The sequence below is a fragment of the Taudactylus pleione genome, unplaced genomic scaffold (genome assembly GCF_031769625.1).
Source record: "Taudactylus pleione unplaced genomic scaffold, aTauple2 ptg001093l, whole genome shotgun sequence".
In the NCBI taxonomy this organism is placed as follows: domain Eukaryota; kingdom Metazoa; phylum Chordata; class Amphibia; order Anura; family Myobatrachidae; genus Taudactylus; species Taudactylus pleione.
Window position 1 is genome coordinate 180,742 of NW_028285494.1, and position 72,089 is coordinate 252,830.

Genomic DNA, 72,089 nt, shown 5'->3' on the forward strand with positions numbered 1-72,089 from the left:
GGAGGCCGCCGGGAGGCTTGCCTGCCTTTCTGGGGGCCCAGGAGTGGCACACGATTTTTGGGAGGCTCCTGGCCGATTCGGGAGGGTAGGCAAGTATGGCTAAGAATGTAATTAAAAAGGAATCTCCAGGTAATAATATAATATCCATTCTAGTTCCAAATTCTGTCTCCCCATCTCCAAAAATAGTTGGAACCAGGGAGATAACTAACAATTGCTGTGGGCATAGCAGTAATTCGAGTGGTGGTGGCAGCTTAACTCCTCTGACCACATGAGCATGCACAGGGAAGGCACATACACAGAGTATGTCGGCATTAATAATGTCACCATGAGAATGTCGACATGGTCATAATATAGCTATTGGTCGTGTCGACTCTCACCATGTAGAAACTGATAAAAAGTCAACATGTTAGAATGTTGACCTATCGTCCCTAGTGACCCAGTGGTGACTTACATGATCCTGACGGCTAAAGTGGCTCCTTTACCATCTTCCGGGTCCCGGCTGTCATGTGACTGTCAGTACCAGCTGTGCCATCTGATGGAGCTGCATTCCGGTGAGTATACCTGCCCTAACACTAACGCCTAACCCGAACCTCCCTGTAGTGCCTAACCGTAACCCTCCCGCCCAGCAGCCTACTCCTAATGTTAATATTCTGGCAATGTCGGTATTTCATGTCAACATGTTGCCTGTCAATATTTTACCAATGTCAACAACATAACTGTCGACATTGTGCTATTGTCGCCCTAATTATTACATCCACATACACAGTGGGGACCCATTTGGTGTTCTTAAGAATTATCATAGTTCAACTGAAAGTCCAAATGGGGCCCAACTATGCATGCATGCTGCGGCCATTGCAGAGAATGGACATGTATTGGCAGCCCACTGTCACTGCCATGCCACATATCAGCGGCACAGGCTGCTATACCAGTAGTTATGCCCTTGCCTGGGACATTTGATATTTGGGACATATTCAACAGTGATGTGCGGTGAGGTCAATGGCTGGGGAGCCACACTTGGAAATGGGTCTGAGTGCTGGGAGCCTGTCTCACCCCCTACTCACTGTAACTCTCCTCTCACTGCACTAAGCTTCAGTGTCCATTGATTCTCCTACCTGCATCACTGTATCTTTTTGATCCCTAAACCCTTCAGTGCACTTTCTGGTCACAGATACCTGCAAGGTGTTCATCAGTGCTCAAGGCACCTGCACATACTCAGAGGCATGCCTCTATTAGCTCTCGTTCTGTGCAGCCTACTGCCCATGGTGTGGCCCTGCCCCCAGCTCTGCAAGCCGTGTCTGACTGTACAGAAGCGAGGCTGAGCTGTTGCTGTCTCATCTCTCGTCTCCCTGCAGTCCCAGGTAGTTCAACAAAGCTGGTGAGTATTAACTATAAAAATGATTACAATAAACAAAGAAGATGTTTATAAGTTATAAATATCTTTTTCGTATTATTCTAATCATTTTTATATCAAATCTCAGGAGTATGACAGAGAAGGCTCTGCCTCTCCTGCCTACCCTGACTGCACATCCCTGATATTCACTACCATCGTACCAGCAATGGACGATAGTTTAGTTATGATAGCCTGGAGAGTTTTGAAAACAAATACATAAGCCCCGAATGCTTGTAGGACAACTCTTTGAAAGTTTAGATGCTCTTATTTATAATGCAATATTAATCATACTTGCCTACCCTCCCGAATTCCATGGGAGACTCCCGCTTTAAGGTGGGAGCTCCCGCTACCCCGAAATATACAGTGAATCCCCTGCTTTCTCCACTACCCCATCAAAAATCCAGACTGCACATGTGCGAGTCCGAATGTGACGGGGGGCGGGGCTTGAGGATGTCACAATTAATACTATAGGCCGGCCACCGCAGGTTTGTGAGTAGCGGTGGCCGGCCACTTAGCCCGACACACAGTCACTGGCTTCCCCAAAGCCCGATTACAGCGTGGACGGCTGTATGTAAAATCATAAGCGGTAGAAGGGCGGGTGGTTGGCAGCGCAGCCTGTACGGCCACAGTGCCCTTACCTCGTCTTGACATTGCTGCGGGACCTGCTCCCTCCGCTCTTTCCTTCGCTCCACGGCAGCCACGCTATCATTGCAGGTACAGTGAGAACTGAGCAGCAGCAGCAGAGTCATGAATACCTGGTAAGTAAAAAACTGTGGAGACTGGACACTGGCCCAGGAAGGAATAGTTGAGGGAGTCAGTTAACTCCCAGTACACACTTCATGGGGTATTATTTCTATTATTTACAATAGAGGGGGCTGTGTAGTGATATATAAGGAGAGGGAGCACAGCTTACAGAACACTGACATACAGTATTATTTACAATAGAGGGTGCTGTGTAGTGATATATAAGGGGAGGGAACACAGCTCCCAGAACACTGACATACAGTATTATTTTTATTAATTACAATAAAGGGGGCTGTGTAGTGGTATATGAGGGGAGGAGGACACAGCTTCCAGCACACACTGATATGTGGTATTAATATATATATGGGAGAAGACTGTACATATGACACATCCTGCACCGCTGCAACAGCATTGAGACACCAGCCAACGCCAGGGCCGGATTGAGGGCCACATGGGCCTGGAGCTGAAAATGACCAAGGGCCTATGATGAGAAGAGAGGAGGTGTGACCAGTGCTGTGTGGGTGTGGCTAGTGCCATGTGGGCGTGTACACCCTTATTCTCTCAGACCCAATGTCTCCCTAAATATGTAAAAGAAAAAAAATGCTTAATTTTGTGAGGTAAATAGGCTGACTGTGTGGAGAGCAGATGGCCAGTCAACATCATGTTGTCATGACAATGGGCCTATTTTTATGTGGAGGCCTGGAGCTGTAGCTCCATCCGCCCCATTGTTAATCTGGCCCTGGCCAACGCACAGCAACTGGACAGCCGTGACTCTTACCCACAACCGCATTTTGCAGTATCTAAACCTGATCTCCTGTTATTGCCAGTGTCTCACCCCTGAGTAGATATAGATATGGGTGACGTCTGGGTACATCTACTGAATGGGATCTATCAACTACCAAATAGATACGCCCATAGCATACCTCCCAACATGACCCTCTCCAGGAGGGACACAATGCTCTGGTCCTGGACTTCCCTGGTAATTTATGATTGGTGGAGGCTCCAGAGGTGGGGCTGCGGTACATTCCAAAATTCAAATAGGGGAGTCACACCAACTGCCAGTGAGTCCCAGCCAGTGATGTTTGGCAGCGTGTGAAATGACAGTTAGTGAGGTTCCCCTATTTGAATTTTGAACAGCACTGCAGCCCCACCTCTTACCAGGGAAGTCCAGGACCAGAGCAGTGTGTCCCTCCTGGAGAGGGTCATGTTGGGAGGTATGCCATAGTAATAGCTAGACACGCCCTTAGGGCAGAGCATGGCACACCCCCTCGATGGCATATACTACAACCGACTATAATCTCCCTGAAACTAATTTTCAAAAGTAGGCAAAGTATGATATTAATAATATATGATTTAAATAATAGAATATCTTATGACCACTTCAAAAATGTGAATAATAAAAAAGTAAAATGTTTATTAAATGAGGAACACCATGGACAATAAAAGAAGAAGCTTCCATATGTCTAGCTCGTTATGTAGAAATCGGGCAAACAGAAGTCCACCTTGCATAGCCATCTGTAAAATGCTGGGTGGAGCTGCTATTCTGTAAACCTTTAAATGAAGGGTGATGAGTAGTTTTCATAGCAGTTTAACTGTGCAAGCAGCAGAATACAGTCCAGTAAGGAAATAAATGGTCACAGTGGAGTATTATTAGTTACAGTTATCCCCTGTTTTTCCAGTGGCATTTCACATAACGCTGGGTTCAGGTCTTGAAATTCCTTGGAGTCTGTTCTCTCCTCAAGTCCATTCCTCTTTGCCATCAGCTGACTGATCTCCAGGAATGTTTTGCCCTTGGTTTCAGGAATAATAAAATATATGAAAAGGAATGTAGCTAAACAGATGGCAGCAAACAGGACAAAACAGTACGGTCCTAATCCATTCTGCAAGGGAAAATTAAGAGAAAATGTGATCAAATTTAACACAAACACAGCACATCTATAATATAATCTACGTAATGGCAGTCTAGTGGCTACCATCAGTATTTTACACTGGCACATTTGCACCATCGATAAACATCCCTGTGGGCTAATCAGGTAAGAGAGGCATGGGCCTAGTGGTGTAATGGGGAGTGGAGCTGGTGGTGGACCAATCAGAGAAGGGGGCTGATTGACCCATTCGAAATGGGGCAAAGTGCCATGTCCACTGCGCTGGAAAGCAAAAAAGAAAATCAACAATAATTTGTTGGCAGGGAACCACTGGATCTCCGCTATCGGTGGCAAACCATCAATGATTGAAGGCCATCCCTAGACAGAGCACCAGGAACAGTAGTAGCAGAATGGAAGTCTGTACCCATCATCCCATGCTGGGGAGAGGTGGCACTGACAGGAGGGCACAGATCCGCAGTCAGCTTTCACTGTTCCTGATGCTTTGTCCTCAGTGCATGTGAGCAGGGAGGAGGAGCCTCTCTCCTTCTGGTGGGGAGTAATGCTGGACATACACTACAGCGATTTCAGGCCGATTGCCCGATTTTAGACGCATCGTACAATGTGTTGCAATTGTGTAGTATTTAGGTAGGATATGATCCGATGCGTGCTCCCGCCGCTCTTAAAACGTATTGTATGATCAGATGTGCAGCCCATGTTATCTATCATAATCGTATGCAGATCCTGTGTGTGAAAAAAGCACCAAATCATGTGGTTGGGACTGACAGGGATCTGCCGGGGAATTCAAGGGAAAACGTACAATGAATTGCATCGTACTACTGTATGGCCAGCTTAAGGGGACAGAGCTAAGAGAAGGGTGACAGGTAAAGAGATTAGAGAGATAGAGGGTGGGAGGAGGAAGTGGGAGAAAGAGGTGGGAAGGGAGAACAAAGATAAGAGAGAGAGAGAGAGAGAGAAATGGGGAGAGAGGACAGTGATTACAGAGAGACAGAAGCAGGAGGAGAACAGAGAGAAATGGAGAAAGATAAGACGGACAGAGATGAGAGAGAATGGGAGGGGGGCAGAAATGGGAAGATAGACGTAGACATTGAATAATGGGCACAGTAACAAGTGACATGGCAAATGACGGGACCAGAACACTAATATGCTTTTAAAAGGTTTTAAGTTATTTTTTTTACTTTAGTCACGGCAGCCTATACCAGACACTAACCCATGGCAGCCTATACCAGACACTAACCCATGGCAGCCTATACCAGACACTAACCCATGGCAGCCTATACCAGGCACTCACCCATGGCAGCCTATACCAGGCACTCACCCATGGCAGCCTATACCAGACACTAACCCATGGCAGCCTATACCAGACACTAACCCATGGCAGCCTATACCAGGCACTCACCCATGGCAGCCTATACCAGGCACTCACCCATGGCAGCCTATACCAGACACTCACCCATGGCAGCCTATACCAGACACCCATGGCAGCCTATACCAGACAGTAACCCATGGCAGCCTATACCAGACACTAACCCATGGCAGCCTATACCAGGCACTCACCCATGACAGCCTATACCAGGCACTCACCCATGGCAGCCTATACCAGGCACTAACCCATGGCAGCCTATACCAGGCACTCACCCATGGTAGCCTATACCAGGGACTCACCCATGGCAACCTATACCAGGCACTCACCCATGGCAGCCTATAGCAGGCACTCACCCATGGCAGCCTACACCAGGAACTCACCCATGGCAGCCTATAGCAGGCACTAACCCATGGCAACCTATAGCAGGCACTCACCCATGGCAGTCTATAGCAGGCACTCACCCATGGCAGCCTATAGCAGGCACTCACCCATGGCAGCCTATAGCAGGCACTCACCCATGGCAGCCTATAGCATGCACTCACCCATGGCAGCCTATAGTAGGCACTCACCCATGGCAGCCTATAGCAGGCACTAACCCATGGCAGCCTATAGCAGGCACTAACCCATGGCAGCCTATACCAGGCACTAACCCATGGCAGCCTATACCAGGCACTCACCCTAAGAAATTCAAAGATTAGCCCAACAATGAAGTTTGACAACCAGTGTACACTGCCAGCCACCATAAAAGCTGCAGGACGGGAGGCTTGGCGAAACATCTCAGTGGTGATCACGTATGGTATAGGGCCTAAAGGCAGAGAGAGGGAAACATGTTTTTTATATTATTAAAATATAATATAATAATATATATATACTTTTGAAAACTCTTTATATGAAGCATAATACAGTATCATAATTAATATTCTCACTATTGCAGCTTTATTGTCCCAGTCTGGTTGTAGACTGCACCTCGTATGTCTGTTCATAATGACTTTCTACCATTTTCTGAGAATATTGTATGGCTGTAGGTAGAGATGCTCAAAATTTTTGAACTGGTTCAAGTTTGGTTGAATATCCCTGGCTTGATGGCCATGAACATGTATGAAGTACAGTACAATCACACTTTAACCCCTATTGGATTCAAAATTTGCAAATGCCGATTGCGTTCAAGGTTTACCTATTAAGGGCCCGATTAAGAGATGAACGCAGTAGCACATCCGCTGCATATGTGTACACAGCAGCTGGGCTAAAATATGCAAAAGCAGTAGGAGGCGTCTACGTAAAAAGACGCCCACTGCCGGCTTCCCTGATCAGATACTGTGTCTGAAGATGCAGTTATCGGATCAACTGCGTGACCATCAGACATCTGAGTAACCCTCAGGTTACTCAGGATGTCTTGGAAGGACGCAGCCATTGGCTTCTGCATGGCCAGAAAATGGGTACAACACGCCCCTGTTTTCTGTAACACTTCATGTCGCCGCTCTGTCACCACCCCAAACGCCAGCAGCAGGTCAGTCATGCTGCAGTATTTGGCACACTGGAAGCGACATCACAGCCCAGATCTGGTCCTGCAAAGTGCGGTTTATGCGCATACACAGATCTGTGTGAACATTGGGTTTATGTACATCTCTGAATAAGGCCCCATGTCCGATGCTCATTGTAAAATGTTAATACAGTGTTTAAAAACTTACCATGACCTGCTGTATTTCTCAAAGCTATGAATGAGTGCCACCAGTATAACAGATCGTATTGGTAATACCGCATAGAAAGCACATTCTAAATGCATCAGTAGAACGCACGATAGTCGTCATGTGTTTCGTCCTTTTTCTCAGCGCGTGTTTGTGAGAGCGCTCTTAAGGTTTTATATTAAATTGGGCAGAGGTGCAGAAATTGGGCAGAAAATCTTGAAATCCCGGCCTGCTTTTAATACTAAATTTACTATGCAGCACTTTTTAAAGCCACTGTGCCCTTAGCGGTTTCCACCACTGGGTTTAAAGAGGCAATTTTATTAAGTACAAAACCAGGCATGTTTTATATTGAATACAACTGCACCTTTAAATTAAGCGTTTGAGGACGCAGCGGTTTTGAAAAAAGCTGCATAGTAAATGTACTATAGCCCCCAAACTGTTTATTAATTGACAGTGGCCCAGTAATGATACAGATAGATGGGCAATAATGAAAAGTTATAGGACTTTCTAGTCAGAGAATGAATCTCTCCCTTTACTGTTTTACCTCACACTCACCTCTCTCACACACTCACCTCTCTCTCTCACACTTACCTCTCTCTCTCACACTGACCTCTCTCACACTCACCTCTCTCTCACACACTCATCTCTCTCTCACACTAACCTCTCTCACACTCAGTAAAATTAAAATGAAAGATCTCAAATATGCCTTTACCACAATCTACTTACTGGGTCCTATGGCATGACCAATGACATAGATGATGACACAGGCAATGCTAAGGTAGGGCATCCAATGCACGGTGCTCTGAAAGGAAATGAGTTATGATTAACACAAGTAAATGGCCTCAATACATACATTTATGACCACCTCTCTCTCCCTTTCAAAAAGAAAAATAAAGGATTATTTCTTGGTGGATGAGGCAGGGGAATGATAAGCACCTGGGTATGAGGAGTGTGAAACAGCAGCCGCCAACCTGCCGACACAGGAAAATATATTTTTTTCAGGACAGGCAGGCAGGCAGGCAGGCAGGCAGGCAGGCTGGAATACCAGTCTTACTATGTTCTGCCAGCCCGGGTTGCTGTGTATAATGTAGTTAGTGGAAGGCGTGGGACCTAACACATTTTATGTCTTTTCACCCTCATTAGTTTGAGGTATAGATTATGTGTTTTTGAAGAAAAATGACATGACTACATATACATAGCTTTAACACATGCATCAGAGTTCATAGATTTGCAAGTACCTGTTTTTCCAAAAATAAATGTATTATATTATTTGCATCTGTAGATCAGTAATGTGCCAGCTCTGGGACAGGACCCCAAGAAGATATGTGGAATCTGTTTTGGGATTTAAGATCCAGGATCAAACTGCACGTGGCGTTCCAGAACAAATTCACACAAAGATTTGGCACCACTGGCCTAAACCACGTTGGTTATGCCCAGTACTTAAAGGGGTCCTAGGGAAGTGCTGGAACTCACCGCCCCCCCCCCCCCCCTCAGTGCAATGTCAATAAAGGGACCGCGTGCGTGCCGTTAAAAAGGGGGCATGCTCACAAAAGAAAGGGGCGTGATCACATAATAGTATTCCCGAAACAAATTACGCCACACACTAACACATTCTTGATTCACATTACACCACATAGTAGTGCATCTTATTCATGTATGACACACTGCAGTGCCCCTTTTACACAATGCCCACATTTGTGTGCCTTATACACAATGCCCACAGTAGTAGTGTCCCTTATACAATGCCCATAGCAGTAGTGCCCCTTATACAATGCCCACAGCAGTAGTGCCCCTTACATAAAATGCCCACTGTAGTGGTGCCCCTTACACATAATGCCCACTGTAGTAGTGCCCCTTATGCAGTGCCATCAGTAATGATGCCCCTTATGCAGTGCCCCCCGTAGTGGTGTCCCTTATACAGAGCCCCCTTTATGCAGTGCCCCCAGGAGTAGTGCCCCCTATGCATTGCCCCCATTAGTAATCCCCCTGTAATAGTACCCCCAATAGTAGTGCCCCTAGTAGTAATGCCCCTGTAGTAGTTCCCCCAGTAGTAGTGCCCCTGTAGTAGTTCCCCCAGTAGTAGTGCCCCAATAGTAATGCCCCTCTTTAGTAATGCCCCCAGTAGTAGTGCCCCCTGTAGTAATGTACCCTATTGTGAAGCCACTTACACAACAACAAAAAACAACTAATACTTCCCTTAAGCCCCACTCCCCGTCTGATCTCCCTGGCTGCTCCTCAATCTGAACTATGGGAGAGACGTCATGACGTCTATCCCATAGTGCACTGCACACAGCGGGACCCGGAAGCCGGAGCTCATGAGTGAGCTCCAGTCTACGGCTGGTGCTGTGGGAGGGAGCCAGGCGCCTGCTGGTAACAAAACCTCAGCGGGCGCCCGGCAAATGAAGCCTCCCTGTGGCACCGGGGTTAGGTGGGTTGGAGGAGGCGGTACTGGTTCCGTCTCCAAATAGAAGTGATGAACGCAGTTCTGGCCCATTCAGGCCCACTTTAACCCCCGGTTATGCCACATTATTCATCACCACATAGTTACAGCAGTCCAAGCTTTTTTTCTGAAGGTCTACTAAGGAACAATGGCCCTGATTCAGACCCACTCGCGAGCGGCTGTCCGCTCGCAAGTGGTTCGATGGTCTGCACTGCGCATGCGCGAGATGCAACGAGCGAAGGACTTTCCTTCGCTCGTAGTGTCTGATCAAATGGGGCGTGCTGTCGATGTTGATTGACAGCATGCCCCCTTTGGTGGGCATGCCGGGGGCGTGCCTGCCAGACAGAGGCGTTCCCAAGGGAATGCCTACCGTCAGAAGCTGGCCCCACTGACATCACTAGTGATGTCAGTGGGAGTGATTTTGGCTCTGATAGAGCCAAAATCACTCCTGGCAGGCTTCTGCTCGCAGTGGCGATGGTCGCGATGGTCAAGACCATCGCGACCATCATCCTGCACGCTCGTATATGCTGTGGGTGGTGGCCCACAGCTATACGAGCGTCCAGGAGGACGCTCCATATTTATGGAGGTGGGCCCTGATTCAGAGCCAGCGCTCTGGTCAGAGCGTCCGGCTCTGAATCAGGGCCAATGAGCAATTCACAGAGAGCAATACAATGTTTAATTCACACAGACAGATATGTAAACAAACCATAAGAGAACATTGCTGTGGAATGTACAGGGACGGAGGGGCGTATGTAATAGGCTGCAGGATACAGGCTCTGGCCAGGTTGGTGTTGCCTCTTAAATGACTGCCACTTTAATAATACAGGCAGACTCGCCAGAATCTTGTCAGAGCTGGCATCTCGCATAGGGGTCTATTTATCAAGCAGTGAAAAGCGTGGAGAAGTGTGCTAGTGGAGAAGTTGCCCATAGCAACCAATCAGTTTTGAAATAGCATTTATCAAGTACAGTCTATCAAATAATAGGTAGGATTGGTTGCTATGGGCAACTTCTCCACTGATCCACTTCTCCACGCTTTTCACTGCTTGATAAATATACCCCATAAGCCCCTGAGTGTTTATCAGAATAAAAGATGTGCCCACCTGATATACAAGTGCGATGGTTAAAACAATACAAGCAATGCAGCATGTCCCGAAACCTAGGAGCAGAAGTAACCGTCTACCCCAGGAGTCCACAATGAAAATCTGAAGAAAGAGAGATTTAAAGGATATGATACATTGGGAATATCTGTATAGACATTAATCTAGAGATAAGCGATTTTACATAACAGATGCTGAACAAGAGCAACATTTATACCCACATTAGGAGAGGCACACATGACTCTGCAATAGGGGACATAAATTGAACTATCAAGGATGTGGTCATGTGTAAAACATTTCTACTCCCACTCTCTTACTGACCTTCCTCAGTTGGGCTGCTGCTCTCTTCTACCAAAACTGCCCTCACCACGCGTTTCGTGGTGAGGGCATTTCACCCTAATATATAAGGGCTTTATCATAGTTCTGATAAAGCGCTAATCTATTAGGGCGAAACGCGTCAGATCCCATATACAGCACTTTGATCTGAGCTAAAGACACTGGAGTGTCGTGCCGAATACAAACCTTATGTAGGAAGCATAGCGCACAAGATATCATTGTGGTGTTTACACTAGACCCCGGTGGATGCTAAGTGACCAACCTGAGCTGGAACACACGGGAGCCAAACAAGATTGCTGGAGCAGGGCTGCCCGAATCAGGCTATTTCCCAAAGCAAACCCGCGGTTCAGGTACACCTAGTGCGGTCAAAGCTTGTGACATCAATTAAGCTTTATAAACATTACCTCGCGGTTTCTTCCTATTTGGGACTATTAAATCATATGTGATCCTCACAGAGCATTCTGCACGGGATATTCTATTTATACACATGCAAGTGGAATACTACCTAACCATCAGTGAACATTAGATAAAAAAATATTTTGTTCTCTCAATAGGTGCTTTTATGGGTCTATTCCAGGGGTCTTCAAACTTGGCCCTCCAGATGCTGTGGAACTACACATCCCAGCATGCACTGCACATAGTTTTAGCATGCTGTTATATCAAAAAGGTGGCAGTGCATGCTGGGATGTGTAGTTCCACAGCAGCTGGAGGGCCAAGTTTGAAGACCCCTGGTCTATTCTATTCAATGTATTGAATGTTGAAATTATACAGATCGTTTTATACAATTTGTGATCTAAGATTTATAGTTATTCCTAATAATATATGTTGAAATGTTTTGTTATATATGTGTATTTTATTCTTATATGTGATTAAATTATTATTATTGGGAAACCTGACTGCTATATAATTTTTCTGTCATTTCACAACTTGGTTCTAATAAATAAGTGCAGTCCCATTCTTAGTATATAGTTTGTCTTTCTCTGGGTGTACACACACCCTGTAATTGTGGACTTGCAGCTGATACGGTAATTATAGAATTTTTTTTAGATTTGGTGACACAATAAAATAACTATAAAGATTCTTAAAAGCTAGATTAGCGCTGAAGTAATTTGTTTTTGTTTTTTTACACCAGTGTATGGACCTGAAAACAACTGAAATCCGGTCTATACCGTCGATACTAAGCTCTGGAGAGTGATAAACTGGAGAGTGATAAACTAACACCCAAACAGCTCCTATCTGTCATTTTTCAAACACAGCCTGTAACATGACAGTTAGGAGCTGAGTGGCTGGTAGTTTTATCACTTTCCAATTTATCACTTTCCAGAGTTTAGTACATCTCCCTCATTGCAATCAAACGGTTCAATCTACCCAACCGTTGTTCAGCCAACTTCATGCTGTGAATGGAGGTCGTCTCCATACATCGCTCCTCCTCTCATCCATCCACAGGGTCATCTGCACTAATCAAGCAGTGCTTAAGCTTCATAGAAAAGCAGATAATAAGTTAGATCGGCAGCAGGCAGGTGAAGCCTCGCTGGGACAGAGGCAGCCAGTGGGCAGCCTATTGTCTACAAATGATTTAGATGAATACTGAGCGCTTGTGTACAATGTTACTGACCAGTTCAATGCTCTGACTACACACATAGGACTTACTGCAGCCAAAGTCATCACAACATTGACAGCTCCCGTTGCTACGGTTACATACTGAACTGTGTCATCCGGAACTCCAGCTGTTCTGTATATAGTGTCTGCATAGTAATAAACCTATGAAGGAATAAGGTTCAAGTTAAAGCATGTTTTCAATAAAGAGTTCAACTTCAAATACAGAATTGCATTGACACTGATCCAAAGCCATTAAATATATTTTGCACTTATCCTTGTACAATCCTTTCTGATTTCGTATCATATAAGTAGATGGGACAGATGTGCCACTTATTATCATTGTTTGTGTATTTATTGGACAAAATGGCGTTTAGCTTGTACTTATGTACTTATTACATGTATAAGAAAATGGTAGCATTTTATTATTAAAAAATCAACAATTAATCACTTTATTGCAGTGGTGGAAATGGTGACACAAAAATGACAAAATGCAAAGATGCTAAACGTAGTCCACTCCTCTTGGCTTCCAGACATAAGGACTGTATCAGGGTTGCATGTTACTACTGTAATAAATGTAGATATTCACCCAAATGTAGCATTTCACATGTCTATGTGGCCGTATAGCTCCTATTCATCTATTAGCAGTCTTCACTATCAGTGTGAAATTGCACTATCCCTGCACCAGGTGCAAATAATCTGTTGGTAAACTCCATTCAGCACAGCTTGCAATTCCTCCTGTACGCCCATGATAAGCCCCCAGTACAGTTAGCATACGTGCGAATGCAGATGTGTCCTTTTTTTACTGTTGCCCCCACTCGGACCCCTCAACGCGCCAGGTCCTAAGGGACTTGGCATGCTGAGCGTCTTCTTCTGCTCAATATGTGCGTCTTATTTGCATAATTAAAACACATAGAAGCAACAAAAATGCATTGCTAGTGTACACTGATCAATGGGGTGCACGACATTTGTACATCTGTGTGCACTGAGTCTGAATCTGTGTAAAATTGATGAGAGCAGCCGCAGTTTTTCCTCATGCCATGTGGTTAAAGTCACAACCCAGCGTCTGCAGTACACTGTGAGCAACATTTCTCTGCGTCTGCGATACAACTAAGACGCAAAATTTAAAGAGAAATATAGTATGAAAGTAGATAGTAGAAATATAGCGGCCCTCAGTTACACCCAGTCAGCCACAAATGGAGATACAACTGAGATGTGTACAACACTGAACTGTGAATAGTTCCTTGGCTACTGAGCATGCCCAAAATTACAAACTGTAGGATGCATTCAACAAATGGGTCATGTTCATGAATTAGCCCCAAACTGTACACCTGGCATAATCCATTCATCGCTGTTAATGTCATCCTAATGTCTTTTTGATGACCTTACATAACACTATCATGGGAAAACCTGGCTGTTGTTGGTTAGGCCTCAATCTGAGGATGAAGTTTTCCTACCAAAGTTACAGCACAGAAATACAACTACACAGCACTTTGCGGAGCTGGACCTGTGCCCATATGCTGTGTTGTCCTTAAAGCAGCTACCTTGTCTGGCCCTGACTGCGCGTCAGCTCTGTAAATGCCCTAAAGAAGTGATCTATTAATTAATATATCAAATTACATGAGAATGTTTTAGTTTATGCTATATTAACCTCAACAATGATGAGACATAAAGTGGTAAAACAAGAAATGAATCTGAAAAGATTTTCAAACATTTACACAATCTGCAATTCAGATTGTATCAAGTGAAATTGGCATCCACCTAATCTGTATATAGCTATAACAGCCCTGATCTTCATCTGACTACTCCATTTTCTGTGGGAGGGAGTTCTAAAGCATGTTTAAATGTATACATTTTATCATACTTACCTACTCTCTCGATTCGGCCGGGAGCCTCCCGAAAATCAGGTGCCGCTCCCAGCCCCCAGGAAAAGTAGGCAAGCCTCCAGACCGGCTGCCGACCCCCCGGGCCCCACTTCACCCCCCCCCCCGCAATTACTAGACAAACCCCCCCCCACAGCGGGTGGGTGGCGATGATGCAATTCACGCTGAATCCTGTCATCATGACCCCACCCCCTGCTTCACAATGCTGATAATCTCAATATTGTGTAGCAGGGGTGGGGCGGGGCCAAAATTATGTGATTCCGTGACTACGTCCCCATTACCGGGTAATATGCTTGGCCACGCCCAATATGCAGCGTCATGTCCCCCTGCTTGGCCGACCTGGCAGACCCTTCCCGGGAGGGGCTGTCAGAATGTCGGCAAGCATGCATTTATTAATTATCATTGTGCCTGCTAAGAGTTGTACGCTAATCTTGTCGCTAAAGCGTTTTACGCAGATACTGAGAATTATTATGCAAATGTAACAGCCGTCAGGTTTTGTATTGAGGCACCGACAGGATGCTTTGCAAATCCAAGTGGCTGCGTAAAAAGTTACAACATCTGCGTACAAAGACCTGGCATGTAGTCACCAGCCCAGCAGACAGAATTCAGGCGCCGGAATCTCGACAGCAGTCAGAATCTGAACTTCAGAATTCCGAATGCTGCGACCCCGATGGTGAATATTAGGGTTAGGGGTAGGCACTAGGGGGAGGGTTAGGCTGCGGAAGGGGAAGGTAGGGTCAGGCTTCGGGGGGTGTTAGAATTTGGCTGCTGGGGGTGGAGGGTTAAGGTTAGGCTGCGGGAACTGTGGGTGTAGGTAGGGTTAGGGGAAGGGTTAGAATACTTACCTGCATGCATTGGGATTTCAACCGTCAGGATTACGCTGTCGGCATTATTAGCATCGGGTTCGCGTACCAAACCCCAATACGAAGCATCGGACTCAGATCAGATGACCCTATGGCTACTCAGAATGACCAACAGAACAAAGACACATGCACCAGTGAAACTGCATACAAAGACACAGTTGCTGGATCCCTCACACCTATAAAATGGTATGCGGTCAGGAAGCCAGCGGTCGAAATGCCGACCGCCAGCTTCCTGACTGTCAAATCCCAGCATGGGACTAATGATAGACATCAAAATCCCGACGCCTATCATTATCGACCTACCGAAACCTCGACGCCCGGCATAACGAACGAATGTAAGCCGGGCGTCAGGAGTGGACAGCCGTGGAGGGGTTACGTTTAGGGGGCTCCTGGGTGGACTTAGGGTTAGGCAACCCCCCGGGAGGGTTAGGCTAGGGGAAGGGGGGTTAGGGTTAGGCACCACCGGGGGAGGTTATGGTTAGGCACACCCTGGGAGGGTTAGGTTGAGGAGGGGGTTAGGTTTAGGCACCCCTGGGGGGAGGTTAGGGTTAGGCACTAGGGGGGGAGGTTAGGGTTAGGCGCCCCTAAGGGAGGGTTAGGGGGGGGGGAAGGTTAGTTTTAGTATAGTTACTTACCTTGTTGGGATCTTCACTCTTCTGTCTTCCGGCGTCAGTATTACATCCGCCGGGCTCACGTCTGGCGGTATGTCATACCGATTCCCTATAAAACGTCTGTGACACGCCTATACAATGGTTGCGAAACACCTGCGTTTTTCTAACCACCCCTCAGTTACCACACATAACCTGTATCTGGGCCTGATTAACTACGGTACGCAATATTGTGTATGCACGCAGTTCAACTGCGATAGCATGGTAATCCATTGCGATCTCAATGCAAACTCAGCACTACATAAGGACGCCCACTTTACATTGCACACATCCGTAATACTTAGCAGAATAGCGAAACCATCGGTACAGTCGGGTACCATCACAGCCTCACTCACACAAGCCAGAAATTGCTAACTTCTGCGCACGCTATGAGACCTCAGACTGAGTATGGCATCGCAGTGGATAATTTATGCATTGCATTGGGACGCCTGCATATCGCAGACCACCCCCGTCACCACCCACAAACGGCACTTCCTGTCAATCACTCTGCAATGGGTCTGCGTAGCTGCTGCGATCGCAGTCCCGATCGCAGTGGCTGTTTCGCGCATGCACGCACAGTGCGAAACAATTGCCAGATTGTGTGCGTAAGCGCAGTTGCGTACAATAGTGAATCAGGCCCTCTAACTGTCAATCACTCTGTATCTAAATCCTCTCTGTGAGCGACATCGCAGAGGCACCAAGACGCATGCACCATGCGACTGACACGTGCGATGTAATAAAAACATCGGCCAACTGCATAAATATCGCCAAAGCGTATATCTCTGAATGAGCCCCATGGACAGTGGTTTATTTAAGAGCAAAGTTTTATCCGTATTTATGGACACAGGGTACAGAAATACATCATACAATTTAATATGTAGCATGTGCAATTATATTCACACTTTTACAGATACATTTTTTTTTTACTTTTTACAGTCCTAATTCCTCACTAAGTTGATATTGCTATTTATGTATTACACCACAACCTGTGATGATTTCTGTCATGAGTTTTTTTCTCTACAGAGAACATGCCATCTGGGCAATGCTCACATACATGTCGCAGCAAGCTTCCGCATTGTTACAACAACAGCACCACTGTCACTTATATAGTCATAGCAATGAAAATGTCACTGTCACCCACATCTCACACATCGTGTGCTTTGCTGTGCTCATCTTGCAAGAGCTCTGCAGAATATTACTACTCCTTACTTTTACAATTATAATGGTGGAAGTACAGTTAATAAGGCCCATTACTACATTATAAAGTTTCCAGCTCACCGCATTTATCCCAGACAGCTGTTGTCCCATGTTCATGACAATAATACAGATTAGCTGCCAGCGAAGTGGGCGGAAAGAGCACAGGTTTTTCACTGAAAGACGTCCCTCTGTTTTCTCTGATTGATCTTCTTGATATATTTCCTTAATTTCACTATCCACATCTTCCCAGCCTCTTAAGCGTCGTAGGTCTTTGAAGGAAAACAAATAGACGGTGGATTTAGCTACCCAGTATCATGAACTTCCATGGTAATATCTACCTTATCCATCAACCATTCCTAAAGCTACTGTATACAAAATAAAATGCTGGTATATGCAAAAGCTAAACAGCCAAGATGGGAGGGAATCGGTATGTAATGCCGGCTGTCTGGATGCCTCCTGTCACAATACTGACAGCGGCATCCCGATGGTTGGTATCCCGACAAGGGTCAGGTAAGTATACTTACCCTCCCCCCTTCTCCCCCTAACCCTCCCTTCTTGTAGCCTAAACTTAACCCTCCCCATCCCACACCCTAACCCTCCACGTTAGTACCTAAACCTATGTCTCCCCCCTTCGCGCCTAAACCTAACCCTCCCCCTTTAGTGCCTAACCCTAACTGCCCCAGTGTTGCTTAACCTTAACTCTCCCCCCTAGGGGTACCGAACCCTAATGCCCCCAAAAAACCTAACGCTAACCCCGCTATGTAACCTAAACATAACCCCCTCACACCTCTGCGGCTAACACTAAGTACGCCCCGGACTTACCTCGTTCGGGCAGGCGTCCTTCTGTGTACCGGCGTCAGTATTAAGATAGGCATCGGTATTTCCTAACTTAAGTCCCTTGTCGGGCCTCGCGGCCGCCGGTCTCATTACTACATCCCTGTCACATACCTTATTTATCTTAAGCATGGTTTATTTTCACATTATTTGTCTATAAATGAGCAGTAAATCATGAGGCCACTATTTATTTTGCATGTTAGGCATGTCTCTGTATATATATATATATATATATATATATATATTGTGATAGGATCACTGGTAAAGTGGTCTGTGGCAGGTACATTTGTCCCAGATTCCTGTCTTATGTGTTTTAAACCCCCAGGAGAAAGTCTGCAGTGTAGCAGGCTTGAGTCTCGGCTTTTTGAAAAGCCGGTTTGGGACCTGGGGGTTGTGGGTGAGAGGAGAGGGAGGGCTCCACCCACGGCCACTCCAGGTTTTTGGGTCTTGCAGCCTGGTAACAGGCTTGTTAGGGTTTCCACCTGAGAGTGGCCAATATAAGCCTAGTTTGTTTAAGGCTGAGTGTCTCACCTGGGAGAGCAGGCAGGGAGTTTGCTCAGAGACACTTGAAAAACCTATCTGTAAGTGCTGTGCTGTGCCTTTGTTGCTGGTGAGGGCATTAGGCCCTGCCAGGTTCTTGTAGTGAGGGAACCACCTGTAAAGTTAGAGCCCAGCCAGGGCTAGGATTTATGTTTATGGTTTCTTTATGTTGTTTCTGTTTTGCACAATAAAGACTGGCGCCGACCAGCTTGTACTCGAATCCAGACTGACGTACTGTTTCCCAGCTGCTGTGTGTGTAAGGAAGGAGTCCTCTACCCAGGAGAGGGACCCCTACTCTGACTGTGTCACAATATGGTGGAGAATGCGGGCACCCACACACACTGAAGTTGCAGCGAGAGGAAAACTTTCCGTTTAAATATTAAAGGGACAGACACCCAATTTGTGAGTGTGGAAATAACGCTGGAGTCCTTGGAGTCCCATAGAGGAGGCGTCAGCCAATGCTCAGAGAGGCAAGGTTCAGCTTCCAACCTACACCCCAGGACAAAATGGAGGACATTAGCTACAGCAGCTCAGCAGGAGACGAACAAACTTCAGCAGGAATCTACCAGGGCTCAGCAGGAATCCACCAGGGTGCAACTGTTGGCCCTGGAGACAGCCCAGAGGCAACAACAGGTCGCCATTGAAGAAACCCGCCAGGCCTTAGCGGAAAACAGCCAGGCCATAAAAGAGGTGGTACAGCACCTGGTCACCCGGCCCAGAGATGTTACTACTGGTCCTCCCACCACCACTCACTCCATACGAGCCAGTCACTTCCTCCAAAAGATGACTTCGGGCGATGATGTGGAGGCCTATCTCACCGCATTTGAAAGAACGACCGAAAGGGAGAGTTGGCCCCAGGAGCAGTGGGCAAGTCTGGTGGCACCTTTTCTGTCTGGGGAGCCACAAAAGGCCTATTACGACTTATGCCTGGCTGATGCCAAGGACTATAAAAAACTAAAACAGGAGATCCTAACTCGCTTGGGAGTCACCACCTTTGCTTGTGCCCAACGGGTCCACCGCTGGGAGTTCCATATGGACCAGCCTCCACGTTCACAGATGCATGACCTCGTCCATCTGTCCTCAAAATGGCTACAGCCTGAGACGCTGACGGGACCACAGATCGTGGAAAGGGTCGTGATGGACCGGTACCTGCGATCGTTACCTACGACTCTGCGCAAGTGGGTGAGCCATGCAGACCCTAAGTCCACGGACCAGTTGGTCGAGCTGGTGGAGAGGTACGTGGCGGCGGAGGAGCTGATGAGTATGCCCCACCAAGCCCCGATGGCGCACCGGCGAACTCCCACAGACACTGGTAAGACTGTTCCAGGGGAGAAGGGTGCTGGGCAGTGGAATGTACCTAAGACTGAGGGTGTAGAACCTGGAGACAGGCCTGCCAGGCCGGGAAGGTTCTTGCCCCGTAAACGACTAGACATTAATATGACTCAGTGTTTCCGATGTGGTGGCTTCGGCCATATTGCCGCTAATTGTTCACTTACAACTGAACCTATGCAATGTGATACTGCTCATGTCTACTGCAGGGGGTCTTTCTTTGCACAGACAGCCTGTACGGCTGACCGGCAGACTGAGACTGATAAGCACATGTGTGTACTCACTGTAGATGGCAACCGAGTAGAGGCACTGTTAGACTCTGGTAGCTTGGTGACACTTATGAAAGCTGAGCTGGTGAACCCCTTGAGGCGTAAGGGGAAAACTGTTGGTGTGACCTGCATACATGGGGATAATCGATATTATGTTACTGCCGAGGTGAACATCGAGACACCATGTGGTTCTGCTATAGTTTCTGTGGGTTTGGTGCATGGTCTGTACGATGCAATATTGGGGAGAGACTTTGCTCACTTCTGGAAGTTGTGGGAAAGCCGTTTTGTTCCAGAAGTGAAGAACCCCCGACCCATTTGAGAAGGTTGTCGATGTAGTGGAGGAGGGAGTTTCTTCTGAGGCAGAGTTATTCCCTTTTTCTACTATGATTGGCGAAGTAGAGAATGCGGAGCGTGAGGGTGGCTCGCCAACTGATGTGCCTCCCACTGAGGTGGAAAGTGTTGTTGGGCCAATTGATCGTCTGCCTGATTTAGAGGTCAGAAGAGAGGTCTTTGCCGTGGAGCAGTTGAATGACCCTACTTTGGTAAAAGCCAGGGAGAATGTAAAAGTAGTTTATGGTAAACCCGTAGACCCTGATAGTGCTTTGTCCTATCCCCACATGGGAATGTGTCAGGATTTGTTATATCAGGTGACTAAGAAGGGGGAAGATGTTGTGGAACAACTAATAGTTCCCAAAGCCTACAGAAGAACAGTGTTGGATCTGGCCCATGGTCCTATAACGGCAGGCCATCTAGGGGTAGAGAAAACCACTGAGCGAATAATGCAGAGGTTTTTCTGGCTCGGGCTTCATAAAGAGGTATCTGACTTTTGCGCATCCTGCCCTGAGTGTCAGTATCATGCTCCCAGACCACATTTTAAGGGTCCACTAGTTCCATTGCCTATTATAGAGGTGCCGTTTGAAAGAATAGCGATGGATTTGGTTGGACCCTTAATGAAGTCTGCCAGGGGACACCAGTATATTCTGGTCATAATGGATTACGCTACCAGGTACCCGGAAGCGATCCCGTTGCGCAATACTTCAACCAAGACCATTGCCAGAGAGCTAGTTCATGTCTTTAGCAGGCTGGGTATACCTAAGGAGATACTAACTGACCAGGGTACACCGTTTATGTCAAAAGTCATGAAAGAGTTATGCCGCCTGTTCAAAATAGAACAGTTAAGACCTTTGGTTTATCACCCCCAAACCGATGGGCTGGTCGAGAGGTTTAACAAGACGTTAAAACACATGCTTAGGAAAGTGGTCGACAAGGATGGTAGGGATTGGGATTACTTATTGCCGTATTTATTGTTGGCCATAAGGGAGGTTCCCCAGTCCTCCACCGGGTTTTCACCCTTCGACTTGTTGTATGGGAGACACCCAAGGGGGTTACTAGACATTGCCAAAGAGACATGGGAGGGGCAGTCTAGTCCTTACAAAACGGTGATTGAGCATGTTTCTCAAATGCAGGAGAGAATTGCTGCGGTAGTGCCGATAGTGAGAGAGCACCTGGAACAGGCTCAACAGGCACAGCAGAGGGTATACATCCACAATGCTCGGTTATGCAGCTTTGCTCCTGGGGACAGAGTTTTAGTGTTGGTTCCCACTGTGGAAAATAAACTTTTGGCTAAATGGCAAGGGACCTTTGAAATCTTAGAAAGAGTGAGACAGGTCAATTGCAAAGTTTACCAGCCGGGGAAAAGAAAGCTGGAACAGATATACCATATAAATCTGTTAGAGCACTGGAAAAATAGAACGGTAATGTCGGCCTTCCGAGCCCCTCCAGTAAATCCAGGGCCCTTAGTTCCCGTAGTGACAGTGGCAAAAACCCTGTCGGCAATTCAACAACAAGAGGTTAAGGAGTTTCTGATCAGAAATAGGGTGCTGTTCTCTGACGTACCTGGGAAAACCTCGGTCATTAAACATGACATAATCACTGACCCAGGGGTTGAAGTTAATCTAAAGCCCTATAGGTTACCAGAAACACAAAGAGAATCGGTGTCAAAAGAAATTAAAAATATGCTAGAGTTAGGGGTTATTGAAGAATCACATAGTGAATGGTCAAGTCCCATTGTGTTGATTCCAAAGCCCGACGGGAGTGTGCGTTTCTGCAATGACTTCCGAAAGTTGAACAGTGTTTCAAAATTCGATGCCTACCCGATGCCAAGAGTGGATGAACTGATTGAGAGACTAGGGACGGCAAGGTATTTAACCACTCTTGACCTAACCAAAGGGTATTGGCAAGTACCGTTAACCGAGAGCGCCAAACAAAAGACAGCTTTTTCAGCGCCAGAGGGCTTGTTTCAGTACAAGATGTTGCCCTTCGGGCTACATGGGGCACCTGCTACCTTCCAAAGAATGATGGACAGGATTCTAAGGCCCCATAGACGGTATGCGGCTGCTTATCTGGATGACGTGGTCATTCATAGTCCTGATTGGCAGTCTCACTTACCCAAGGTACAAGCAGTGTTGGACTCCATCTATAAGGCAAGTTTGACAGCCAACCCAAAAAAGTGTTGTCTAGGCATGGAGGAAGTAAAATATCTGGGATACACCATTGGCAGAGGCCTGATAAAGCCTCAGCTCAATAAGGTTGATGCCATACAAAACTGGCCACGGCCTCTGAATAAGAAGCAGGTGAGAGCCTTCTTGGGAATTATGGGGTACTACAGGAGGTTTATACCCAACTTTGCCACCATGGCAGTCCCACTGACTGACCTGACCAAAGACAAACAAAAAGTCATGGTAGAATGGAGTCCCGAGGCAGAAAAAGCTTTTCAGGAGTTGAACGTAGCGTTGTGTTCCCAACCAGTCCTGATGACTCCTAATTTTGACAGGGAATTCATAGTACAAACCGATGCATCAGAAGTAGGTATAGGAGCGGTCCTGTCCCAGAACAAGGAGGAAAACCCTATTTTCTATCTAAGCAGAAAGTTGAATGTACATGAGAGAAAGTATACCACAGTGGAGAAGGAGGCATTGGCCATAAAGTGGGCGTTAGAGGTACTACTTGGTTGGAAGAAAGTTCAAATTGATCACTGACCATGCCCCTTTGAAGTGGATGTCCGAAAATAAGAACAGTAATGCGAGAATTACGAGATGGTTCTTGGCATTACAAACTTTTACATTTTCAGTGGAACACAGGCCAGGAAGCCAGCTGGCCAATGCAGACGCGTTGTCACGCGTTCATTGTTTGGGGGCTTCAGTTGTTCCGCCCCACAGGTCGAAACAAAGGGGGGGGATATGTGATAGGATCACTGGTAAAGTGGTCTGTGGCAGGTACATTTGTCCCAGATTCCTGTCTTATGGGTTTTAAACCCCCAGGAGAAAGTCTGCAGTGTAGCAGGCTTGAGTCTCGGCTTTTTGAAAAGCCGGTTTGGGACCTGGGGGTTGTGGGTGAGAGGAGAGGGAGGGCTCCACCCACGGCCACTCCAGGTTTTTGGGTCTTGCAGCCTGGTAACAGGCTTGTTAGGATTTCCACCTGAGAGTGGCCAATATAAGCCTAGTTTGTTTAAGGCTGAGTGTCTCACCTGGGAGAGCAGGCAGGGAGTTTGCTCAGACAACTCTTGAAAAACCTATCTGTAAGTGCTGTGCTGTGCCTTTGTTGCTGGTGAGGGCATTAGGCCCTGCCAGGTTCTTGTAGTGAGGGAACCACCTGTAAAGTTAGAGCCCAGCCAGGGCTAGGATTTATGTTTATGGTTTCTTTATGTTGTTTCTGTTCTGCACAATAAAGACTGGCGCCGACCAGCTTGTACTCGAATCCAGATTGGCGTACTGTTTCCCAGCTGCTGTGTGTGTAAGGAAGGAGTCCTCTACCCAGGAGAGGGACCCCTACTCTGACTGTGTCACAATATATATATATATATATATATATATATGATAGATACTGTATATATAGCATGAAAAGAAGCTAACACTAGTTCATTTGTCAGGGTAGAATGAAATAGTTGGCAAGTGGTATGTTTTATCATGAATATGGCTGGCAAATAATATAAAACCATTCCATTGACATAATTACTTTTTTTATCAAGGCCTCTTTAATGTGGCTTTTTTGTTTTGGTTCATTGTCCTGCTGGAATATAGTTCTTCCAAGTCCTAGGTCATTACTGTAGTAGATTGTGCTTCACGATTTGTCTGCATCTTGCCTCAATTATTTGCGCATTATTTTGGTGATTTCCTAGTTCCTAATATCACAGTAACATCCCCATTATAATCCTGGCACTATGTTTCACAATATGAAAACTATTCTTGTGGGGCAATTCACGAGGTGCTGGTGTTCCAATAATTTATTCAGCACCTCGCTGTTACCAAAAATCTGTAGTGTTGCTGTACCTTAATTTTTGGGGAGTAAATTGGGACAGCCAGCAGTGGATTTCCTACTAGCCACGTGAGAAACATACCTAGGGGCGCCACTTGCATCAGAGTTCCCATAGGCCGCTGGCCTGACAGATCGTTGAGGGCAAAGCACACTAACATATAGAAGCTCCAGCATGTACAATGAGCGGGAGCTGCCTTGTGCGAGCTGTCACCTGGGGACTACCTTAGTGTTTGTGACAGACAGACCCATGTCCAACCAACACCTCCCACACAGTGGCACCTGGCACTGTTAGACACAGACATTCACTGTTTATTCATCTGCTGTTCCAGGCAGGGAAAAACAATCACATTAAGTTAATAGCGAAAATAATAAAATTGGTGGGTGAAGGGGGGTGGGTGGCCAATAATGTGCCTAGCAGGGGCCTGAAACCTAAATCTGCCCCTGAGGACTGTTCTTCCGCTGGATTTCTATATGTTTCCCATTGGTGTCATCAGACCAAATAATCTTCTTCCACTTGGTATAATGATACCCTACATGTTTCCTGGCTTTCCACGAATCCATAAAGCACAGATCTGAGAATTGCACAAATTACTATTATCCCATGGCCAGTCTTCCCCATCTCTTGTCAGAGGTTCCTTAGACCTTTTAATGTCCTCCTCAACAAGCGTCTTTCTTACATGGTAATTTAGTCTTGGAGTAAAGCGTATTCTACACAAAGTCACATGTTTGCCATCTTATCTTAAACATCTTTCTCAGTAAGATGAAATGAGACATTCATCAGACCTATGGTGTCATTTACTGGAGGCCCAGGAATAACTCTGCAAAGAGTTGTTGGCAATGGGCTGGCAGTTGGCCCACATCTAAGCCTTGAGTTGCAGAGAGAGGGCGTGAGTGAGCGGATAAATCAGAAACCTGCAACCTTAGAGTCGTCCCACTAGTTGGCAGTATAGTGATTTCCTGGGTGGGAGGTCTCTTGCCTCTTTGGAAGTACCCACCCCCACACACACACATACACACATCCCTGCTTATTGTGATTGTTGACTTAATTGTTTTCTCTGAAAGAACAGTCACAGTGGCTGTCTTGCCGTAGGTCTTGAGGTGCTCTCCCCACCAATACATGGATTTAGGTTGATTTTACCCTACTGGAGTTACACTACTGGAATTAGCAACAACAATGATCCCGGTAGGCCTTTTTGTGTGTCATAGTTTGGACACCTTAAGTTGTTGGCAATGTGCTGGCAGTTGGTACCAGTGGTGGCTCAAAGCATGGGTTAGCAGAGCCGTCGGCCGTAGTGTCATAGCCTAAAGGATGCAGCCCTGCTCCCTGTCTGAACTCACCATCGCCCGCCTCAGGATAATCCCGCCCACTGCTCTCCTGCTGGCGTTATTGGGTATATGCTCATGGGGAGGGAAGGGGCATGGCAGTGCAGCACAGGATGACGCTCGGCGCAGAGAAGCCTAGAGTCGGCCCTGGTTGGTACCGATCTAAGCCTTGAGTTGTTGGTAATTGGCTGGCAGTTGGCCCCCATCTAGGCATTGAGTTGTTGGCAATGGGCTGGCAGTTGGCCCACATCTAAGCCTTGAGTTGCAGTTGATGGGTTGACAGTAGGCCCCCATCTAGGCATTGAGTTGTTGCCAATGGGCTGGCAGTTGGCCCCCATCTAGGCATTGAGTTGTTGCCAATGGACTGGCAGTTGGCCCCAATCTAGGCATTGAGTTGTTGCCAATGAGCTGGCAGTTGGCCCCCATCTAGGCATTGAGTTGTTGCCAATGGGCTGGCAGTTGGCCCACATCTACACCTTTTATTTTATTATTTCTCATGATTTTGATACTGTGTGCGTATCGCCACCATACCTTTTCCCACCTTTCAATAAATAATGAAATTCTGCTGACACTTTCTCGGCCAATACGTCTCTGGGCCTGATTCAGAGGCACATGCAATGCCAATGTTCACGTAGTTGAGTGATTTTTTTTTTGCTACTGTGCATGTACAAAAATCCCTAAAAACTTCTATGGTGCATTCGATAGACAGACTGTACCTACAAAGGCAATGCTGCAGTGTGACGCACGGTATCAGATATATCTCGTAAAAGAGCTGGACAGGGACTAGGAGGTGGCTAAACATACACAGTGAGATGGTCCGTCTTATGGCCATTTTATAGGTTGTTGCAGGCGTGTAAGTGAAAGCGGTTGTGTACAGAGACGCTCAACCACTCACACTGAGGGCCACATACTCGGATGGTAAAACTGCATCTGCCATAGGGCTGGTGCAAGTTTCTATAGTGCGACCGATAACGCATCTAAAGACGCACAAATCTGTATTTCATCACCTGCGGATGCTGACAGTGGGAGTCTCAGGACCTCATTCAGAGGCGGTCGTTAGTTGCAAGCGGTCGCACTCAATCAGGGCAGTCGCTTGCATCCTGAACGACTGCCTCCTTGTCGATCGCTAAGCTGTGGGTTAACACCCACAGCTCTAGCGACCAACATGGATGATGGTCGCGATGGTCAAGACCATCGCGACCATCGGGGCTTACGACCAGACCCTAAGGTTGGGTCTGGGCACTCGTAAGCCCCACGGAGCTTCCTGCTCTGATCGAACAGGAAGCTCCTCACTGGGGCCGCCACCAAACGGCAAGCGTTCCGGCGGGAACGCCTCAGTTTGGGCAGGCACCCCCCTGCCCGCCTCCCAAACGTGGCGAGCTGTCACTCACCATCGACAGCTCGCCCCGTCTGCTGCGAGAACCCTAGCGATGGAGCGTCCGTCGCTAGCCGGGTCTCGCGCATGCGCACGATGGAGCCAGCTCCGTTGTGCGCATGCCCAGAGGGGCAACATCGAGTCGGTTGCGAGTGCTCAGCGCTTGCGACCGACTCTGAATGACCCCCTCAGTCCTTGCACATTCGGACGATTGGATGCATGCAAGGGAAGGGTTTTGGAGAGGCATTTGTCTCCGTCCACTTCTGAATCAGCCCTCTGTGTCTTTATTGTAATTACGGTTTATCTCTGTTCACCTGGTGTATGAATGTAGGCTGATAGGAAGTTTGTTATCACTTGCTTAATGTAGTAATAATAATGGTATTGTACATTTACAGAAAAACCTGCAAATAAAGATTTTATGTGTTACAATATTTGGGATGCTCTTGGATATTCTTCCATGGTACCTCACCCCACCACATGCTCTTACTTCTATCACTCACAGCCCATATTACAATCTCTTACAGGAGTTGTGTCCAAAGTGAGTAGCAGCCAGGGGAATGCTTGTATCATTACTGTCCTTCCGCACATACGCACTGAACATTGTGAGAAGCTTAATTAATCTAGTAAAATAAAAACATACGATACAAAGGATGCAGAAGCTTAATTGTTTGCTTCTACTCCAAAGAGTATTAACTGGATTTGTGCAGAGCACAAATATGTTTATTGTCATGTTCCATAACCTGAGATCATTCAGGGAGAGCAATGCGTATTGGTTCTGTGTGACATTGTAGCAGCATGTTCTCCAAAAGGGAAGCAGTCGGGAAGCCGACGGACATAATCCCGGCCACCAGCTTGCCGACTGTCTAATCCTGGCAAGGCACTGATGATAGACGTCGAAATCCTTACGCCTGTCATTAGACCTACGACGGGAGCCTGACACCCGGCTTACTGATCGAAGGTGAGCCGGGTGCGTACAGCCACCCGGGGAGGTGGAGTTGGGTTAGGGACTCCCGGGGGGGGGGACTTAGGGTTAGGCACCCCCCCCAGGAGGTTAGGTTTAGGCTAGGGGAAGGGGGTTAGGCACCCCCCCAGGGGGCTTAGGTTTAGGCGGCGGGGAAGGGGGGGTTACGTTTAGGCAGTTAGGGGGGGATTAGGGTTAGGCACCCCTAAGGGAGTGTTAGGGTTAGGTTAGTGAATACTTACCTTTTGACGATCGGGATTTTCACCCTGCCGGCTGCTGCTGTCGGGATTTGAATCATACTGATTCCCTCCAAAATATACTTACAGTATTCATGCCTGAGGAGCAACCTGTCAGGTATAGGGACCTCAGACAGTCATCTCATTGCAGAGGGATGGAAAAACTACCAAAGGAAAACTAACAAGTGAATTACCGAACTTACCAAAATCATACCAAAAAAATCAATACACTATTCTAAACATAAACATATATAACCAAACCTATAACATTAAGAAATCCCCATACAAGCACCTTCATTTGCTTTAATGTGTTCTGCTATCTATTCCCCCTACAGAGATGTCTGACAGGAATTGGGAAAGGTGAATCACCATTGGGATCCAGTGAATTTTAACACAAGAAAAAAGTAATTTGTGGGGGCTTTCTACATCTCTAATCAGTTCTGTGGTTGGGTTGTTACAGTACTACTAAATGGTATCTTTAAATAATTCACCAACAGTTTGCTGTACCATTAATACCAGACATGCATGAGACAGTCTCAGATTGCCTCATAATTACCCCACCTCCGCTTTGTAACTTTGTGGTCTTTCATTTAACCCCCCGTGCTAAACCCATTCATTTTCTGCATCCTGTATTAGACAACGCACCTTTCTTGGCTTGTTCCTCCTGTTCCTTGTGCAGCAACGTGTATCTTGGACTCTCAGGAAAAAAAGGCAGAAAAATCAGCTCTAGCACAGCTGGAATTCCAGTGAGGGCTAGCAGTATGGGCCAACCTGCAAAGTCCATTAACAGGTACATCCTAAATGTTGATTAAAGTGGAAGTGAAGGCAGAAAAAAATATTTTGCTGTGTTGCACAGGACAGTAAACTGTATTTCTATGCAATTTATCACATACCAAAACAAGTCTGGTTATCTGGCTAATTAGAAGCAAATCAAAAGTTGTCCTCACTGCATGTTGCCATATTTCTGAGAGCATCTTACACATGAACTGTAACTAGTGAATTGCCAGGACTGTGAGCATCAATAAATGTTGCAGCAGACTTTCATTTTTGCTTTCTTTGTCTGCCATTCGCTTCCAAATTTCTTTCACAAAAATAGACTATTACAGCCTCTGGCCTGGTGAGGCTGAGATTGCAAAACTGATTTACTTCAGTATAAACTATAAAGCAATGTATATATGAATAACAAACCCCATACATGGAGTTATAAAAGAAATGCTTTCATCTTTCCTTCTGTAGTTTTTATGCCTTAATAACTTAGCACAAGACTATAAAGATACTGTATATATCAATACATATATATAAATATTCATAATGCTTTCTTTATATAAGAGTATCCCACCTTTTGTATTTCCAAGGATGAAACGGATTCCAAAGATCTGTGCCATAAGGATACCAACAGTGATCAATAGTTGGGGCATCACACCAATACCTCCTCGAAGATTTTTAGGAGACATTTCACCGAGGTACATTGGGACAACATTGGAGGAGAGACCTATGAAAGAAACATTATTCAGAATCAGTGGTTGTTTTAACAAGGTAATGGTGGGTGTCCTTTAAACATAGAGTAATGCTGAAATGGATTTAACTCATGTTTAAAATGATGTGAAATGAGCCCCATCCTCTAGAAGAAAGAAAAGGTTTATTGAAATAAAGTCCAAATTCCATGCAAATTATAAAAATAATCTCAAAAAGTAAAACTGTCTGAAATATTATGCTAATGCCACAGGAGACGTCTGAGGACAAAAGACGCCAACTGCCGTCATCGTCCGAAGATGCAGCATCGATCACCACTGCGACCATCAGTCACCGTATCGCCCATCTGGGTGAGCCTACGGCTACTCAAAATGGTTTTCTCATCTCCATAGCCGAGGCCAGTAAATCTGCATCAGAAGAGGCAGACACTGGCCTCGACACTCCCACAAAACAGAGATCATGCTTCCATTTTTGGACACAGTCCCCATCACTGCCCCCTCCTCACCCCCAAATGCCCGCAGAATATCAATCATGCTGCAGCCTAGAGGACACTGCGAGCGATCTCGCAGTACAAGAATTGGCACATGCCCAGTACAGACCCTGTACAAGCGCAGATCGAAAACCATCTGAGATGTACACAAACCATTGGGTTTACTTTGCATACATATCTGATCAGCCCTGGAATCATGAAAAAGACTGGTATTATACTCAGGGCCGGCTCCAGGGCCGAAAAATGGGGGCATGGCCTAATTACCACAGGTCACGCCCCTTAAGTGATGTTATTTGGGGGCATGTCCACTTGGCATGCCTCCCGTGTAACGTCAGGCTGGGGGAAGCCCAACACTCGTCACTAGCTGGGCTACCCCCAGCCCTCTCCCGGCACTGAATGGATGCCGCACGCATATGCACAGCATCCATTCAGCCTCCAGGGTCCAGCACCACCGAACAGCTGTGGTGTTGGGGGTACCCAACCTCCCTACCAGACCACCCGCAGGCCACTTCGGCCCACGGGTTGAACAACGGGACAGTGCTGTCCTGCTGAAATCGGGATGTAACAAATTAGTCTATTTGTACATGATGCAAATTTTTGACCGTTTAATTCCACTTTCAGCGGTACAGAGTACATGGACACGCACACATGTGGTGGATTCTTTACCTGCACAAATTCCTATCACCAAGCGGCTGGCGATGATGACCTCAAAAGATTTGGCCAGGACACTGGTCCCCATTAAAATGGCTGGGACAATGGAAAAGATGTTGTTCAGCAGCAGCGTGCCTTTCCTGAGAATACAGAGATTATGTCCATGAGTCACTGTATAACGGGTGCTGAGGAAGGTGTTTCTTGTACTAGGCCTCATCAGACAGTTACAGATCCTAATTCTGTCCCCGCACAATGTGCCCATGGAGAGATGGATAATGAAATATCAGGTAGATGTATGGAGCTGTGAAAAGAATGGAGAAGTGTGCCAGTGGAGAAGTTGCCCACTGCAACCAATAAGCATTGAGGTTGCATTTACCAAGTACATTCTATAATATGATAGGTAGAAGCTAATTGGTTGCTATAGGCAACTTCTCCACTGGCACACTTCGCCAAGCTTTTGCTTCATCATCTGTGTTAACTGCATTTTTTATATAAGAAGGTCCCAGTGGAATGGAGAAACCCTGATCAAGGGCATTGTATCTGTACTGTCCCACTGGTTTGCTTTTCCCATTAATGCCACCTTACTTCCTTTTGAATGTTAATTGTAGTAAAACATTCCTGTTTCTGAAGGATTATATTATGGCATTATGTACCCCCAGTGTGTATATTCAACAGTCCTAGCAATATCTTCCCATGATTGAGGCCTAGCTAACCACAAGACAGGCTAGACAAGGTCGTGAGAGGGGCTACAGGCTGGTGGTTTGTTATTTCACTATTGTTGCTGTCTTGAGAATTGGTTAATTCTGCAAAGCTAGCTCTACAATCCCTCCTACAATATATGTACAGTTCCCTGTTTTCACAGTATTGTTTAATGTGATCCCGTACTTCACAACTGATCCCTGCAGTTCAAGTCAACTTGGCTTTGCTCCTGGTACTCACAATACAGATTTGTATCAAGATTATAAGATTGGCAGGATTGGCAGTAAGCACATGTTGGGCAACCACCTGCTTGGCACTGCTTGGTGAAGGCAGGAGAATTGTGAAAGGGGCTAGTAATGTTGAACCCAATTGTTTTGCTCTTATATTGGCGTGTAGCACTGTATGCTTGTCTCATTAGGTCAGGAGCTTGGCAGGTAGGTATACTCTAGACAGGCTAATGGTACCTCAACCCAGTCTCTTAATCATATGCTTACAGATTACTTATTCACATAGCACACATGGGCCTGTATTCAAACTTTCTGCCGTATTAAATTCCAAAGACTTTCCACCTACGCGAAAAGTCAATGCGATGTAACCAGCGGAAAAGTTTTTCCTATGAATAGCAGGTACAAAAAAGTACAGAATTGCGGTTTTGGGGTGCAAACTTCGGGAAACCCCCCTGCACCCTTGGGACAGTCCCCCAAAGATAAACTGTTTAAAAAAAAATTAAAAAAGACTTTAGAACACATCAAAAAAGTACTTTCATTTTGGGGATGAAAAAGTGCAAAGTTGGGGGACAAACTTAAAAACTAGCTAAATAGACTTCAGGGGGGTCCCCAAGTATGGGGCAGATTATTTTTTTATTGCAGGTGCTTGCAGAAGGTGGATTTTTATCGTAATTTAAAACTTCACTTTAGCAACTTAAAAATATGCTAGCACCCATTTTCAAGTACCCCACATTTGCTGTGTGTACTTATTTTCACAAAAAAATACTGCTTTATACTATTCTTCACCACTTGTGTTAATGCGCTAATTGGCACCAAATGACACAACTTAAGTAGCCCAAATACCTTCATTAGGGCTAATCGGGGGTATCTAGAGTGATCCCCAATGTTAGTGCATCTTTTGGGGGGTGTCAGGCTGAGTTCCCCATTTTTGACAGGACTTTTCGCCTGTTTCAGTTTCGCCGGGCGCTGTTTTCACGTCCTTTCTAATTGAATATTGCGAATAGTGGGTCCGCGCTCGATACTTTTCCGCATGCAAAACAAGTGATTTAGGCGAAAACTCCGACATGTGAAAAAGTATCGCGGTTGCAAAACTAATTGAATACGGCCCATAGAAATGTAAGTACTGTGCAAATCTTTAAAGACTAGGACTGTCCCTGGAAATTACTAAAATAATGGAAAGAAGAATTACTTACTGTATCACACCTAAAAACCTTGCGAAGTACTGTTATACTTACCTGCCAATTTTCATGACCAGGGGTCCCACCAATAAAGACCCGAAGAATCCGCCCAGTGGATACAAAGAGACAGTAAGAGACCAGAGCACAGTCTCTAAGCTGACACTCAGGATGGAGCTGTAACGTTCAATGTATGTTTCATTGTAAAACTTTTTCATAAACTACAAAGGATTAAACATACAGACAAGTTATGGAAAATAAATACATTTCTTAGTACAAAAAATGTTTTTGGGTCAAATGAGTGAAAGTTACTTTATTATGGGAGCATTCAACAAGAAAAAAAGAATTCACAATCCTATGGAACTGCTACTTTTCTATGTTTCCACTGGGTGGCACTGATGTCTGTAAAATAGTGTTTAACAGCGCCTGAAAGTTTGAAATTAGTTAACGTTTGAGAAGTATATAATTGCTACCTTCAATGAAAACTAAAGATATCCTTGATTTAAAATGAATAATATAGCTAAAATATGTGGATGAAGGTTATCCATTATCTTGGATATTAATAGTTATTAACTTGGTATTAACAATTATGCCGTATAGCTGTTAATACCAAGTTAATAACTATTAATATCCATGATTGTGTTAATCGGTCAATGTAAGTTAACTTATGCAGACAGTTATGGTTACATGTGTTCTTGCATGTGCTAAGTTACAGTGACTGCTTATCACAATCATGGAAATGTATGCAGACATTACTTGCAAATGCTATAGTGTACCTGTTGTAGCACATGAGTATTTTGCATCAATTTCTAGTGCAAACTGTCCAAAATGGGGAGTTATGGTGCATACACACGATCAGATTTTTCCTTCAGATATGAACGATAACGATTTAAAAATCGTTCAATCGTTCAAATCGTTCAAATCGTTCAAAACTTTGGTAAAATCGTTCAAATCGTTCAAATCGTTCAATCGTTCAGTCGTTCATCTGACAAATCTGACAAGTCTGACAAATCTGACCGTGTGTATGCTCCATTAGAGGCTCTAAGATTGCCTTTGCCTTTATTATAAATATAAATAGAGATGAGTGGTTCGGTTTTGGCTCGGGTTTCTTCCTTCCAAGTTCGGATTTCAAAACGAGGCAAAATGTCATCTTTCAATGACATGTCGATGAGAGATGAACTTTGCGGCAAGATCCAGGCAAAAATCGAACCACTCATCTTTAATTGTAAGTATATATAGGGCCCAGCCAGCTACACAGAGGGCAGTGTGCAGTACAGCCATTGTAGGAAATGTAGTTGTATGGAAGGGACTAGGCGCTGCAATGTCAGGTCGCCAACCTGAGGCCCATGCTCTGTTCTGAGAAGTCAGGACTATTTCGGAGTCAGATCCTCTAATGTGATCAGCCTCAATTTTATTTACAGAGGACAGGTGGATCATCAACACTGACAGCAGCACCATGTGTGGAGCCTGAGAAGGGGGTATTCCAGTGCTTCCTACTATATTACTATTAAGAATATCAAAATGTAAATTGCAAATTAATTTAAAAAAAGGTTGATAGGGAAGGTAATGTTGATCGCTATTAACAATTAATCACATTTATTCTTAAAATTAACAGCAACAAATAAAATCAAAGTACAGAATATAACAAAATAGAGATAGATACAATTCTTTTCACACTTTTTTTTAATTCATTTACAATTTACATTCTGACATTCTGAGTTGAAAATATATTCTTAATAGTAATATAGTTTGGAGTGCTGGTATACCTCCTGCTTCTTTCCTTTTTGTCATTACCCAGGGTTGATAGACCTGATATTCTAGCTCTAGCAGCAGAAATAACTTGATTACTTCCACTAAATAATCTGACATTATATAAATTTTCTGAGTTTCATTATATATATATATATATATATATATATATATATATATATACCATTAAATAACATAGTTGTATGTATACATTCATATTGATCACCGTGGGTATCTACCCCACTTTTTTTCTGTACCACTTTAGGAACCACTGACAACGGCACCATGTGAGGAACCACCACAGTACCAGCTACAGATGACCGGTAACAGTACATCATCACCACTGACAACGGCACCATGTGAGGAACCACCACAGTACCAGCTACAGATGACCGGTAACAGTACATAATCACCACTGACAACTGCACCATGTGAGGAACCACCACAGTACCAGCTACAGATGACAGGTAACAGTACATCATCACTACTGACAACGGCACCATGTGAGGAACCACCGCAGTACCAGCTACAGATGACCGGTAACAGTACATCATCACCACCAACAACAGCACCATGTGGTTTTCCAGTTGTGTATGTCCCGATGGGAGGATGCAGGGCCGTAGAGAGCCATGCCCCCTGAGCCATGCGGGGCCCGGGTGAAGGGGGCATGGCTTAGTTGAGCAGGTGAGGCCATGCCCACTCAGTAATAAAAAAAAACCTGTAAATAATAACTTTTGCGGTGCTGCGTGCTGGAGAGGGGGGCGTGATCAGGGGGAGCGCGATCAGTGTGATCGCTCCCCCCCACAGGCATAAGAGACTGCTGTGGCTGCTTTTCAACAGCCGCGAACAGTCTCCCACTGCTCCCAGCACACAGCAGCGTGTGCTGGACTCCTGTGACGTAACAGGGAGGGGGGGGTGGCGCCGGGCCCCTCCGGCAAACCTGAGCCCAGGTAAATAGTACCCGCTCCCCCCCCCTCTCTGCACCCCTGGGAGGAGGGGAAAGTGCAGAAGCGGCACCCTCTCTGCCAGCTTTGGAGCATGACTATGTTTGTATTACTGTGTGCTAAGACCTAAAAATGAGCATCTCAGTCCTTGCACACTCGGCCGCACAGATGTACACAAGGGAAGGGCTTTGTAGTGGCATTTGCATAAAGTTGCAGATGGGACAATAAATACTACTGTTTGCACTCCTGTATCCACCTCTGAATTAGGCCCAATATGTAATGTATTAAGGGATCTATGAACTATGGGGAAATAAGGGGTTGTTAGAGACTCTAAAGGCAGAGAAAATCCCTGTACATACCGCTTCTCAGTATGTACTGAAGGGATTTTCTCTGCCTGCAGCCTGCCAGCGCTAAGTGCAGGCTTCAATATCGCACTACACCTGGGTCACTTAGCGCTGCCATAGACACCTATGGCAAAGGGTCTCAGATGTTACCGCAGAGGGACTCCTCAGCAGGTCTATTATTAGTAACAGCTGTGGTAGCCGGCTACTGCTTCGTAGCGGGCGAAGCAGGAGTGGCATTGACTCCACGGTATGTGGAGTATTAGTAAATAGACCCCATAATCAATTCTGACAAAAAAATTTTTTGTATCCAATCATTCAGCAGAGTAATATCAACACTGGTATTATAAATCCACTAGTTCCAATTTTAGGATAATAATATATAATCAAAAGTTAAAGACTGTGGGCTCTATTTACTACAATCCGCATATTAAATGCAGATTGTAGTGTGATATTATCGACTGAATTCGCATTGCGATTTCAGGCAATATCACAGGGATTTACCACAAATCCCTTGCAGGGACAGAGCTTGCGATAAAGCTCTGTCCCTGCGAATCACCTCCGGAGTCTTATCACGGTATTTTCACAAAAAATACTGTGACTTAGTGCACTCGCATGCGCCGACCGTCGCTGCTACCCCCCGGCGCTAAGCCCCACCCCCGCGACCCCCCCAGCTGACCGGAGGGGAGTCATCACCGGAGGCCCGATCACCGGTCCCTGGAGTCAGGTAAGTACATTTTTTTTTTACCAATTATTTTTTTTTGCAGTGAATTAGCTTGCGGTCTGTTTAGACCCAGGGCCGCCATCAGGGGGGGGACTGCCGGGCCTGTAGTCTCGGGCCCGGACACTCTGGGGGCCTGTCCACTCCTCCTAACACCTGTCCACTACTACTTCGACCCCTGCTAAACTTACGTTCACTGACAGTCTCAGACTCTCGGCCGGGGGGCCGCGGCTGCCAGCGCCCACTCCTATATCCTCTCACTATCTCTCTGACATCTCTGACTGCGCGACGCTGCTGCCGTGTATGTGGCTGGCTGTGGGAGGCAGGCAGAGTGGATGCTCCCAGCCTGCTCTGTGCTGCTAGCCTATAGCACAATCGAGCAGCCGGGAGCATCCTCTCTGCCTGCCTCCCACAAGCAGCCACAAACACGATAGCAGCGGCGGGCGGTTGGAGAGGTAGGGAGGGGATATAGTACTGGGCACAGGTGGCCGCGCGCTGGTAGAAGCGGACCACCGGCTGAGCCCGTCAGGGAGTGTAAATTTGGCAGGGAAAAAGTAGTGGGTGGGTGCCCGTGGGCCCCTCGTTGTGAGGGGGAAGGGAGATTACTGGGGGGGGGTTGCTGTGTTCTGTATAATGGGGGCTGGGGGGGCCCTACCTATTTGGTACATCCCAGGCCCCACAATTTCTGAAGGCGGCCCTGTTTAGACCACACAGCTGATTACTGGGACCGACTCCCGGCTCTACTCTCCCCGTTAGAGCAGGGCAGGAGGCCGGTAACCGGGGGAGACCCTGGATAACGCCACCTCCAGGTGGCGTTATTATCACAGGGCTTTCCCCGATATTTTTTTACAATTTATTTTTAGTAACTATGGGCGGATCATATTTCCCATTACAATTATGGGAAATGCGATCTGATTACTAAAAATAAGTGATACTTAGGGGTTGGAGTAGAATTTTACGAATTCTACTCCAATTGCCTTGTAATAACTATAGGTGATACTAAAATAATGTGAAAAGGGTGTGAAAACACCCTTTTTCACTTTATTTTAGTAAAAATAATGTTAATAAATAGAGCCCTAAACCAGCCAATTCTTTATTTTATTTAAATCTCATAGAAAACTATCAGACTGCAGTGGCTCTTGCTGCTAATTACAAAGAACCTCCATTGATGCAGAGGTATAAATATTACATGCAGAGTGCAGACCATCAAAATCCATTCCACATACAATCAGTGTGCTATTAATATAAGTGCCAGAGTAGCCACAATCTCAGCAGCCATGATTGATGGCCAATATAACAGTCCAAACCGCTATCTCAGTGAGATTATCCAGTGACCACAGTAATCAGACACAGCATGACTGGTGTAGGCAGGAGCCGCGGCTGCAGCCTGTGATCTCAGCTTGGATGGTGCTATTTAATTATAGTTATTTATATAGCGCCAGTATATTCCGTTGCACTGTACAATTGGTAACAAAACAGTAATAAAACTAGATGAGATAAAAGGCCATGCTCAAAAGCTTACTTTAAGGCCCCCATACATCTGCTATTAATTGGGTCAATTTGGCATTTTGCAGATGATTGTCACAAAAAAAATGGCAATGTATGGGATTCACTGATTGCCGATTCCGATCAAAAAATGATCAGAATAACTAAATCAGGTTGTCCAACATGTTGAATTTCAGTGGTCAATTGGGGCTATAGATTGTCTCCACACACTACCAATCAGCCAATTTGCCGACTGCTACTGCAGAGCTGTGATTTGCTGAGAATTATCTGATAATCAATGAAAAATATCTGTACTGTACAGTATGGGCACAAGCTGCTGGATTGGGGAATCTTTAAACTGGAGATTACTGATACTAATCTCCCAGAATGTCCGGGAGACTCCTGAATTTTGGTGAGTTCCCCCAGACTCCTGGCAGAGTAACCGCCCTTCCAGATACACCAGTCTGTGACTTACCATATAGTGTCCTCCATACCATACTACATGATTTGTACACCTGCAATAGTACACTGGCCTAGCCTCTGCTGCCTTAGTCCAATATAGCAGTGTGTGACCTGCTATAGCACACTGCATCAGATAGTGGCTCCATAACACACTGCATGATTTGTACACCTGCAATAGTACACTGGCCTAGCCTCTGCTGTCTTAGGACAATACACCAGTGTGTGACCTCCTATAGCACACTGCATCAGATAGTGGCTCCATAACATACTGCATTTGTACACCTGCAACAGTACACTGGGCTAGCCTCTGCTGCCTTAGGACAATACACCAGTGTGTGACCTCCTAGAGCACACTGCATCAGATAGTGGCTCCATAACACATTGCATGATTTGTACACCTGCAACAGTACACTGGGCTAGTCTCGGCTGCCTTAGGACAATACAACAGTCTGTGACCTGCTATATCACACTGCATCAGATACTGGCTCCATAACATACTGCATGAGTTGTACTGTACACCTGCAATCAGGGGCGGATTGGCAGTTACATTCTGCAGGGAAAATCCCGGTGGGCCGATTGGTTGTGGGGCCGCTTTTCCATTGAGGCCCCGCCCCCTTATCCCCGTCACCCGCGGCCGCTGGGTCTTGACACAGACTTACTATTTTTTTACAGGCACCCGGGCCGGCTGAGTGTCAGCTCTGCCTCTGCCTTGCCGCGCCTGAGCCTCTCTCTCGAGGCCAGCGCGGCCTATTTAAACCCCGCCCAGCATGCCTTTGTCGTCACACGCCGCAGAGGAGTGAAGAAGGAAAGAAGTGGAGTGGCCTGCGGCAGAGGTAAGTTGCGGCACCGGCGGGAATGGGAGGACGCCCAGGCAGTCTGTCTCCTCTCTACTCTTCGGTCCCCAGGCTGTGAAGTGTCAAGTTTAATTTCACAGCCTGGGGAGAGGGCAGAGAGGAGAGATTCTGGCTAGCTGCAGTGCAGGACATTGGGGCTAGGTCCATCAGGAGAGACTCGGAATGTCTGGGGTGGGGGCCCTTCTAAGGGGGAGAGGAGATGATCTGTCTAAGGGGAAAGGGGGATGATGTGTCTAAGGGGGAGGGGGTGAGGGGAGATGATCTGTCTAAGGGGGAGGTGGTGAGGGTTAGATGATCTGTCTATGGGGGAGGTGGTGAGGGGAGATGATCTGTCTATGGGGGAGGTGGTGAGGGGAGATGATCTGTCTAAGGGGGAGGTGGTGAGGGGAGATGATCTGTCTAAGGGGGAGGTGGTGAGGGGAGATGATCTGTCTAAGGGGGAGGTGGTGAGGGGAGATGATCTGTCTAAGGGGGAGGGGGTGAGGGGAGATGATGTGTTTAAGGGTGAGGGGAGATGATGTGTTTAAGGGTGAGAGGGTGAGGGGAGATGATGTGTTTAAGGGTGAGAGGGTGAGGGGAGATGATGTGTTTAAGGGTGAGAGGGTGAGGGGAGATGATGTGTTTAAGGGTGAGGGGGTGAGGGGAGATGATGTGTCTAAGGGGGAGGGGGTGAGGGGAGATGAGCTGTCTAAGGGGGAGGGGAGATGATGTGTCTAAGGGGGAGGGGGTGAGGGGAGATGATGTGTCTAAGGGGGAGGGGAGATGATCTGTCTAAGGGGGAGAGGGTGAGGGGAGATGATCTGTCTAAGGGGGAGAGGGTGACTGGAGATGATCTGTCTAAGTGTCAAAGGGGGAGGGGGTGAGGGGAGATGATGTGTCTAAGGGGGAGGGGAGATGATGTGTCTAAGGGAGGGGAGATGATGTGTCTAAGGGGGAGGGGGGAGGGGAGATGATGTGTCTAAGGGGGAGGGGGGGAGGGGAGATGATGTGTCTAAGGGAGGGGAGATGATGTGTCTAAGGGGGAGGGGGGAGGGGAGATGATGTGTCTAAGGGAGGGGAGATGATGTGTCTAAGGGGGGGGGTGAGGGGAGATGTTGTGTCTAAGGGGGAGGGGGTGAGGGGAGATCTGCTGAACTGGGGGGAGATGGACTTTCTGTGGGGGAGGGGATCTGCTATACTGAGATGATCTGTCTGTGGGGTGGGCTCATTTTGTTCTAAGGAGATATGATATTTCTGTGGGGGAGGGGGGATGCTATACTGAGATGATCTGTTCTAAGGGGAGATGATATTTCTGTGGGAAGGGGTCTGCTGTACTAGGTGGAGATGATCTGTCTGTGGGGAGGGGCTCTGCTACACTAGGGATGCGGGAGATGATGATCTGTGGGGAGGGGGGTATTCTGTGCTAAGGGGAGATGACCTGTGTGTGAGAAAGAAGGGCTATTCTGTGCTAGGGCAGGAAGACGCCACTGAGGAGATGCAGGATGATGGTGCCGGGGAGGCGCAGGATGATGGCACTGTGGGGAGACACAGGCGGATGGTGCCAGAGAGAATTGGGAGATGATCTGTCTATGGGGGAGGTGGTGAGCGGAGATGATCTGTCTAAGGGGGAGGTGGTGAGGGGAGATGATCTGTCAAAGGGGGAGGTGGTGAGGGGAGATGATCTGTCTAAGGGGGAGGTGGTGAGGGGAGATGATCTGTCTAAGGGGGAGGGGGTGAGGGGAGATGATGTGTTTAAGGGTGAGGGGAGATGATGTGTTTAAGGGTGAGAGGGTGAGGGGAGATGATGTGTTTAAGGGTGAGAGGGTGAGGGGAGATGATGTGTTTAAGGGTGAGAGGGTGAGGGGAGATGATGTGTTTAAGGGTGAGAGGGTGAGGGGAGATGATGTGTTTAAGGGTGGGGGGGTGAGGGGAGATGATGTGTCTAAGGGGGAGGGGGTGAGGGGAGATGAGCTGTCTAAGGGGGAGGGGAGATGATGTGTCCAAGGGGGAGGGGGTGAGGGGAGATGATGTGTCTAAGGGTGAGGGGAGATGATCTGTCTAAGGGGGAGAGGGTGAGGGGAGATGATCTGTCTAAGGGGGAGAGGGTGACTGGAGATGATCTGTCTAAGTGTCAAAGGGGGAGGGGGTGAGGGGAGATGCTGTGTCTAAGGGGGAGGGGGGGAGGGGAGATGATGTGTCTAAGGGAGGGGAGATGATGTGTCTAAGGGGGAGGGGGGAGGGGAGATGATGTTTCTAAGGGAGGGGAGATGATGTGTCTAAGGGGGAGGGGAGATAATGTGTCTAAGGGAGGGGAGATGATGTGTCTAAGGGGGGGTGAGGGGAGATGATGTGTCTAAGGGGGAGGGGGTGAGGGGAGATCTGCTGAACTGGGGGAGATGGACTTTCTGTGGGGGAGGGGATCTGCTATACTGAGATGATCTGTCTGTGGGGTGGGCTCATTTTGTTCTAAGGAGATATGATATTTCTGTGGGGGAGGGGAATGCTATACTGAGATGCTCTGTTCTAAGGGGAGATGATATTTCTGTGGGAAGGGGTCTGCTGTACTAGGTGGAGATGATCTGTCTGTGGGGAGGGGCTCTGCTACACTAGGGTTGCTGGAGATGATGATCTGTGGGGAGGGGGGTATTCTGTGCTAAGGGGAGATGACCTGTGTGTGAGAAAGAAGGGCTATTCTGTACTAGGGCAGGAAGACGCCACTGAGGAGATGCAGGATGATGGCACCGGGGAGGCGCAGGATGATGGCACTGTGGGGAGACACAGGCGGATGGTGCCAGAGAGAATTGGGGGTGGCACTGGAGAGGCGCAGGGGGATAGCGCTGAAGAAACACGTAAGGGGATAGGCTGGAGACACACCAAGGTGATGATGCTGGACACACACATAGAGGACGGTAGGACCACTGGTACTATTAGAAGAAAACACTGGGGCACAGTAATCTTCAGTAAGATAACAATTCTAATGAAACTATATTCTAATGCAAATGGTACCAAATGAGCAAATATATTTTATTAATATTAAATTGTTCAATATAGGAAACTCCCATTTTGTCCTGCCCCAAAACATCTGTTACTATGTATTATCTGGTTAAACCTCTGTTGCATGATGATGACATTGGCTTTATTGCTACACAAACAGGCCGCTTCCGGACCATGTGATCTCAGCATGAATAGTGATCACCGACTCAAGAAACTGCCTGTCCAAGAAGGATCAATTTCTTCAGAGGTTCTCCGCTGCAGAGAGATCATATAGGTAAGAAAATACTCATTCACCTGCTCGCTGTGCTTATTCACTGGAGAGAGGGATTGGGGGCATGGCTATCATCTCCTGGAGCTGTGGGCATGCCCCTAGCATGAAATAATGGGGGGAGTGGCTTGTGGGCATGGCATTTCTCATTAGACCACACCTCTTGTAATTAGGCCATACCCACTTTTCCGGGAGCACGCCTACGGCGTGCGCACATAGGGCCTCTTCCACATTTTTTTCCAGGGCCACTTTTAATTCCCAATCCGCCCCTGCCTGCAATAGTACACTGGCCTAGCCTCTGCTGTCTTAGTACAATACAATAGTCTGTGACCTGCTATAGCACACTGCATCAGATACTGGCTCCATAACACACTGCATGATTTGTACACCCGCAATAGTACACTGGGCTAGCCTCTGCTGCCTTAGTACATTACAATAGTCTGTGACCTGCTATAGCACACTGCATCAGATACTGGCTCCATAACACACTGCATGATTTGTACACCCGCAATAGTACACTGGCCTAGCCTCTGCTGTCTTAGTACAATACACCAGTGTGTGACCTCCTATAGCACACTGCATCAGATACTGGCTCCATAACACACTGCATGATTTGTACACCCGCAATAGTACACTGGGCTAGCCTCTGCTGCCTTAGTACATTACAACAGTCTGTGACCTGCTATAGCACACTGCATCGGATCAGATAGTGTCCTCCATAACACACTGCATGATTTGTACACCTGCAACAGTACACTGGGCTAGTCTTGGCTGCCTTAGGACAATACACCAGTGTGTGACCTGCTATAGCACACTGCATCAGATAGTTTCCTCCATAACATACTGCATAATTTGTACACCTGCAAGAGTACACTGGCCTAGCCTCTGCTGCCTTACAATACAACAGTCTGTGACCTGCTATAGCACACTACATCAGATACTGGCTCCATAACATACTGCATTTGTACTAGGGGTGTGCACCGGCCACTTTTCGTGTTTTGTGTTTTGGTTTTGGATCTGGATCTTTCTTCGTGTTTTGGATCTGGATTGGTTTTGCCAAAACCACCCTTCCGTGTTTTGGGTTCTGGGTTTTGTGTTTTGGATCTGTATTTTTTTGAAAAAAAGCATAAAAACAGCTAAAATCACAGAATTTGTAGGTTTTTCTGCTCCTATGCTATTATTAACCTCAATAACCTTAATTTCCACTCATTTCCAGTCTATTCTGAACACCTCACACCTCACAATAGTGTTTTTATGTCCAAAAGGTTGCACCGAGGTAGCTGGATGACTATGCTAAGCGACACGAGTGGGCGGCACAAACACGTGACCCATCTAGGAGTGACACTGCAGTGGCAGACAGGATGGCAGTTAGAAAAACTAGGCCCCAAACTGTACATAATGCAAAGAAAAAAAGAGGTGCAAGATGGAATTGTCCTTGGGCCCTCCCACCCACCCTTATGTTGTATAAACAGGACATGCACACTTTAACAAATCAATCATTTCAGCGCCAGGGTCTGCCACACAACTGTGGCTGAAATGATTGGTTCGTTTGGGCCCCCACAAAACAAGCTGGCAATTAATGTGTCCCTGCACAAACTGGCTCTACGGAGGCAAGATGTCATCCTCATCCTCCTCATCCACCGATTCCTCACCCTCTTCAGTGTGTACATCCTCATCCTCACAAAGTATTAACTCGTCCCCACTTGAATCCACCACCACAGGTCCCTCTGTACGTTCTGGAGGCTGGTCTCCCTGGAAGAGCTGATAATTCATTTTGATGAACATCATCTTCTCCACATTCTGTGGAAGCAACCTCCTACGCCTTTCGCTGACAAGGTTCCCGGCTGCACTAAACACTCTTTCGGAGTACACACTGGAGGGGGGGCAACTCAGGTAAAATAGAGCCAGTTTGTACAGGGGCCTCCAAATTGCCTCTTTTTCCTGCCAGTACAGGTATGGACTGTCTGACATGCCTACTTGGATGCTGTCACCGATGTAATCCTCCACCATTCTGTCAATGGTGACAGTATCATATGCAGTGACAGTAGACATGTCAGAAATTGTTGCCAGGTCCTTCAGTCCGGACCAGATGTCCAAACTTGGTCCTGCCTGCCCTGCATCACCGCCAGCGGGTTGCTTAGGATACCTAAGTTTTTTCCTGGCAGCCCCAGTTGCGGGAGAAAATGAAGAAGGAGCCGTTGACGTGTCACGTTCCGCTTCAGCTGACAGTGTGTTCACCAGCAGGTCTTTGCACCTCTGCAGGCTTGTGTCGGCCGGAAAGAGAGACACCACATAGGCTTTAAACCTAGGATCGAGCACGGTGGCCAAAATGTAGTGGTCTGATTTCAACAGATTGACCACCCTGGAATCCTGGCAAAGCGAATGAAGGGCTTCATCCACAAGTCCCACATGCCGAGCGGAATCGCTCCGTCTTAGCTCCTCCTTCACTTTCTCCAGCTGCTTCTGCAAAAGCCTGATGAGGGGAATGACCTGACTCAAGCTGGCAGTGTCTGAACTGACTTCACGTGTGGCAAGTTCGAAGGGCTGAAGAACCTTGCACAACACGGAAATCATTCTCCACTGCGCTTGAGTCAGGTGCATACCCCCTCCTTTGCCTATGTCATAGGTGGATGTATAGGCTTGTATGGCCTTTTGCTGCTCCTCCATCCTCTGAAGCATATAGAGGGTTGAGTTCCACCGCGTCACAACCTCTTGCTTCAGGTGATGGCGGGGCAGGTTCAAGAGTGTTTGCTGGCGCTCCAGTCTTCGGCACGCAGTCGCTGAATGGCGAAAGTGGCCAGAAATTTTTCGGGCCACCCAAAGCGTCTCCTGCACGCCCCTGTCGCTTTTCAGAAAATTCTGCACCACCAAGTTTATTGTGTGAGCAAAACATGGGACGTGCTGGAATTTGCCCAGATGTAATGCCCGCACAATATTGGTGGCGTTGTCAGATATCACAAATCCCCAGGAGAGTCTAAGTGGGGTAAGCCACTGGGCGATGATTTCCCTCAGTTTCTCTAAGAGGTTGTCGGCGGTGTGCCTCTTACTGAAACCGGTGATACACAGCGTAGCCTGCCTTGTAACGAGCTGGCGTTTCTGAGATGCTGCTACTGGTGACGCTGCTGCTGTTGCTGCGTAAGGTGATACATCTACCCAGTGGGCTGTCACAGTCATATAGTCCTTAGTCTGCCCTGTTCCACTTGTCCACATGTCCGTGGTTAAGTGGACATTGTGTACAACGGCATTTTTCAGGACACTGAGGACACTTTTTCTGACGTTTCTGTACAGTCTCGGTATCGCCTGCCTAGTGAAGTGGAATCTAGACGGGATTTGGAACCGGGGACACACTACCTCCATCAATTGTCTAAATCCCACTGCACTAATGGCGGATACCGGACGCACGTCTAACACCAACATAGCAGTCAAGGCCTCAGTTATACGTTTTGCTTCAGGATGACTGCTGTCGTACTTCATCCTCCTCGCTAAGGACTGTTGGAGGGTCAATTGTTTAGTAAAAGTAGTGGTGTTCCTACTTCCTCTCTGGGATGATGAACGACTCCCAGCAGCAGCAGCAACAGCAGCAGCGGCAGCAGTAGGCGTAGCAATGCAGGATCCTCCGGAGGAATCCCGGATAGGAGAGTCAGTCATGCCAGTGATATGGCCTGCAGGACTACTTCCGATCCTGACTAAGGAGGAAATTGACGAGGAGGGAGTTGACGGTGTGGTTTGCAGGCGCTTGGATACAACAGGACAACGGGATTTAGGTGTCCCTGGACTGCTTACGGTCTGAGCCAAAGTTTCTGAACTTGACAGTAACTTTTTATGAACGCGCTGCAGGTGCCGTATAAGGGAGGATGTTCCTAGGTGGTTGACGTCCCTACCCCTACTTATTTCACCTTTACATATGGTACATATGGCAAGACAGTTGTTGTCCGGATTTGGATAGAAATATTGCCAGACCAAAGAGGTGGAATGTTTGGTCTTCTGCCCAGGCATGACCGTGATGGGCTTTTTCATCCCACGGACAACAACTGTCTCCCCCGGAGCCTGATTTAAACAAACCACATCACCATCAGAATCCTCCTCGCCAACTTCCTCCTCAGCGCCAGCTACACCAGTATCCTCATCCTGTTGTACTTCAACAGTGACATCTTCAATTTGCATATCAGCAAGTGGACTGTGGGTGCTCCTTTCAGCACTTGCAGGGGGCGTGCAAATGGTGGAAAGAGCCACCTCTTCCCGTCCAGTGCTGGGAAGGTCAGGCATCGCAACCACCACCACACTTGGACTCTCCTTGGGGATTTGTGATATCTTCTTAGAAAGCACAGTTCTTCGCTGTGCTTTTGCCAGCTTAACTCTTTTGATTTTTTTAGTGGGAGGAGTGCTTCCATCGTCATGTGAAGCTGAACCACTAGTCATGAACATACTAGGGATCGACCTTAGCCGTTCCTTGCCACTCCGTGTCGTAAATGGCATATTGGCAAGTTTACGTTTCTCTTCAGCTGATTTAAATGTCTTTTTCAAGGTCATTTTCCTGAACTTTGCCATTTGGGATTGTATGTGCCCTCTACTATGACATTGGGCATCGGCCTTGGCAGACGACGTTGATGGCATGTTATCGTCTATGTCATGACTAGTGGCAGCAGCTTCAGCACTAGGAGGAAGTGGTTCTTGATCTTTCTCTATTTTATTTTTATCGGAGAAAGTTTGGTCCTCCATTTATGTTATATCGATTTGATATATACGTGCGGCTAAACACAGAAAATAATTTTTTTTTTGGTTTGGACTGGAGTGTACTTTGTGGGTTACAGCACCCTTTAACGGTCAAGCCAGCCGGCCCTTTACTTATGACACAGGCGCACGCTTGGCACTACTTTGTTGATGCACGTGCGGCTACTGCGCACACAATTCACAAACACAGAAAATAATTTTTTTTTGGTTTGGACTGGAGTGTACTTTCGGGGGTTACAGCACCCTTTAACGGTCAAGCCAGCCGGCCCTTTACTTATGACACAGGCGCACGCTTGGCACTACTTTGTTGATGCACGTGCGGCTACTGCGCACACAATTCACAAACACAGAAAATAATATTTTTTTTGGTTTGGACTGGAGTGTACTTTCGGGGGTTACAGCACCCTTAACGGTCAAGCCAGCCGGCCCTTTACTTATGACACAGGCGCACGCTTGGCACTACTTTGTTGATGCACGTGCGGCTACTGCGCACACAATTCACAAACACAGAAAATAATTTTTTTTTTGGTTTGGACTGGAGTGTACTTTCGGGGGTTACAGCACCCTTAACGGTCAAGCCAGCCGGCCCTTTACTTATGACACAGGCGCACGCTTGGCACTACTTTGTTGATGCACGTGCGACTACTGCGCACACAATTCACAAACACAGAAAATAATATTTTTTTTGGTTTGGACTGGAGTGTACTTTCGGGGGTTACAGCACCCTTAACGGTCAAGCCAGCCGGCCCTTTACTTATGACACAGGCGCACGCTTGGCACTACTTTGTTGATGCACGTGCGGCTACTGCGCACACAATTCACAAACACAGAAAATAATTTTTTTTTTGGTTTGGACTGGAGTGTACTTTCGGGGGTTACAGCACCCTTAACGGTCAAGCCAGCCGGCCCTTTACTTATGACACAGGCGCACGCTTGGCACTACTTTGTTGATGCACGTGCGGCTACTGCGCACACAATTCACAAACACAGAAAATAATTTTTTTTTGGTTAGGACTGGAGTGTACTTTCGGGGGTTACAGCACCCTTTAACGGTCAAGCCAGCCGGCCCTTTACTTATGACACAGGCGCACGCTTGGCACTACTTTGTTGATGCACGTGCGGCTACTGCGCACACAATTCACAAACACAGAAAATAATTTTTTTTTTGGTTTGGACTGGAGTGTACTTTCGGGGGTTACAGCACCCTTAACGGTCAAGCCAGCCGGCCCTTTACTTATGACACAGGCGCACGCTTGGCACTACTTTGTTGATGCACGTGCGGCTACTGCGCACACAATTCACAAACACAGAAAATAATTTTTTTTTTGGTTTGGACTGGAGTGTACTTGGGGGTTACAGCACCCTTTAACGGTCAAGCCAGCCGGCCCTTTACTTATGACACAGGCGCACGCTTGGCACTACTTTGTTGATGCACGTGCGACTACTGCGCACACAATTCACAAACACAGAAAATAATATTTTTTTTGGTTTGGACTGGAGTGTACTTTCGGGGGTTACAGCACCCTTAACGGTCAAGCCAGCCGGCCCTTTACTTATGACACAGGCGCACGCTTGGCACTACTTTGTTGATGCACGTGCGGCTACTGCGCACACAATTCACAAACACAGAAAATAATTTTTTTTTTGGTTTGGACTGGAGTGTACTTTCGGGGGTTACAGCACCCTTAACGGTCAAGCCAGCCGGCCCTTTACTTATGACACAGGCGCACGCTTGGCACTACTTTGTTGATGCACGTGCGACTACTGCGCACACAATTCACAAACACAGAAAATAATATTTTTTTTGGTTTGGACTGGAGTGTACTTTCGGGGGTTACAGCACCCTTAACGGTCAAGCCAGCCGGCCCTTTACTTATGACACAGGCGCACGCTTGGCACTACTTTGTTGATGCACGTGCGGCTACTGCGCACACAATTCACAAACACAGAAAATAATTTTTTTTTTGGTTTGGACTGGAGTGTACTTTCGGGGGTTACAGCACCCTTAACGGTCAAGCCAGCCGGCCCTTTACTTATGACACAGGCGCACGCTTGGCACTACTTTGTTGATGCACGTGCGACTACTGCGCACACAATTCACAAACACAGAAAATAATATTTTTTTTGGTTTGGACTGGAGTGTACTTTCGGGGGTTACAGCACCCTTAACGGTCAAGCCAGCCGGCCCTTTACTTATGACACAGGCGCACGCTTGGCACTACTTTGTTGATGCACGTGCGGCTACTGCGCACACAATTCACAAACACAGAAAATAATTTTTTTTTTGGTTTGGACTGGAGTGTACTTTCGGGGGTTACAGCACCCTTAACGGTCAAGCCAGCCGGCCCTTTACTTATGACACAGGCGCACGCTTGGCACTACTTTGTTGATGCACGTGCGACTACTGCGCACACAATTCACAAACACAGAAAATAATTTTTTTTTTGGTTTGGACTGGAGTGTACTTTCGGGGGTTACAGCACCCTTAACGGTCAAGCCAGCCGGCCCTTTACTTATGACACAGGCGCACGCTTGGCACTACTTTGTTGATGCACGTGCGGCTACTGCGCACACAATTCACAAACACAGAAAATAATTTTTTTTTTGGTTTGGACTGGAGTGTACTTTCGGGGGTTACAGCACCCTTAACGGTCAAGCCAGCCGGCCCTTTACTTATGACACAGGCGCACGCTTGGCACTACTTTGTTGATGCACGTGCGACTACTGCGCACACAATTCACAAACACAGAAAATAATATTTTTTTTGGTTTGGACTGGAGTGTACTTTCGGGGGTTACAGCACCCTTAACGGTCAAGCCAGCCGGCCCTTTACTTATGACACAGGCGCACGCTTGGCACTACTTTGTTGATGCACGTGCGGCTACTGCGCACACAATTCACAAACACAGAAAATAATTTTTTTTTTGGTTTGGACTGGAGTGTACTTTCGGGGGTTACAGCACCCTTAACGGTCAAGCCAGCCGGCCCTTTACTTATGACACAGGCGCACGCTTGGCACTACTTTGTTGATGCACGTGCGGCTACTGCGCACACAATTCACAAACACAGAAAATAATTTTTTTTTGGTTAGGACTGGAGTGTACTTTCGGGGGTTACAGCACCCTTTAACGGTCAAGCCAGCCGGCCCTTTACTTATGACACAGGCGCACGCTTGGCACTACTTTGTTGATGCACGTGCGGCTACTGCGCACACAATTCACAAACACAGAAAATAATTTTTTTTTTGGTTTGGACTGGAGTGTACTTTCGGGGGTTACAGCACCCTTAACGGTCAAGCCAGCCGGCCCTTTACTTATGACACAGGCGCACGCTTGGCACTACTTTGTTGATGCACGTGCGGCTACTGCGCACACAATTCACAAACACAGAAAATAATTTTTTTTTTGGTTTGGACTGGAGTGTACTTGGGGGTTACAGCACCCTTTAACGGTCAAGCCAGCCGGCCCTTTACTTATGACACAGGCGCACGCTTGGCACTACTTTGTTGATGCACGTGCGACTACTGCGCACACAATTCACAAACACAGAAAATAATATTTTTTTTGGTTTGGACTGGAGTGTACTTTCGGGGGTTACAGCACCCTTAACGGTCAAGCCAGCCGGCCCTTTACTTATGACACAGGCGCACGCTTGGCACTACTTTGTTGATGCACGTGCGGCTACTGCGCACACAATTCACAAACACAGAAAATAATTTTTTTTTTGGTTTGGACTGGAGTGTACTTTCGGGGGTTACAGCACCCTTAACGGTCAAGCCAGCCGGCCCTTTACTTATGACACAGGCGCACGCTTGGCACTACTTTGTTGATGCACGTGCGACTACTGCGCACACAATTCACAAACACAGAAAATAATATTTTTTTTGGTTTGGACTGGAGTGTACTTTCGGGGGTTACAGCACCCTTAACGGTCAAGCCAGCCGGCCCTTTACTTATGACACAGGCGCACGCTTGGCACTACTTTGTTGATGCACGTGCGGCTACTGCGCACACAATTCACAAACACAGAAAATAATTTTTTTTTTGGTTTGGACTGGAGTGTACTTTCGGGGGTTACAGCACCCTTAACGGTCAAGCCAGCCGGCCCTTTACTTATGACACAGGCGCACGCTTGGCACTACTTTGTTGATGCACGTGCGACTACTGCGCACACAATTCACAAACACAGAAAATAATATTTTTTTTGGTTTGGACTGGAGTGTACTTTCGGGGGTTACAGCACCCTTAACGGTCAAGCCAGCCGGCCCTTTACTTATGACACAGGCGCACGCTTGGCACTACTTTGTTGATGCACGTGCGGCTACTGCGCACACAATTCACAAACACAGAAAATAATTTTTTTTTTGGTTTGGACTGGAGTGTACTTTCGGGGGTTACAGCACCCTTAACGGTCAAGCCAGCCGGCCCTTTACTTATGACACAGGCGCACGCTTGGCACTACTTTGTTGATGCACGTGCGGCTACTGCGCACACAATTCACAAACACAGAAAATAATTTTTTTTTTGGTTTGGACTGGAGTGTACTTTCGGGGGTTACAGCACCCTTAACGGTCAAGCCAGCCGGCCCTTTACTTATGACACAGGCGCACGCTTGGCACTACTTTGTTGATGCACGTGCGGCTACTGCGCACACAATTCACAAACACAGAAAATATATTATTTTTTTAGCACTTGGGGGGAGCACCCCTGATGGACAGAGCACCCCCTGGACAACACTACAGCACTCCTTTAGGACTGGGACACTGCACAGGACTTTGGAGTGGACACAGCCCCTATGGAGAACTGACTGCACAACACAGTCCAGCCAGCCCCTATGGACTTTGAAGTAGTGGACACAGCCCCTATTAACAACAGCAGCACAGCACAACACAGCCAGCCCCTATGGACTTTGAAGTAGTGGACAACAGCAGCACTACACTACACTACACTACACAGCCCTAACTCCCACCCTCCCTCTTCACTGTCCACAGCCGAGTGAGAAAATGGCGCCGACGTGTGTACCTTATATAGGATCCAAAACCCGCGAGACTCGGAAGGCGGGAAGATGACGTTTTGCCTCGATTTCAGATCCGAGTCAGGCGGGAAAAGTCGAGCCTGACTCGGATCGGACTCGGATCGGGGGGGCTCGGGGGGGTTCGGATTTCAGAAATCCGAACCCGCTCACCCCTAATATATATGTATATGTATATATAATATACACACAGTATATCTGTACATATAGTATATTTAACTATACACACACACTCATATATAGGTGGTAGTGTGCATTTAGACACGTATACATATACTGTGTGTGTGTATATATATTTATATATATACACACACATATATATATATATATATATATATATATAAAAATTACCTTGATATTCCAGTAATATTAAAGCAAATGTAATATATATATATATACATATATATATATACACATACAGTATATATGGCTATATATATATTATATATAGCTATATATACTGTGTATGTACACACGCACACATAATGTATATATATATATATATATATATACACACACATTATGTGAGTATATGCACACAGTATATATAGCTATATATAATGTATGCATAGCCATATATACTGTATGTGTGTATGTATATGTGTATATATATACATGCACACTAAGGGCTACAGTACCTGCCTGTCAGCGCTCTGCACCGCTGAGGTGCGCCAAGAGGGAACTCTTCTTTATGTTGGAGCATCAGCTCCCTCTGTCTGTTACTGACTGCGGCCATGGAGGAGCTTCCTACAGTCAGAGTCTCGCGAGATGATGACGTCAAATCTCGCGAGACTCTGACTGTAGAAAGCTCCTCGGCGGCTGCTGTTAGGGAACAGCTGAGCCGCCGACCAAGACAATACCTGCGCCGGCGCCGGAGACAGCTAAATGCTGTTAGTAGCAGCGGCAACTCTGGGCAGTGTGTGGGGGCCCCTTATGTGTGGGGGCCCCGGGACGACCGCCCCCTTCGCCCTCCCTTTAATCCGGCCCTGGAGAACCTGCAGATATGCCTGCGGGTGCTGGAGAGCTGTTACAGTAATATGCAATGATTATAACAATGACTATCAACACCACTATCTAACTTTATCTGACTATGGGGCCTGTTCATCATAACTACATTTTCTCTGGAGATAATTAGGTTTAGAACTCACATGGAGTTCTACCTAATTACCGGAGGAATTCATCATTCCTCCTCTCCATAAGTATCTATTTCGAAAAGCTGTCATTTTTGCGATGACAGCTGTTCAGGAAATAGATAGTTTTCCCTCTCTACTCTACCTTACCACAGCTGTAAGCAGTACTGCCTACAGCTGCGGTAATTCTGTGTCTCCCCCCCCCAACCCCACCCCCACTCACCTCCCCCCTGTCCCCGACTTACCTGCCCGTTGCAGCCGCCTCCGTCTGCTGTTCGGACACTGGGCCTGATTCAGACCCAGACGCAAATGTCCGTTCGCTCGTATGCATTCGATTTTTTTAAACCACGCATGCGTCCGGCTATCACTGCGCATGCGCGGCCCTATCTTTGCGGTCATTTTTCTCTCGCTTGTATACACAGCGAGCAGGAAGTGACCTGTGTAATTTGATTGACAGAATGGTCCGTTTATGGGTGGTAACGGGGGTGGAGATGTGAAAACGCAGGCATGTCAAGGCGTTTTTGGGCGTACATTTATTTTCTGCTGCAAGCGGAAAATTTGAGCGGAAGTACTGATACGTCACTGTGTGATCCGGTTTCCATTCTGACTGCTCGTTCAGCTTGTGGTAGGGTATTGGATCTCGCAAAGACGATAGTGTCTTCGTAACTACCTAGGCGAATCAATGTTTTTTTTTTTTTTTTCAAAGGCACAAATCCAATCACCTAATAAATGGATAACTTGTTATGATGTAATTTGAAATGTGCCTGTTATATTTTCTAATTTCCGTTCGCATGTTGTTTTGTTTTTTCTAATTTTTGTTTTAGCACAAAACCAAACACCTAATAAATGTTTTATTTTTTTTGGGAGAATTTGGTTTAAGCACAAATCCAATCACCTAATAATTGCTTAGCTTGTGTTAATTTTAACTTACCTGTTAACTTACGGTCACATTTTTTTTTTATTTAAGAATAATTTTTTTATGTTACCTTTGTAATGTTTTTAAGTATGTTTGATAGAGTAACTATTACCCAGTTGTCAAAGAACATTCATACAATTTGTACATTTTTTTTATTTTATTTTGAAGCAAATAAATTTATTAAACCATGTTTTTTACTGTTTTTTTTAAGACAATTTGCAAAATTAAATTTAAAGCCAAAAAGCAAATAAGAGACAATCGCCAAAATATTTAAAAAAAAAAACAATTCACAAGAAAGGAGATGGAGGTTTTTGGGGTGCACAAATATGGGGCAAACACAGAGATGGATATTGGGAAATATAGCCAGTGCTGTCAATGCCTTTTTGGGCGCTTGGCCAGTTGTTGTAGGGCACAAGATTTTGTGCGCTTGCTCTTGCGGCTGGCCTGGCCAGAGGCAGATGTTGATTCCTCTGGCCTAGGCATAGGGCTAGGCACATTTGGAGGGATGGCTGATGTTGCGCCAGAGGTGGAGGGCCCTGATGGTAAGACAGGAAGGGAGGACATGTGCAGGTGGACGAGCTGCTCCAGGGCAGCTGCAATTCTCACATTGGCCGCAGCAGTTTCCTCCAGGGCATCCGCCACCCGCAGCAGATTGGCGTCCATCCTCAACAGAATCTCAGTGTTCTTATTCGTTTTCTCATTGACATCTGTGAGGAGGGCCACTGCCTGCAAGGGGGTATGCCCTGGACTGGCCGCCACAGGATCCTCAGGTGGATCTACTGGTTCCTCCCCTGCGGCGCCAACAGGTCTACTGCGGCCAAAGGTCATCTCTGGAGCAGACTCTTCCTGTTCTGTGCCTGTAAGAAAACAACAAGATTTTTAAATTTAGAAAATTATCATCTAATGTTTTAACTTAAAATAAAAATATTAGACAATATTTACCTGTGGCAACATGTGGAGCTGCAAAGTCTGGCATGTCTGTGTCCATGTTGGACACGCCAAACACCTCCTCTTCCTGCACACACCCCTGTGCCAGCTCCTCCAAATCGGTCAGCTCAAGTGACACAGGGGTTGGCCCACCACCTGTCCCCCCTGCATGCTTAGCCCTATCTGCCAGTTTTTGCTTGAGCCTGTATTTGAAGTCGCTCCTTCTGTTTATTTAAAAGGTGCCTTAATTAGACTTTTTTAAGAAAAATTACACTTGAAATAGGTTATTGCATTTACGTACCGCCTTTTGACTTCTTTTGTAGAGCGGACAAAATCACCCACTCCATTGACAGCACTGGCTATATCCTCCCAAAGTTTCCATCTCTGTGGTGCACCCATATTTCGGGGTGCCTGCGACAGATTATCAATGCACATTTGAACCAAAACCTCCATATCCTTTCTTGTGAATTGTGGCTGCCTCTTTTTTTTTGCCTCCTTTCAAAATAATTTTTTTTTTTTTTTTTTTTATAGTTTACTATCATGAGATAAACATTTCTGTGTACTTACTTTGAGGGCCTTGATTTTGGCTTTGCTGCTCTTCCGTGGTCATGTTTCCACAAATGATTTCAGCAGACTAATTTTGGATTTTTAGATACGTGTGCATTATGCGGCCGCATCATGCTTTGTGCGCGGCTATTTTGCGTCATTGATTTGAGCTGGAAAGTGTAGCCTATTTAAGGGTTATTGGTTTCAGCCTTTCGGTGTGGGTTGCGGTTGTTTGGTTAGGTTTTTGTCGTGGTCGGAGTGAGTTTGTTGGTTGGAGTTTATTGGTTGGATTTTTTCGGTTCAAAACTATTCAGTTCTCTTGAAGGTAGATTTTTTTTTTTTTTTTTTTTTTGGGAAAAATTTGTAATACATGTTTTAACTTTGCTTACATTTAGTGGTTGGATTTGCGAGGAGTCCCCTTTTAATTTTGGTGTTTCGTCTGGGTGTGGTAAGTAGTTTTTTGGGGGTTTTAAAAATTTTCCTTTGTTTGTTTAAATTAGGGGTGAGCGGGTTTGGATTTCTGAAATCCGAACCCCCCCGAGCCCCCCCGATCCGAGTCCGATCCGAATCAGGCTCGACTTTTCCCGCCTGACTCGGATCTGAAATCGAGGCAAAACGTCATCATCCCGCCTTCCGAGTCTCGCGGGTTTTGGATCCTATATAAGGTACCCACGTCGGCGCCATTTTCTCACTCGGCTGTGGACAGTGAAGAGGGAGGGTGGGAGTTAGGGCTGTGTAGTGTAGTGTAGTGTAGTGCTGCTGTTGTCCACTACTTCAAAGTCCATAGGGGCTGGCTGTGTTGTGCTGTGCTGCTGTTGTTAATAGGGGCTGTGTCCACTACTTCAAAGTCCATAGGGGCTGGCTGGACTGTGTTGTGCAGTCAGTTCTCCATAGGGGCTGTGTCCACTCCAAAGTCCTGTGCAGTGTCCCAGTCCTAAAGGAGTGCTGCAGTGTTGTCCAGGGGGTGCTCTGTCCATCAGGGGTGCTCCCCCCAAGTGCTAAAAAAATAATATATTTTCTGTGTTTGTGAATTGTGTGCGCAGTAGCCGCACGTGCATCAACAAAGTAGTGCCAAGCGTGCGCCTGTGTCATAAGTAAAGGGCCGGCTGGCTTGACCGTTAAGGGTGCTGTAACCCCCGAAAGTACACTCCAGTCCAAACCAAAAAAAAAATTATTTTCTGTGTTTGTGAATTGTGTGCGCAGTAGCCGCACGTGCATCAACAAAGTAGTGCCAAGCGTGCGCCTGTGTCATAAGTAAAGGGCCGGCTGGCTTGACCGTTAAGGGTGCTGTAACCCCCGAAAGTACACTCCAGTCCAAACCAAAAAAAAAATTATTTTCTGTGTTTGTGAATTGTGTGCGCAGTAGCCGCACGTGCATCAACAAAGTAGTGCCAAGCGTGCGCCTGTGTCATAAGTAAAGGGCCGGCTGGCTTGACCGTTAAGGGTGCTGTAACCCCCGAAAGTACACTCCAGTCCAAACCAAAAAAAAAATTATTTTCTGTGTTTGTGAATTGTGTGCGCAGTAGCCGCACGTGCATCAACAAAGTAGTGCCAAGCGTGCGCCTGTGTCATAAGTAAAGGGCCGGCTGGCTTGACCGTTAAGGGTGCTGTAACCCCCGAAAGTACACTCCAGTCCAAACCAAAAAAAAAATTATTTTCTGTGTTTGTGAATTGTGTGCGCAGTAGCCGCACGTGCATCAACAAAGTAGTGCCAAGCGTGCGCCTGTGTCATAAGTAAAGGGCCGGCTGGCTTGACCGTTAAGGGTGCTGTAACCCCCGAAAGTACACTCCAGTCCAAACCAAAAAAAAAATTATTTTCTGTGTTTGTGAATTGTGTGCGCAGTAGCCGCACGTGCATCAACAAAGTAGTGCCAAGCGTGCGCCTGTGTCATAAGTAAAGGGCCGGCTGGCTTGACCGTTAAAGGGTGCTGTAACCCCCGAAAGTACACTCCAGTCCAAACCAAAAAAAAAATTATTTTCTGTGTTTAGCCGCACGTATATATCAAATCGATATAACATAAATGGAGGACCAAACTTTCTCCGATAAAAATAAAATAGAGAAAGATCAAGAACCACTTCCTCCTAGTGCTGAAGCTGCTGCCACTAGTCATGACATAGACGATAACATGCCATCAACGTCGTCTGCCAAGGCCGATGCCCAATGTCATAGTAGAGGGCACATACAATCCCAAATGGCAAAGTTCAGGAAAATGACCTTGAAAAAGACATTTAAATCAGCTGAAGAGAAACTTAAACTTGCCAATATGCCATTTACGACACGGAGTGGCAAGGAACGGCTAAGGTCGATCCCTAGTATGTTCATGACTAGTGGTTCAGCTTCACATGACGATGGAAGCCCTCCTCCCACTAAAAAAATCAAAAGAGTTAAGCTGGCAAAAGCACAGCGAAGAACTGTGCTTTCTAAGAAGATATCACAAATCCCCAAGGAGAGTCCAAGTGTGGTGGTGGTTGCGATGCCTGACCTTCCCAGCACTGGACGGGAAGAGGTGGCTCTTTCCACCATTTGCACGCCCCCTGCAAGTGCTGAAAGGAGCACCCACAGTCCACTTGCTGATATGCAAATTGAAGATGTCACTGTTGAAGTACAACAGGATGAGGATACTGGTGTAGCTGGCGCTGAGGAGGAAGTTGGCGAGGAGGATTCTGATGGTGATGTGGTTTGTTTAAATCAGGCTCCGGGGGAGACAGTTGTTGTCCGTGGGATGAAAAAGCCCATCACGGTCATGCCTGGGCAGAAGACCAAACATTCCACCTCTTTGGTCTGGCAATATTTCTATCCAAATCCGGACAACAACTGTCTTGCCATATGTACCATATGTAAAGGTGAAATAAGTAGGGGTAGGGACGTCAACCACCTAGGAACATCCTCCCTTATACGGCACCTGCAGCGCGTTCATAAAAAGTTACTGTCAAGTTCAGAAACTTTGGCTAAGACCGTAAGCAGTCCAGGGACACCTAAATCCCGTTGTCCTGTTGTATCCAAGCGCCTGCAAACCACACCGTCAACTCCCTCCTCGTCAATTTCCTCCTTAGTCAGGATCGGAAGTAGTCCTGCAGGCCATGTCACTGGCATGACTGACTCTCCTATCCGGGATTCCTCTGGAGGATCCTGCATTGCTACGCCTACTGCTGCAGGTGCTGCTGTTGCTGCTGCTGGGAGTCGTTCATCATCCCAGAGAGGAAGTAGGAACACCACTACTTTTACTAAACAATTGACCCTCCAACAGTCCTTAGCGAGGAGGATGAAGTACGACAGCAGTCATCCTGAAGCAAAACGTATAACTGAGGCCTTGACTGCTATGTTGGTGTTAGACGTGCGTCCGGTATCTGCCATTAGTGCAGTGGGATTTAGACAATTGATGGAGGTAGTGTGTCCCCGGTTCCAAATCCCGTCTAGATTCCACTTCACTAGGCAGGCGATACCGAGACTGTACAGAAACGTCAGAAAAAGTGTCCTCAGTGTCCTGAAAAATGCCGTTGTACACAATGTCCACTTAACCACGGACATGTGGACAAGTGGAACAGGGCAGACTAAGGACTATATGACTGTGACAGCCCACTGGGTAGATGTATCACCTTACGCAGCAACAGCAGCAGCGTCACCAGTAGCAGCATCTCAGAAATGCCAGCTCGTTACAAGGCAGGCTACGCTGTGTATCACCGGTTTCAGTAAGAGGCACACCGCCGACAACCTCTTAGAGAAACTGAGGGAAATCATCGCCCAGTGGCTTACCCCACTTAGACTCTCCTGGGGATTTGTGATATCTGACAACGCCACCAATATTGTGCGGGCATTACATCTGGGCAAATTCCAGCACGTCCCATGTTTTGCTCACACAATAAACTTGGTGGTGCAGAATTTTCTGAAAAGCGACAGGGGCGTGCAGGAGACGCTTTGGGTGGCCCGAAAAATTTCTGGCCACTTTCGCCATTCAGCGACTGCGTGCCGAAGACTGGAGCGCCAGCAAACACTCTTGAACCTGCCCCGCCATCACCTGAAGCAAGAGGTTGTGACGCGGTGGAACTCAACCCTCTATATGCTTCAGAGGATGGAGAATGATTTCCGTGTTGTGCAAGGTTCTCCAGCCCTTCGAACTTGCCACACGTGAAGTCAGTTCAGACACTGCCAGCTTGAGTCAGGTCATTCCCATCATCAGGCTTTTGCAGAAGCAGCTGGAGAAAGTGAAGGAGGAGCTAAGACGGAGCGATTCCGCTCGGCATGTGGGACTTGTGGATGAAGCCCTTCATTCGCTTTGCCAGGATTCCAGGGTGGTCAATCTGTTGAAATCAGACCACTACGTTTTGGCCACCGTGCTCGATCCTAGGTTTAAAGCCTATGTGGTGTCTCTCTTTCCGGCCGACACAAGCCTGCAGAGGTGCAAAGACCTGCTGGTGAACACACTGTCAGCTGAAGCGGAACGTGACACGTCAACGGCTCCTTCTTCATTTTCTCCTGCAACTGGGGCTGCCAGGAAAAAACTTAGGTATCCTAAGCAACCCGCTGGCGGTGATGCAGGGCAGGCAGGACCAAGTTTGGACATCTGGTCCGGACTGAAGGACCTGGCAACAATTTCTGACATGTCTACTGTCACTGCATATGATACTGTCACCATTGACAGAATGGTGGAGGATTACATCGGTGACAGCATCCAAGTAGGCATGGCAGACAGTCCATACCTGTACTGGCAGGAAAAAGAGGCAATTTGGAGGCCCCTGTACAAACTGGCTCTATTTTACCTGAGTTGCCCCCCCTCCAGTGTGTACTCCGAAAGAGTGTTTAGTGCAGCCGGGAACCTTGTCAGCGAAAGGCGTAGGAGGTTGCTTCCACAGAATGTGGAGAAGATGATGTTCATCAAAATGAATTATCAGCTCTTCCAGGGAGACCAGCCTCCAGAAGGTACAGAGGGACCTGTGGTGGTGGATTCAAGTGGGGACGAGTTAATACTTTGTGAGGATGAGGATGTACACACTGAAGAGGGTGAGGAATCGGTGGATGAGGAGGATGAGGATGACATCTTGCCTCCATAGAGCCAGTTTGTGCAGGGACACATTAATTGCCAGCTTGTTTTGTGGGGGCCCAAACGAACCAATCATTTCAGCCACAGTTGTGTGGCAGACCCTGGCGCTGAAATGATTGGTTTGTTAAAGTGTGCATGTCCTGTTTATACAACATAAGGGTGGGTGGGAGGGCCCAAGGACAATTCCATCTTGCACCTCTTTTTTTTCTTTGCATTATGTACAGTTTGGGGCCTAGTTTTTCAAACTGCCATCCTGTCTGCCACTGCAGTTTCACGCCTAGATGGGTCACGTGTTTGTGCCGCCCACTCGTGTCGCTTAGCATAGTCATCCAGCTACCTCGGTGCAACGTTTTGGACATAAAAACACTATTGTGAGGTGTGAGGTGTTCAGAATAGACTGGAAATGAGTGGAAATTAAGGTTATTGAGGTTAATAATAGCATAGGAGCAGAAAAACCTACAAATTCTGTGATTTTAGCTGTTTTTATGCTTTTTTTAAAAAAAATACAGATCCAAAACACAAAACCCAGAACCCAAAACACGGAAGGGTGGTTTTGGCAAAACCAATCCAGATCCAAAACACGAAGAAAGATCCAGATCCAAAACCAAAACACGAAAAGTGGCCGGTGCACACCCCTAGTTTAAATTATAACATATTTATGTCAGGATCAGCCTGTTCAGATTGGTATACCTAAAAACATGTTGATATAGCAAATAATGTTTAATATGTGTTGTATTTTTAAAAAACACATGTTTTTTTTTTCGTAATGAAGTTGCATATTTTTTGTGATCTCATGTCTTTAGGTCAAGCGTACTATAATGCGATATTAGGAATTGTGGCGTAGTTTTTGCGATCTCATGTCTTTAGGTCAAGCATACTATAATGCAATATTAGGAATTGTGGAGTTGTTTTTGCGATCTCATGTCTTTAGGTCAAGCGTACTATAATGTGATATTAGGAATTGTGGTGTAGTTTTTGCGATCTCATGTCTATAGGTCAAGTGTACATTTGATTGTTTTCAGGTCAAGATAACTTAGCCTCATCTGTGTGGTGCATGCAGTGGTGTTCTTGTGGGCTTAGCCTGCCTTGTTAATCCCTACATTTTTTTTTAATTTCAAATAAAAAACATGTAGGATTTCGTCAAGATGTCCCTACCCAACCCTGTAAGATTCTGCCTTTTTAGTGATAAGATAAGTATATTTTTCCTTTCTAAAATATCTAAGCCAACTAAAATTTGCCTAACATTTCAGATTGATGTTGGTCATCTCATAGTGGCGATGGTCCCAGACCCCGACCAACCTGGACATCCTCCTAGGCGTAGGCCTTGTAGGCATGCAAGGCCCCAGATAGTTCGAACATGTGTCACCATTTTTGGAATGCCTGATGATGTGGTGTTAAGGCGTTACCGTCTTCTGACAAAAATTATCCTAGACACTCTTTCATTAATAGATAGTGATCTTGAAAGGCAAAATACCAATCCAACAGCAATACCACCACTAACGCAGTTTATGTCGATGTTACATTTTTGTGCCTCAGGATCCTTCCAGACCACAGTCGGAGTAGTGGCAGGAATATCACAGTCCTCCTTTTCCAGGATCCCTTTTCCAGGATCCTGAGCGGTGTGATGGATGCCATGTTTAAGCACCTCCATCATTTTATTCATATGCCATTGGATATGGGGTCCCTTGCTGTGCAAAAATTTTCAAAATTGCTGGCTTCCCACACATCATAGGGGTTGTGGATGGCACTCACATACCACTTCAGCCTCCAGCAGTGCTGGAGGCTATATTTAGGAACCGTAAACATTTTCATTCTATGAATGTAATGGTGGTATGTGATGCCTCCCTCCAGATCCTGTCCCTGAATGCTAAGTTCCCCGGCAGTGCATATGATTCGTTTGTCATCCTGCAATCAGGGCTTTGGCAAAAATTAAACAACCTACAAGCTGGTGATGCGTGGCTTCTGGGTAAGTTGTACCCATAATTTTTTGACATTACACTGTTTATTTTGGATTTCTTTTGATTTTTTTTATTTTAATGCAGGAGACAGTGGTTATCCTTGCACGCCCTGGCTGCTCACTCCTTATTTGGTCCCTACACCAGGGGCACAAAGTCAATATAATTCCACACTTACTGCCACCAGGCAGGTGGTGGAGTACTGTATTGGCCTTTTAAAAGGCCGATTTAGATGCCTCCACCGCTCTGGTGGCGACCTAATGTATTTGCTGGCTATGGTTTCTAAAATTGTGGTCCTGTGTGGAATATTTCATAACATTGCCATAAGGAGTGGGGTCCCAATGCAGCCAGAGGATGCCTTGTCAGAGGATGGCCCCCCTGAGGTTGGTCGTAGGAGAGTGTCTGGGGGGCCATACGTGATGATGTTGTTTTGCGTTATTTCAGGTAATTTTTTTAAACTTTTATTTTAAAAAAAATATTGAAGAAGGAAAATTATGTGTTCACTTTCCAATCTTTGATTTTTTTAAATTTGTTTTCTTATTTTGTTTTTCCAACACAAAACAACAACCTGCATACTACCTGAAAAATACAGATTGTGACATCCCAAATTTGGACTTTACACCTGGACAAATGTGACTTTGGCCTGATTTTGGAGTGTGTCTTAAACCTGTTTGATTCAGTTGTGTGCATTAAAATTTAATTTTTAAAAGCTTGTTTGAAAATAATAATTTTTCCCACATATTAGCATGGTAAAAAATTAAATTGGCCATTACCTTTGTAGTTTGGGTCCTAGTGTAAACTGTAGAAAAATAATATATTTTTATTTTTTAATAAAACATTTTTACGCATGCTTTCTAATTTGTCAAAACATATTTGTATTTGGTATTACACATTTTTTTTTAATTTACAATTCAACAATGCATTAACTACATAAGGGTATTAGGGAGTACCAGTATGGAGTTAATGACAAATACAACCATGTTTTTTTTTAATTCCCTTAAAAAAAAAAAACCTCATAATGTGTGTAAATATATTGTTTTTTTTAAATTAAAATTTTAAAAAATAACCATCTTTATCAGAAATACATTGTTTGGAGTTTCCAAAGATTTAGACCAAAAAAACCTAAACCCATTCGACACATACAAACATATTGTTTGTCCTTGGTTGATAATGTGTGAGGCAAGGAATGAGATTTTTTTTCCAAAAAGAATTTATTTTTTAAACCAATAAAAACAAAAAAATGAAGGCTGGTGCATCAAGCAAATTAAATGGTCCAATGAAATAACCATCTGTAGCAAATGGCGGCACATGCTGTGCAATTCAGCCAATATGGCCTGATCCCGCATCCATGGCTCTGTTGAAAGAGAAATGTGTATATTATTAAACAATACAATATAATTTTTGGAAAAGGACAGTATGATTAACAAAGAAAACATTTTAATATATCAAGCAAATTGTTTTAACCATTTCTCAGTTTTTTCCAAAATCTGCAAAATGCCAGTTTTTAACCCCCCAAAAAAACTGAAAAAATTTGTAGGGTAAAATTTTAAAAGCCATTACCTCATGATAAGAGTGGGTAGACCAAACTCTTTTGCACCTGAACTAAGCCTAACACAATTAGCCATTTTTTTATTTTTTTTTAAATTTCCCAAGCCACACAAGTCGTGTATTGGCCTGTGTCATATGCACAATGCAAAAACGTCTCTTTTAAAAAAAAAAAAAAAAAAATATTTATAAAATTTTGCAGATTTTTGAAACAATGTCATTTGGATGTACACAGCCAAAAGTTAATTTTCAAACAAATTAAGGCACATATTTTATGTTAAAAAAAGGTGACATTTAAAAAATAAAAAGCATTGTGAGTGCCTCCATGTGACCAATGTATTTTAAACAAAAAAAAACCCACCAAAAAAAAAAAAATCCTGCACCAAAATAATAGTTTGGAAATGTCCTTATATTTGAATACTGGATTCCACATTTTATGCATATAGGGCACATTTACTGTAATTACTTGCACAAAAGGAAAAAAAATACCTGCGGATTCAGGGACAGGGGCAGAGTGGTCCAAATCTTCCTCCGAGGGGGACGTTGGCCAGTGCAGGTGGGAAGAAGGAGGGGTAATTTCGGATGCCGACAAAGGGGACGGAGTAGACAATAGGGAGGGTTGATCAGGGGAGGGAGTGGTTATTTGGGATTGGGGTCCAGGAGAGGGAAGGGAAATAGGGATGGCCAGGTCAGGGGAGGTTGGTGAATTTTGGGAGGAGTGGGCAGGGGAAGGCATTGGTGGAGTCGGGGACAGGGGTCGTGCCGGCCTTCTGCGGCATCTCAGCTATGAGAGTCCACACGTGCGAGCGTTTTGTTTACCATATAACCGCTCGTACGTACTGCGGGCGAACACAGTGTTGCGTCCAGGTCTGAATCAGGCCCACTGTGTTCTCCAGGCAGAACACAGGAAAGTTTAGAACCCCCCCTTTTTTTCTACTTTACTGTGTTCTGCCTGGAGAACACGTGACAGAGCAGCCACTGGAGCCAGAGTAGTGACCAGGGAGCGCCAGAGGGAGTGTAGAAGGACCTGCCCACGCTGACACAGGTAAGTATCACCTGCTATACATCACTTAACACTGGCAGATAGTTACTCCATCAAATTCTGAAAATACATTTGATGAATAGCGTAATTTCCATATCCCCATACTAATGCATAATATGGGGTGTGTGGAAATTAACGCAGGCGGACTTAACCAGGAGATATCAGTGATATATCCTGTGTTAAGTATCTTCATGAATACTAAAATAACGGCAATTAAGGAAAATGTCCTTAAAAACATTATTTTAGTGTTGATGAATAGGCCCCTACGTGATATATATTGGCCCCTCCAGCCGATAGAACGTCCCTCTATGGTTGGTGCTGCGTGACCTTCAAGGCGGGATGTACTGAAGGTGAAAATTGATAACCCCCCCGGAAAATGCAATTTTCAGGGGTTTTGCCACATTCCCAAAATATACTAAGCACCGGAATGCTTTGTCCCAATGGGTAACGCCATCTTCAGATGGCGTTACCCAATAGGAGCCTATGGGCTTCTTATCGGGATGCTCCCCCTTGGGAGGGATCTGATCAGATCCCTCCCATCACCCCCGTCGCCTTCTGTGCATGCGCAGAAGGACTTCTGGGTGTTAAACCCAGAAGACCCTCTGTCCGGAACCATCGCAAAGGACAGCTCTTATTGGGAGAGCTGTCTTTTGCGAAATTCTTGGTATATACCGCGGTAATGAACCATGGTATGTACCCAAAGACAGACGAGATGTACTGCATCGCGGATGCAATGCTTAGTACATCCCGTCACTGTATTCATCAGCTCAGGGGCATTTTAAGAGAGGAGGGGGCCCATGTGTAGCCTCCGTTTGGGCCCCCTCCTCTCCATCAGTGGCTCAGCGCGGCACTGAGCGCTGTAGATTCTGGCTTCATGCCAGAATCTACAGCGCATGCGCGGGTCTCTGGGGACATCTTTTCTGCGCATGCCACTGCCATTTTCCCAGTGTGTGTTTGCTGCTTTGCAGTGCCAGTCCTTTGCTGCGGAGCAGCACTTCGGGAATCGGCGGAGGGGTAAGTATGATTTCCTATGGGTGCAGGGTGTGCGGTGTGGGCCCCCCTGGACCCAGGGGCCCGTGTGCACTGCACACCTTGCACCCGTTATAAAGATGCCTATGCACCAGCTCTGACCTGTAATGTTCATATAATATAAGCATATTAGCTTCTATTGCTGTAAAAGAGATGTAACCCCGTTTTGCTTGGCACATGATCTCCAGATCTGCCTTTGATATTCTGCGGTGATTGAACATTCTGTTGCTCCTTTTCTTGCTCTCTCGACCTAGTCTTCAGACAACTGCTTAGGATCATCAAACAGCCTCATCTGATACATCAGCATGTACTCCTTATGCAGAGCCATAAACAGTTCCACTCCTGCCATAACTTCAGACAGGCACCTCAAATTTTCACTTTACAAAGGAAGTCTCTGGGCCTGATTCAGAGGTGCACCTAGTGTCAATGCCGCACACAAATCACCAATGTTTTCAGTCTGCGCTTGTGTCCAGGTCGCACTGCGCAAGTGTCCTGCTGTAAGATGCAGGTAAAAATTGTACACAGAATGGAATTTCGGGGGGCATTTCTGTGAGGTAACAGGGTGGCTAGCCATAAGCGGGTGTGTTACGGGTGTGTGGCGGTCAGCGACTGAGTGAAAAGATGCAGTTGCACTGACATAGACGGCCATGATCAGACAGAGAATCTGCGCCTCCATAGGGCTGATACAATCTTTGATGGTGCGTCTTAATATGCACAGCAATGGATTAGCGCAGCAGCTGGTGGGTGTCTCAGTAGGAAGACCACCGATCACAGCATTAGCCCTGTGGTTTTGTGGTCTACAAAGAAATGTGATTGAACCTTCCCCCACTTCTGGTGCAAAGAGCCAAATTAAGTAACGTCTACAGTAACAGATGTATCTATGGCTGACTGGCATCAAGAGTTAAAACAAAAAGCATATACTAGCATAGCATAGAAGCATACGGCGCAGTAACATTGTGGCCCAAAGACAGACGCAAACCTGGGGATACATACAGGGCCGACTCTAGCAGTGTTCGACCTGAGCGGTCGCACAGGGGCACCACCCATAGAGGGCGCACCCCTCCCCAACATTTTTCAGCGGGACATTACTGTCCCGCTGTTCCACCCGCGGGCCGGAGTGGCTCGCGGGTGGTTAAATCGGGATGTTGGGGATCCCCCACTGCCACAGCTGTGCGGCGGTGCCGGACCCCGGAGACTCTGAGTGGATGCTGCGCGCATGCGCGCGGCATCCATTCAGTGACAGGAGAAGGCTGGGGGAAGCCCAGCTAGTGAGGCTCCCACCAGCCTGACGTTATTTGGAGGCGGACACGCCTCCTAATAATGGCACATAGGGGGCGTGGCCTATGGTAATTAGGCCACAACCCCATTTTCGATCGTTCGCGGCTCTGGAGGGGGCCGGCACAGGGTGCTCCAACCCCTGGAGCCAGCCCTGGATACATATTCAGGAAAAAAGAGAGATCAGACATACAGAGGTGCATTTGGCAGCTCTTACCTTCCATCAGTAATTACATTGTCACTCCATTGTCATTGTCATCTGTAGCTCCACCTCACTAACACAATACAATGTGTGGACTGGTCACTGCCTCCCACATGATCTCACTTGACAACAGTTTGTTCTCTCCCTTCCCTGTCAAAACTGAGGTCATCGCGAAGACAAATGAGATGAAGTCCAAAAACAATATAGTTCCATGCCTGGGGCTCCACCCTGCCTTGGGATTTAAGCTAGCTATACACTGTATAAAAAAACAATGATATTTTCCTGAATGTTTCTCAGGTAAAGCATTGTTAAACTGGAATTATACATGTTTATACAGTGTATTTTTTTTTCTTCAGTTGGAGTTTATTAAAGGAGATGTCCGCCAAAATCAAATGTTCACTCAGTACTTTGCGGTTTGCAAAGCTGCCAACAGTGGAAAACAACTGCTGAGTAGAAATCTGTGTGTGTTATCTAGAGACGAGCAGTTCAGTTTTGTTGAAAACCAAACACACCCGAACTTTAGGGTCCCGAATTGAACTGAGTTCCAGCTTGGGCCACTTTGGGGTTTGTGAGTACCAAGTCCAGCAAATCAGAACTTGGATTTAATAAAAATGGTTCTTGCGTGTTTTTGATTATTTGCAAGTCCCTTCCATGTGAGGACCAAGTTACATGATTTTAGTATTTTTGCCAAACTGAAACCGAACAAAAATACTTGAGGGTGGTTTTGGCAAAACCAAAGCAAGACGATGATTTGGAACCAAATCTCTGGGGTCTGCACACATCTCTAGTGTTAACTCAAAGCAAGGGCTACAGACAGGGGACTAGTTTAAGACTGTTACAGTGACTTGCTTATATTTCCTTCCTCTGCCCTAGATGTACGCTTCTCATGCTATTATAACCCCATAGAACCCTATGGGGGCTGCGAGTGCTGTAGTAACTGGAGCGACTGCGGCAGATATGTATATATCTGCTGTGTTCCCTTCATGGAAGATTGGGGTGACACATTATATTTGCAGGTATACCCATTTCCATAGGATTCCCCCGCAAATATTATTTGATAAATAGGCTCCAAAATATCATGCTGCAACTATGTTAATTGAACTGCATTAGAGAGAGAAAACTGTAAATTAATAAAAAGTAAGCGGCCAGTTAGAAGGCTTGGGATACCGGTACGCTTCCTAGTTTGTCATTTCGGGTAAGACTTGTAGCTGGTTTGCTTGATTAACATAAACATAAATTTGAGTTTTGGTGGAGGGTCGCCAAGTACCTTTCCAACTTTTAGGTTGCAGTAAGTGCTGGGGTAAAGTGCAATGACATGCTCAAAGCACCCTCTTTTGCACATGCACAGTGAAGAATGCGTCAAAATGCCCAACAACGATGCAAGGACCCTAATTCCTTAACTTTTCCATAACAGCCTGAGATGTAAGTGACTGAGCTGCAAACAGTTGCTTGAACCAAAGTAATTTCAAAGTAGGGGATAAGCTTGGCAACCTACCATCACCCACATGACCACACTGCAGTCACAGCTTAAGTAAAAGTTGCATCTTGAAGTCTAATTTTCTCTATAATTAAGAGAGAGCAGCGCTTTTCAGTTGTGCACAATGGTGAGCAGGACAATGATGAGGCGATTTTTGTTGAATTGTATCATTAAGCCCTGGACCGCCCACTGCAGGGGGAAGACATGGGAGGCTGGACTACTCTCCCAGGAGTGCAGGAGAAAATTTGTGAGTATTATGGGAATCCCAGGAAACCATGTAATTATGGCCTGTGATATGAATAGCCATTTTTTCGGTTTCATCATAATTGAACTCAGGCAAATGAGTACAATTGGACAGGGAAATGGAAGACAAATTTTATCATTGGTACATGTGGGTTTATGTACCTATCACTTTAGTTCTGTGTTCTGACCTGTCTTATTCATGCACAGAAAAAAACAGTGACAGAAGGGAGGAGTGGAGCATGGAGCCTGCCAGGGAGGGATCAGAAGATGACTCTATGGCGCTGCTCTCTCCATATGCTATACACGCTAACATCATCTGCAGATGGCATTAGCTACCGTGGTCAGGCTCCAAAAAGAGGTCTGGTATATTTTGTCCACATTCATAATGTCGACATGCTCACAATGTAGATGTTGACCAGGTTGACATTCATCATGTTGACACTGATGAAATGTCAACATGATTAGAATGTTGACAAAACGTCCCTGATGGTCTAGAGGTGACTTAGGGAAAGAAGTATCAAACATTGGAGAGAGATAAAATGGAGAGAAATAAAGTCCCAACCAATTAGCATCTAACTATCATTTTTCAAACACAGCCTGTAGGGTGACAGAAGTTTGCAGATGCAGAGGGGAGGATATGGACAGGAGGTGAACAAGATTTCATATTGCAATGAAGGAGAGGAAAATTGCATTTTCAGGGGTGTTCCCTGCTATGAGGAGGTGCACACAGCCATTTGCACTCCATAAGAAGTTATGAGTGACAGAAGGCATTTTATATGCCTGGCGGGGATTTAAACCTTGAGATTGAATCATTTCTGTTACACCTGAGGTTTGGAATTGGTCGGAACAGGCGTGTGAGGCTGAAGAGGAGACTTGGGAGTTGTGGCTGAATCTGGGTGACTTGAGCCAGGACTCCTCATGTGTTATTGTGAAGATGAACTGTAGAGGATAATGGGCCCGAAGGCGAGGACAGTAATGTAAATGTCTTATTAAACAGCAGGTTGGAATGAGAATTGGAGATGATGATTCTGGAAAGATAAGAACTGGGTCGGTTTGAGACAGATGCTGATGAATTGAAGAATTTGTTCGGTTTGAGACCGTTGTTGATGAATTTCAGAACTGGTTTGGTTTGAGACCGATGATGAACTGAAGTACTGGATCGGTTTGAGACTGATGTTGATGGAACTGGATCGGTTTGAGACTGATGTTGATGGAACTGGATCGGTTTGAGACCAATGATGATGAATGGAAATACTGGATCGGTTTGAGACCATTGATGATGATTTGAAGTACTGGATTGGTTTGAGACCAATGATGATGAATTGAAGTACTGGTTCGGTATGGGACCGATGTTGGAGATATCGGATGAAACCGATGATTGGAGATATCGACTGGGACAGATGGTGGTAGGAATGAGCAGTAAAACCAGACTGAAGTATTAGATGGAATTGGAGACTTGATTACCAGACTTGAAACTGGAATGATAACTCTCTGGTAGCCTGCATTGAAGTACGCAATCTCTTGGGCTCGCAAGCCAGCCAGCCTGAGTAAGCTGGGGCTTACTCAGCTGGCCGGCCGGCCGCCTGGCGCCGTCCACCATCGTGACCATCGAACACCGATGGTAATCACAGACATGCATCGCAGTGCTGGGATCACAAATGCAGCAGGGGGTGTCATACACCTCCTGCTGCTTTTGCATTATTGCAAGGATTGCAATTGCTAAGCTGCCTGCATGCAGCTTTGCAATTGCGATCCTTCCTGAATCAGGTCCTGGAACCGTTCAGACACAGAGTACCTGGGAGCTCAGCACAGAGCTGTAACTTCAGCAGAAAAGACATTGTACTGGCAAACGGAGTCAGTCAGGAAATGGAATTTATAGGGCAGGATCCCCAGGGATTGGATGCTGCGATTAGCTGGTCTGGGAGCAGCGCTCTGAGGGGAGGAAGAGCATCAGGTGACACAGTTCAACATGGCCTACTGTGGTTTAGGAGGGAACTCTGGCATGCAGCTTGTGTGCCATCATTCTGGGGAGACACACTGTGAGTAAGGGACTGCAGAGAGCCATCTCCATGCTCAGTAGCAGGACACTGAGCGGACTGGGCAGGAGCAGCACAGGCAGACCTCAGTACCAGCAGGGAGCGATGTGCAGTGTGAGCAGACCTCTGTGCTATCTGGAAGCGA

General features: G+C 46.4%; 1 protein-coding gene across 1 annotated transcript; it reads right to left on the reverse strand.

Annotated features, from left to right (window-relative positions):
- Nucleotides 1-3,768: 3,768 nt before the first annotated feature.
- On the reverse strand, nucleotides 3,769-56,165 carry LOC148453758 (solute carrier family 2, facilitated glucose transporter member 5-like). The gene is made up of 12 exons (XM_088461765.1): nucleotides 56,123-56,165; nucleotides 55,409-55,485; nucleotides 33,084-33,244; nucleotides 30,938-31,062; nucleotides 29,648-29,800; nucleotides 28,954-29,079; nucleotides 17,209-17,396; nucleotides 12,592-12,702; nucleotides 10,609-10,710; nucleotides 7,795-7,870; nucleotides 6,061-6,188; nucleotides 3,769-4,014 (listed from the first exon to the last, which is right to left on the reverse strand). The coding sequence occupies exons 1-12, from the start codon at nucleotides 56,163-56,165 to the stop codon at nucleotides 3,769-3,771; spliced, it is 1,536 nt and encodes a 511-aa protein (XP_088317891.1).
- Between the last annotated feature and the right edge of the window lie 15,924 nt (nucleotides 56,166-72,089).

Bases quoted from the DNA above. Each gene is read 5' to 3' on its own strand.
- LOC148453758 (XM_088461765.1), bottom strand. From the start codon at position 56,165: ATGACCACGGAAGAGCAGCAAAGCCAAAATCAAGGCCCTCAAA. The intron at 12,703-17,208 runs GTGAGCTGGAAA...ATTCCTTCATAG, and splicing joins AGCTGTCTGGGATAAATGCG to GTTTATTACTATGCAGACAC. The intron at 7,871-10,608 runs GTGGGCACATCT...ATTTCCTTTCAG, and splicing joins CCATCGCACTTGTATATCAG to AGCACCGTGCATTGGATGCC.